The 71,382-nt window shown below is 39.3% G+C and overlaps 5 protein-coding genes across 5 annotated transcripts; all 5 read right to left on the bottom strand.

Annotated features, from left to right (window-relative positions):
- Nucleotides 1-1,537: 1,537 nt before the first annotated feature.
- On the bottom strand, nucleotides 1,538-14,792 carry LOC122842040 (B-cadherin-like). The gene is given in 19 exon segments (XM_044135537.1): nucleotides 1,538-2,264; nucleotides 2,350-2,499; nucleotides 2,710-2,758; nucleotides 2,760-2,838; nucleotides 3,277-3,495; nucleotides 3,844-3,976; nucleotides 4,143-4,234; nucleotides 4,500-4,645; nucleotides 4,792-5,036; nucleotides 5,190-5,375; nucleotides 7,443-7,571; nucleotides 7,707-7,879; nucleotides 8,789-8,930; nucleotides 9,277-9,432; nucleotides 9,577-9,714; nucleotides 10,923-11,120; nucleotides 12,226-12,314; nucleotides 13,351-13,456; nucleotides 14,576-14,792. Coding segments are annotated over 19 exon segments (2,694 nt in total). The 5' UTR covers nucleotides 14,627-14,792; the 3' UTR covers nucleotides 1,538-2,051.
- Nucleotides 14,793-17,421: 2,629 nt separating this feature from the next.
- On the bottom strand, nucleotides 17,422-22,079 carry LOC122842741. The gene is made up of 3 exons (XM_044136883.1): nucleotides 20,838-22,079; nucleotides 17,877-17,924; nucleotides 17,422-17,657 (listed from the first exon to the last, which is right to left on the bottom strand). Exons 1-3 carry the CDS (start codon nucleotides 22,077-22,079, stop codon nucleotides 17,646-17,648), a joined length of 1,302 nt encoding a protein of 433 aa, XP_043992818.1. The 3' UTR covers nucleotides 17,422-17,645.
- A 7,714-nt stretch (nucleotides 22,080-29,793) lies between these two features.
- Nucleotides 29,794-44,769, bottom strand: si:busm1-71b9.3 (EP-cadherin). Its single transcript, XM_044135543.1, has 21 exons — nucleotides 44,506-44,769; nucleotides 43,412-43,526; nucleotides 42,221-42,306; nucleotides 41,565-41,738; nucleotides 40,592-40,711; nucleotides 39,875-40,030; nucleotides 39,290-39,425; nucleotides 38,818-38,990; nucleotides 38,588-38,695; nucleotides 38,303-38,398; nucleotides 37,569-37,667; nucleotides 37,321-37,476; nucleotides 35,977-36,121; nucleotides 34,993-35,165; nucleotides 34,696-34,800; nucleotides 34,548-34,619; nucleotides 34,119-34,274; nucleotides 33,363-33,507; nucleotides 32,001-32,167; nucleotides 31,798-31,905; nucleotides 29,794-30,798 (listed from the first exon to the last, which is right to left on the bottom strand). The coding sequence occupies exons 1-21, from the start codon at nucleotides 44,554-44,556 to the stop codon at nucleotides 30,778-30,780; spliced, it is 2,562 nt and encodes an 853-aa protein (XP_043991478.1). The 5' UTR covers nucleotides 44,557-44,769; the 3' UTR covers nucleotides 29,794-30,777.
- Nucleotides 44,770-51,679: 6,910 nt separating this feature from the next.
- Nucleotides 51,680-62,906, bottom strand: si:ch211-195b21.5. The gene is made up of 8 exons (XM_044137086.1): nucleotides 62,540-62,906; nucleotides 56,726-56,862; nucleotides 56,047-56,638; nucleotides 54,716-55,301; nucleotides 53,981-54,042; nucleotides 53,792-53,879; nucleotides 53,604-53,707; nucleotides 51,680-52,727 (listed from the first exon to the last, which is right to left on the bottom strand). The coding sequence occupies exons 1-8, from the start codon at nucleotides 62,711-62,713 to the stop codon at nucleotides 52,278-52,280; spliced, it is 2,193 nt and encodes a 730-aa protein (XP_043993021.1). The 5' UTR covers nucleotides 62,714-62,906; the 3' UTR covers nucleotides 51,680-52,277.
- A 1,523-nt stretch (nucleotides 62,907-64,429) lies between these two features.
- Nucleotides 64,430-70,121, bottom strand: fam98a (family with sequence similarity 98 member A). Its single transcript, XM_044137085.1, has 8 exons — nucleotides 69,973-70,121; nucleotides 68,800-68,948; nucleotides 68,214-68,348; nucleotides 67,556-67,737; nucleotides 67,227-67,307; nucleotides 67,026-67,142; nucleotides 66,531-66,698; nucleotides 64,430-65,617 (listed from the first exon to the last, which is right to left on the bottom strand). Exons 1-8 carry the CDS (start codon nucleotides 70,008-70,010, stop codon nucleotides 64,988-64,990), a joined length of 1,500 nt encoding a protein of 499 aa, XP_043993020.1. The 5' UTR covers nucleotides 70,011-70,121; the 3' UTR covers nucleotides 64,430-64,987.
- Between the last annotated feature and the right edge of the window lie 1,261 nt (nucleotides 70,122-71,382).

The following is a 71,382-nucleotide window of genomic DNA, read 5'->3' as shown; positions in this document are numbered from 1 at the left end:
GAATCTGTGCTTGGTGGTTTTGGTGAAACTGCAGGTGCACTGTTTTGGAGCTCAAGAGCTCTAATTCGAAGATGCATGGCTTCCACTTCCAGCTCCATGTTGCGGTTCTCCACCTCCCTGATATGGAGTGTGAGACGCAAATCCTCAGATGACATACCTTCAAGAGGTTTAGAGCCTTGTTTGATCTCTGACAATGCAGCAGGCACATCAGCCAGTGCTGCGTCACCAACCGCTCCAAGAGCGGCTTCTCCGTCTTCCTTCACTGCAGCCGTTTGCAACACACCTCTCTCCACCAGTTTTTCACACAGCGTTTCCTTCAGTTCCGATTTTCGAGCACTGGAAGACACCTCAACATCATAATGGTCAGCCACAATAAACAAGTCCGCTTTGCTACATTTATCAAATTTTTGCCAAGAAGGTGAATTTACAAAATCGAGGGAAAATCCCTTCTCCATAATTCCCCGTGCAAATAATAAAACCGCCAATCAGAACAATGAACACTTACCAAATAAAACGAGAGAAGACACGGAACAAAATCCCATTTCAAAATTGGGAGGGGTTCGAAAGAACGAGCCCCCAATTTATGTTACGACCCGTCTAGGCGAGGCCAGATCGCAACATAAAGGATCCATCCTCTTCAGGAAGCGACCAATCGGACGTCCCCCGTCGTCCTCCAGGCACCAATCAAATAAGAAAAAAAAACACCTGCACACTCAGGTACATAATTAGGTCAAACGACCCCAGTCGTAACAGTCGGTTGAGCTAAACAAAGCCAAAGGCACAACACTGTCCCGGCTACCGACATTTCAGATAGTTGAAGACACAAATCAATTGTCTGAGATCATAAGAATACCATTATTAACTTTCCCCAAGGCAAGTTTATCCCATTTCAGAAATAAGACGATTCAAAGTGCTATCTGATGAAAACATTAAAGGGAGTATACACTGCAGTGGTATAATAAAGGAAAAGTTGGTCTATGTTTCTCAGAACAGTCAAAGGCAACGTTAAGCAAGTGGGTTTTTAGACTTGATTTAAAGGAACTTGGTTTTTCAGCAGTTTTGCTGTTTTCTGCAGATTAAAGGAGCATAAAAACTGAATGCTGTTTCTCCATGTTTGGTTCTGGTTCTGAAAATGGAGAAAACCTGAATGGTCTGCCAGGTTGATACAGGACAAGGGGCCTCGTGTATAAAACATGCATACGCACAAAAACTCTGCGGCGCCATATTTTACGCACAAGTCGACTTGTATAAAACCCCAAAGCACTTTACATACAGTATTGATGCATAGAGTCACATGCTGATATCAAAGCCATGGCTGCAATGCAGTTTTCCGGTAATTTCTTTGGGAACCTTCCACAGTTCTCAGCTTGCCATCATTAGTCATGGGGCTTTGACTGCAATCAAAGCCATTCTTTCAGAAAAAGTCGTTCTACAGGGATTTTTAATGAACATTATTAAAATAAATCATGTTCCAACCATTAGACTGTTGCAATAAATAAAGAATTACTATTCTAGAAAAGACAACACCACACAAATCTAAAATGTATAACTTTATATATATATATAAAAAGTGAAACATTACATTTAACCTCTTACCAGACATCAGACATTATTGCATCAAGATTTAGTAAAGCAGTACAAGAAGCATTTATTATCAACTCAAATGTAGTCCAGAGGTTGACTCGCCTTTGTCTGGCTAGCAGGATTTCATATGATTTCTGAAATGTTTCTAATCTATCCTTGAAACAAAAATATAAAAAAAGATAAAAAGTACCTTATTTTACCAGCTTCACACTAGTTTTTCTTTAACCAGTGAAACTGCAAATCTTTCAGTGTATGAGACCACTAAACCCATAAGCTACAAATAAAACATTTTTGGCCAGCCTAAAAAAAAAGGCTCAAAAACTTCTCTAATGGGGAAATCTCATAAAACCAAACTCTGCAGTGGCTCAACCGCCAATGGGCATGAACTAAAATTCCCAAACTAACATCTCACTGATGTCATTACTTCAGCACACTTAAATTCATGCAGCTGCTTTTCCTCAGTACATTTACATCATGTCATCATCTCCTCCTCCGTACATGTCGGCCAGTTTCTTGAAGCGAGGCCCCCAGTCGCTGATGCAGTCATAGTCCTGGTCTCCATCGCTTGAGGAGTTCAGAGACGAAATGCTTCCAGCTTCAGAACCGCCTCCTTCATAATCAAACACCAGCAGGGAGTCGTAGGGGGGAGCAGTCGGGTCGTTATCTGCCGCCTTTAGGTTCTGTGTCGTAGAGTGAAATATGTTATAATGCTTATAGGCTTATTTTCCAACAGAAGTAAGTTCTTTAGTGGTGTTCTGAACTCACATCATCAATGAAGCCGCCGATATCTTCTGGGTTGGCGGGCCGAGGTTTGTACACAACAGGCCGTGACTGAAAAACTGGAGCCACTTCATCCCTGAACACATGGGGACGGTTGTCCAAACCACGGTGGAGAACACCCAGATCAAAGTAATCCTAATGGAGAATAATGCAAAATAAAGCTTCCTGTTAGATTACAAGTCATGAAAACAGTCAGTGGATTAAACCTCCAGAAGAGCTTGTTGAGAGTAAAGTAAGATTTAAATACGTTTTCATGTTATAGCCATCTGCACTATGTAAAAAATATTACGGTACATGTAAACAATGTTCCAGAGTATAAATCTTGATTATATAAGCAGCATTTACCTGGTCCTCCTCTCCGCCTCCCTCCTCATTATAAAAAAAGATGTCGTCTGGTGTCGTTATCTAGGAGCAAAGGTTGTTCCTTCTTTGGCTTGTTTTTATTTGCCAACAGTAGCAGCAGCAGGACCAGCACTGAAAGAGCATAAAGTTGACATGATTTCTCATTTCAAGAACAAAATAATCCCATGGAGCTGGAAGGTGACCACTATGGAGCGACTGTGTTTTTAGATAAACACTGGAAAAGGAGATGAATGACACAGCCAGAATATGTCCTGGGTGATCTCATCAAGTCTGCACAGATGACAAAATACAATCTACTCCAGTCAAGTCTGAGGGTGGCCAGCATCCAGACAGAAAAACTAATCCAGACTAAAGCAGCTCATGTCACTTTCAGAGTGAAAATTTCTGACATGACTCTCTTCAAGTAGTAAATTATTCTTTTAGTTAATCCACAGTTGAACTTTGACATTTAGAGACTGGACAGATCAAAACCATTAGCAATTTTTCTTCAGACCAACTTTCTTTGAGAACCCATATTCATCTAGAAATGTGGAAAATTCTTAGACTCACTAAGTAGCAGGAGGACGCCACCGAGTATTCCCAGGATGACTGGCATGCTGGAGCCAGCAATAACTTTCTGTTGGCAGATCACGTCTTCTCCAGTGCAGTCACACACTTCAGCTTCGATTGTGCTGACCTGAGACTCGCCATGGTTGTCTGTAACCGTCATGCCCACCTTGTAAGTTCCACTCTCCAGCTCACGTGTCAAAGTCAGAATAATAACAGTTTCTGAAATAGAAAAATATACAATAAACACACTCTAAAAAAAAAAAAAAAAACCTAATTCCTACATTGCCTATTTTTTTTATCAATACAAGTTTCTTTTCATCAAGCCTTATTCCATTTCCACCACAAACATTTAGATTTGTTTTATTCAGTTGATTTTAAGCAATATTTCTATTTTACTGTAGGCAGGTTTTATTTGCAGCGGTAACTTTGGGTCGGTCAGCTGTCTCCCAGATAAACAGACAATTCAACAGGCCTTTAGAATCATTTACATCATCATTACTGCAGAAACAGCAACAAAATACTGTGATATAATTGTTAGTTCATATCAGTCATTCCTAGTTTACATACTGTTGTCGTTCATCCTAGCGGTCCAGTTAGTTTTAGCAGAGTCCTGTAACTCGACTCTGTATGGGAAAGTAAAGCGTGGTCCATCTTTATCTGTTACAGTTAGCAGCTGAGGAGCTGGCTTCTTGTTACACACCTGTGGAAACAAAATGAATTTAAAACACTGATGGAATTATGCTACAGTAAATTTGTAATTTTCTATTCAACAATTGAAAATTAAGTCAAACTATAACTCTAAAGCTCCTGAATAGGTAGGTGCAAAACATAAATTATCTGGACCTGGTTGGGTGGAGGGTACGTACTTTAATTAAACGATCTTCAACAGAGGGGGGGTTGTCATTGACGTCCTCAAGCGTAATGATCAGAGTTCCAGTTCCTGTAGCTGGGAACTGATCTGGAGACATGGAAGATAAAAAGTAGAAGTATGAATAGTCCTGGTGACACCCTCAATGATCTACTGAGGAAGGAGTCAAAAATCTCTCCAAGAAAAGTTTGAGAAATTCAGAACTGCTACAAATGATAATATTCTAACGAGCTCTTTACAAGGCAAGCTTGACAGTTTTGAAAAGATCAAACCATTAAATTAAATTCCTTTTAACTTGCAGTGATTCATAAAGAATTCCTCCAAAACCATTAAGACAGTTAATCCTCACACCTACCATCATCATCATATGCACCAATCAATGCTGTGTATTTCTCCTCCTTGACAAGTGGAGATTCTCTGTCCATTTTGTTTCTCACTTTTATCTCACCAGTCTCCTTATTAATGACAAGCCAGCCGGCTGGGTCATTGAGTATGTTATACCTGAACATCAAGGACAAAAATGAATATAAATAACACAAAGCAGAACTTTGCAAGCAGTATGACCAAGAAAAGCAATTACTTATCTACAACATAAATTTAAAATATGCATGTGACTCTTCAAGTTGAAGGATTTCCAGGTTTCTTACATGACTTTCTGTTTGCGTCCAGTGTCTGGATCAGAAGCTGTGTACCGCACCACAGTGCTGTTCACAGCAAGATCCTCACGTCTGGAAACATTCTTCTGTTCTGGATCAAAGATGGGAGGTTCATTGACATCCACCACGGTCACCACCACTGTAGCAGTGGAAGTGACCAATGGGACAGCAAAAGGAGCCTCATTCTCCACTGTGACCAGTAGAGTGTGCTTACTGGCTCTCTCAAAGTCCAGACCCTGGTTTAGTGGAAGAAAGGTTTAGTGTTAACTCAGACATGAACAGTTCAGGCTGAACTTCAGGTTATAAATGTAACTGAATTTTGTTTTAAAACAAACTACTCTGAAATAGTTACATTTGGTCCAACAGTCAGAACCTGCCGTTCCTCCTACCTTAGCAGTGGTGATGATTCCTTCTTGTTTGTTTGTTCCTGTTACCACAGTAAACAGATTTCCTGGATCTCCATCAATGATTTTGAACTTTGCATTCCAGGCCATGGTATGAGGCTCATCATTGTCCGTCACCAACATCTTAACAATTAGAGCGTCTACTTTGTTCTCTTCAACTGTAGCGTTATACTGAGAAGAGACAGAAGACATTTTAAGGTTGCTCACCACAACAAATTCAAATTTATCTTCACACATATATACATTGTTATCTACACAACTTGTCCTTTAACCCTTGGGGATTCTTGGCTGACCACAATGGGAAATCCTGCTATAATGCTTTTTTTGATTCTCAACATCTCAGTTGGACTAAAGGTTAATTCTATGAAACTTGGCCAAGACTTTTAAAAAAATGATTGTCCCTTTGATTATAAAGCATGCAGAACAAAAGATGAGCACTTTGTGTATACTTAAAACCTTCTGTCCCATTTTGGTCCCATTGATTACTACTATTATAACCACATGTTTTCAGTGGACAGTTATTGTAGGATTTTAAAAGAACTTTTCAATGAAAACCAAACTAATCCAAGATTCTGCCTTCAAAACACCAGAAACACTTGTGATGACCTCCCTGGTATTATCACAGGCGCCACCCCTTAAATTAATTGAGTTTTTTATTTTAGAGGAACAGCCTGTTTATGCAGGTGCATCTTCAGTTAGGTCATTTTGCTGGTAATTTCTCTAAAAGACAACCATGACTAGAGAACTCCATGGAGATGATTTTACCAGATTACAAGTCTGAGGATGAAGAGGATGTCTGATGTAAATATAAGCAGAAGTCAAAATTCATATGAGGGGCAGGAATTGCAGCTTGGCAAAGGAGGACTTTGCAGCTGAGAGGAGGAAGAAGCAATGGATGATGGGAAATCTTCATGAAGAAAAAAAAAAGACAGGAAAATCAGGGCCTTCCACATATGGCTCTGTCATACCTTTTTCCTCATTTTAACTCCAGGATTTCTCTCTTGCCAGAATCTGCAGGCCTTTGACTACATTCATCTCTCTTTACAGACTTCCTGCAGCTAATCCTGCACTTCTCAGACCTACAGGGGAGGTCATCAGTAAATATACGGAATGATTTTGGTGAGAAGGAGCAGGTTTGGTGTCTACATGTTAAAAATACTGCATATTTTGTTTTTTGCTCCTTCAAAAAAAAAAAAAGTTCAAAAAAATTTTCTGGACAAAAAGTTACGTTTATCTGTATAGCGGCAATGAGGCAGATAAAAGTGCTTTATATAACAAAACAGGTATAAAACTAGGGCTGAAACAATTCCTCGAATGATTAGAGTGTCTCAGTTATTAAAATTTATCTGCCTCGAAGCTTCGTTAAATTATGTTTTATTATGTTGTGCACAGTGTTCCACCCGGATGACTATTTGTGGTGGGCAGTACATTTGCGTACATATATACATAGTTATCTACACAACTTGTCCTTACAGTTGTTGTGAAGTGCTTGTAGCATGCTGTCAAATTTTGCAACGTTTTGTCAGGGTTTGGGAGACAAATAACGACTGTTAAACTTTGTGGTGCGATGGTTGGACTATGACAGCTTTTCTGGCATCAGGGTTTTGGACTGAACGGTAGGAATGGTGCAGAGAGAGAGAGATCAGATTCCTCAGATAATTGTGAAACTATTCTATAGAGTACTCGATTATTAAAAATTTCTACAAGATAAGAGAAACCATAGAAAATATTTTAAAAATTAGAAAACCCTCATATCTCTACCGCCGGATAGATCTTAAGTTATTGAAAAGATTTAATGCATGGAAAGTAAAAACAATATACTGAATTTTTATTGCACTTTTGAAAGATGTACCGTTTTAGGTCATGAATGTACAGAGTGTCAGTTTTAACTCTCATTACTCCAAAAATAATGCGCAAACATCAATATCGTTATTAATTTTTGATGCAGTCAAGGCTGGAACATCCACATCAAAAAGATTCAATTTTGCTGTTTATTTTTGAAAAATATTGAATATTTTGGGTTTTTCCTCCATCAAACAAGATCTTTTTAGATAAAATTGAAAAAATATTTTAAAAATATAAAAAAAACTTTATATCTGTAAGGTGGTTCTCTTTATTTAAAAAAAAATAATAATAATCAAGTTTTAAGTGCAACTAATTTATAAATGGAGACGTTCAAACAAAGCCTGTTTAAACAACATGTTTAAAAATCTTTTAAAAGTCATGTGTTGTACTTACTGTGGGCTGTCTAAAGACTGGAGCGTGATCGTTGCTGTCCGTCACTTTGATAATCACTTTGGTAAATCCAGTCAAACCTTCTCCCTTCATGTCAGCTACCTGTACTTCCAGTTCATACTTTGGGACTTTCTGTTGAATGAAATGATGACTTTAATTAAACAAGACACTTTTAGTTCATCATCACTGAACTGTAGAAAATCAGCTTTTTAAAGGTAACCCAATTTTGATTTTAGTCAGACGGGCAAAAACTGTCAGTATTCTCACCTCTCGGTCCAGTCCAGGCTCGTTGACTCTGATGACTCCAGTTGCTGGATTGATGATAAACATGTTGGGATTGGGCTCCTCTGGCTTCTGACTCATTATACGGTACCTGATATCAGAGTTTTCAGTAAATGGCTGATCAGCATCTGTGGCCACAACCCGAAGCACCTGAAAACCTAATCAAGATGAAACAATGAACAACAGTGAGAGCAGCACCTATTAAGATTTAACAGTGAAGGTAAGCTGAACTAAGAAACTCGCCACTTCCAAACAATTTGTTCTTGATGTTGACTTTTTTTATATGTTCTATGTTTACAAGGGTGAGCAGGAAACCCATTAAACTGTATGTTATAACTAAGAAATATAATTTAAATGAGTAGCAGGTTGATAAAAAAAATAGATGTCTAACAACATAAATGGTTTACATAGTCCAGTAAAAAGGTGGGAAGCCTCATCTAAATTTAAAAGAGACAAAGCCCAAATTGCTTTATTGCAGGAAACACAACCAGCTGATATTGAGCATGTAAAATTGAACATGATGGGATTTCAACATGTTTTTCCTTCCCGTAGATCTGGGAGGCAAAGGAGGGTGTTGGGGGAGGAGGCTAATTAGAACTCAACTATGAACTTTATTATTATTATTTTTTTTAATCCAAAAGGAAAAGTAAAATTTACATCACAAGCTAAAATTGTGTATTTCCGATGTTTCATACAGTCGGCACAAAACTGCAGATCCACCAGAAAGCTGACCACAACTGAACCGTTTCCTCTTTATTGCCGTTTGTTCTTCAAAGTGACGTGCTGCCATTAGCTTTGTTTGCCATCCCACTTCAAAACTTAACATGTTCCTGGTGACGTTCATGTTTCAGAATTGTTCCTCCTTTATGAGCAGCTCTATGATGGTCTGGACTGTTTTTAGAAACGGTTCCAAATGGAAATACAAAAGCTAATTTTTGAATAATAGGCCCCTTTATATGCACCAATTTTTTGTTAAAATTGTTCAAAGGTTCCAAGCATATTTACAACTTGTAAAAAGTAAAACATTTTCTTTTTGGATGTTCAGTATCTGAATCCTGGGACTTTACTTTTTCCTGAGGCCTCTGGAACTTCTCCCTTGTAGATAGACTGATTGAAAACAGGTTTGTTGTCATTCTGGTCAATTACAATGATTATGATTTCCATAGGATCCTCTGCATCACCTCCAGCTGACTCAGCATGGACATTAAGCTGTAAGAATGACAATTTCAACATATTAGAATAATATGGTCTCTCATTTTATGTTGCAAGAAAAGGTATATTTTATTTTTCCCATTTCATAAACTATACTCAGTATATTTAAACAAAGATCACCAGTTTTATTTGAGTATTTTTTTGTAAAGTTGATAATTGTTCTAGAAATTTTTTTATCTCAACTTTTAAAGAGATAAAAGTTAAAAATCTGTTAAAGATAAAATATTGAATAATTTAACATTTAATAATTGCTTCAGAATTTTTGTCTCAACTTTCTTCAAAATTTCATCTTTAACAGTGAATAGAAAAGCATCAAGCTGAAGGTACGGGAGAAAACACTGACCATGTACTTGTCCACTTTTTCTCTGTCCAGTTCCTGTGTGACATACAGATGACCAGTGTCTCTATCCATGACGAAAAGATCAATAGGAGGCTGATCAGCTCCAGGACCAGTGATGCTGTGATAGATCTTCATCTTTTTATCTTCACGAGAGCGAAACTGTACAACACAGACCAAGGTTATATTCAGATGCAATTAAACAAAGCACAAAAAATAAAGGAGGAATACATCTTAAAATACAAGGTATAATTGAAAGACCACATAAATTACACTGAATTATCCATTAATTTTAATGTCTCTTACCCGAGCAAGAAACCGGGGATAAGGTCCTCTGAAATTCTCAGGAACACTAAAAGGAGGGATAAACATGCAGTATCTCTTCCTCCTCTTCAGTCCTGGATTAGATTTTGGGAAATAGAGAATGGGAACCTGTGGAGGATCCTAAGGAAACAAATATTTTCTAATCAGTAAATAAACAATCAGAAAGACAAATGCATCCCGACTTGAAATTTAACACAAAGTTGCCGTCTGACATGAAGCTCTTAATATAAATTTTCTCTGGGCCAGAAGTTCAAATTAACTAGTCACAAAAAGACATGTGGGACATGAACAGTACAAGAAAAGCATGGAAGCAGAAAATGTTAAATACAGCCACAAAGTGTCAGTGTTTCACAGAAAAACGTCTCTGCTTTCAAAAGCATTTGTTCAACACAACACAGCTCCTTGGTAGTGTGAGGGTTACATAAGTACAGAGCCCACAAAGAGTATTCACCTCCTTGGATGTTTTATATTTAGGCCTGATCAGTGAAGCGCTGTGTCGGCCTATTGTAATCTCTGTTTTTATTATGGTTCAGTTTAAACAATTTGGCTTTTTGGAGGCCTAAACATCTGAAAACTCACCAGACTTGGTGGATGCATTAGAGCTGCATAAAATGTCCACATTTTAACATTGTCACAAAAATTGTAACAGAAACGGCTCAACTGCACCACTCTGCAACTTTCAAAACACCCTGAGCCTTAATATTTACTGTTGAGGTAGAAAATTTGATCCACTTCAATCCATTTTGGATTATGACTTTGATCCCATTTTCACCATTAATAGACTCCACATTTGATCAAACTCCTCCTAGGAATTTAAATCAATCAGTTTTAAACTTGGCCAGTTTGTTCATAAAGCATGACCAAATAAAAGTTAAGGGGCAAAAAGTTAAGGGGTGTCTTGAAAACAAAGTTCTCTGGCAGATGAAAACTAACTGTCTTCCAGGATTTCACTGAGCTCAGGTCAGCACCAATTGAATTGGGCTAGTCACTTTAAAGCAGATGAATATATAAGCAATCACTTCAGGGTTTTCCCCAGAAAACTTGCCAAGCCGGGTGGTTGGGCGTTTTTTGGTGATTTTGTAGAAATCAGTTTTTACTTCGACATTTAATGGAGTTTTGCCAAAAAAGTCAAAATATGTTGTCATGACTGATTTGCAAAAGCAACAAAAGGGGAAAACATTGAGGGGATGAATACTTTAACATCTTTTAATACAAAAAACACCTTGGCCCCCTGACCACAGGGCTTAGCAAGTTTTCTGGAGGAAACCCTGCATGCTTAAACAAAAACTTTTCTAACCCATATCATACCACGTCTATGCCTTCCCTACCTGTTTAGTGGCAGAGTCCATCTCAATCTGATGATGAAGCTGGATGTTGTGGTGACGCTCGGTATTTGGATGGTCATTCCCATGATTATGTCCATCATGCAGTATCATGGCGGGTACAGTCAACTTCTGACCCTGTGAGTCCCAGGAGTGGATGAAGAAGTCCCGGTGACCCTCATGAAGGACAACTTGTCTCTTTACCTGGAGTAGAAAGATCACAGTAACTTCAGCACAGCTTGATGTCAGAAGAGGGTTTGAAAACTAGGACTTCGGGAAGATGGTCTTAAATCTACTGTGAATCAAATCTAATTAAATCTACTTTCATCGAGCTTGTGACAAGCAGCCTCACAAGAAGGATTGTTTTAAAATATTTCTTTTAAAAATTTACTTAGCATTGTAATTTTAGCAACACCTACCCATGCCAGCATGACATCACCTTATTAAGATGTTCAGATTTAGCTAAACTAAATCCACAAATATTTCAGATAACTGTCAGCATGTTGTAGCCGTCAAATATTATTATTATTATTATTATTATTATTTATTTTTTAAAGGTTTTTCTGACTGTAGTAGCCTTTTTGGAGAGTTTTCACACAGACGTCTTATTGTTAAGGCCAACTTCTGCACCTTTTAGAGAACTACATTTTAATAATGATTGTTAGGTGTTGTAACCCCTGGGGGCAGCATTGAGCTTCTACATTCAGAAGAAATACTGACACAGCAAAGTTGGCAATGGAGAAAATCTTAATGTCCATAAAAAGTGCTGAAGATGGAGGTGCTCTGTGCCATCATTGAATGCACTCTGTAAGAGGCGGAGTTATTAGAGTGTGTGGGTGCTGTTGAAAGCATGTCTACAAATGGAATTTTGAAATCCATGAGCAGAAAACTTCATTCTTCAGTTTTATTGTATTTTTTGGTTGATAGGATTTGGTTTTATTTAGTGGTATTAATACAAGAGCATACCACACAGTTCAGAACTGAAAACCATGCAGTATTTCAATTAATTATTAATCATTTTTACTTTACTCCCTAAAATACTTTGTTTTGAGGTTCCAACCAACCAAAATTAGAAAATGTTTAATGGGTATGCATATTTCAGCAAGCAAATGAAAGATGGCTTAAGAAAGGCATGATGGGAAAAAAATGCAATATTAGTGTTCTTGTTGTTATTATTAAAACTACCCTGAAGCTGTACATCAGTCTATACTTTTGCATCAGTACTGAAACTCAAATATGTAACATTTTGTAACTTGTGCACCTGTAAGGATCTTCATGTAAACATGGACTGAATATCCGTGTCACTCACTGTTATTACACCATCTGTTTGGACCACAAAGCGGCTGTCATCTGTGGTGAAAAGAAATCTGGTGCGGTCCGTGCAGTCACTGAAGCCAACTGGAAATCAACAAAAACCACAAATGTTCAGATACAGAAATAACTGAGTTATGCCACCAATACACAGGTGCTACTTCACAAGCAAATATAAAATACTTGAGTTAAATGCAAGAAGGTCTTGTGGTAAGTAATACTTTAAATGCTTAATGTGCCATCGAAACTGAGTTTTTAGCTCTCATTGAGAAGCTAAACTAGTTTCTTCAAAAACCTAACCTTACACTTCCTGTAAACTTGGAGTTTGTCTAGTCTACACTCAGTCAATTCACTTCCCTTTATTTCTAATACATCAATTCACTACAAATATCTCAGGCACTTTACCTACATTTATTTTAATTCAATCACACATACATGGTTATCAAACATGAAGCTCAGTTCATTATTCAAACTAGTTTATATGTTTTGTATTCAAGGAAACCCAGCAGATTGCATCAAGTCATTGACTTGCAGCAGGAACTGCAAGTCAACATATGTATAGTTCTACAAGTATCACCATATAACTCAAGTATCACTATTTATCCACTTTTATCCACTGATAGAAAGTGGATAAAATGTACGTTATCCACTTTCTATCAGTCTTTTTGGAAATGAAAAAGTCATGAAAAAGTCTGTAAAACAAGTTCCCATTAAATGAATGGAGAACAGTGCATGGGTTATCACAATCAGGGCCCAACATAAAATGATTCTGCTGTAACAGCAGATTAAACGAGTCAAACAAAGTGATAGCTAAAATAAATGCTGCAACAAATAAGCAATAGAACGTACACAAGACAAACATGGTACCTAACCCTACTTTGTGCCAGCTTTTGTTTAGTGTGTGCAACACCATTTGAAAAGCCAGCAGCACAAGTTCAGTGACACGAAACCTGACTGAAGATTACCTGAGCTGCAGAAATGAGTACAACACGAGAACTGAACAACTACTCGACAGCTTCACAAAAATTATCCATCAAAGCTAAAACACACGCAGTATTAGAAACCAACAACAGCAATAAAAATGAGACATTGACATATTCTGTTCAGCGAAGGCTCGCCATACCTTTGCCCAATCGTGTGCCTTGCTTCAGGTGTTTTCTGGTCACTTTGAATATTAACAGCTCTGACTCAAAACCGGGCACACATGATGACTCCTCTGCAGCAGCAGCCTGGAAGATAATAATGAGCATTTCATTCAGGCCTGCAATCATGGGTGTGTAACAGGAGAATGCACACACACAACTACTAATGGTTCTACAGTAGTGGGAAATAATCAAGTAGCCGAAGGCTAGAATGCCTTAGAATATCCGCCAAAATGTTACATAAATCTGTGACGTTTTGACTAGACAGAATGCTAATTCAAGATATCAGTAATGTTATTTTGACTAGTCAGAATGTCAATTTAAGATATCTGAAATGGAAAAGCTGAATAATTCAAGATATCTCAAATTCAATTAGAGATATCTTAAAAGGAATTTTGACTAGTCAAAATTACAATTCAAGATATCTTAAATTTAGTTTTGTCTAGTCATTATTTGCTTTTAAGATATCTATAATTTAGTTTTCACTAGTCAAAACTACATTTCTCCTATCCAAAAATACATTTAAGATATCTTGAATTATGGTGTAATTTGAGATATCTTTAATTAGAATTATGACTAGTCAAAACTAAAATTGAGATATCTTGAATTTACTTTATGACTAGTCGTAATTTAATTGTAGATATCTGAAATGTGTATTTCAGATAGTCAGTAATTCATTGTAGATATCTCGAATTGAAGTCTCCATACAACTGAATGGTAAATCTGACGTCATTTTGACTAGTCAAAATATAATTAGAGATATCTTAAATCGCTAAAACGTCTAGTCATAATACAATTTGAGATATCTGGAATGTAAGGGCGGCAAAACCGAATTTATGTTAAAACGGCTTGCCATAGCGGCACTACTTTACCGTTATACACCGTAACTATTATTATCAATTAAGCAATTAGTTTAGAGCAAGCGTGGGTTTTTGAAGTCAGGATAGTTTTCAGCCACCTTCACCTTTAACTTCACAGTCACCCCTAGAACCTCCTTGTAGCTACCCACAACATCGTCAAGAAGCCGTGACTAAAACCAAATTAAGCTTACCAACCTAAAAGCCTTTTTAAACGCTCTTTGAAAAACTGGACAGCAACATAAGTAAATAAACAGTAAACATTCAAAGTAACAGATATAACCAATAGCAAAACATGTCGCAACAATATTTAAGATTAAAGTCAAAACAGCGGGAAAAAAACTCCGACCTGGAAAATAACGAATAAAACTCCCAAAACCGCAAACCAGGCGGTCCCCATTTGTGTCTGAAGCCTCTTATAAAATTCTTCTCGTAGAAAAAGCAACTTTCTTTGTATTCCGTGAGTAGCGTCTCTCCTTCTGTACTCCGTAAGTAGTTTCAGCTTCTAAATGCGATCAGTTCCGCGAGCTGATTCAGGTAGCTACTCTCAGTGTGACGTCAGCTCACAGGTGCGACTCAATCCGGCTTCCTCATATGGTCATGAAGCGCCACACCTGAGGAAGGAGAAACCAGAAGTTTCGACTTTTGTCTTCAGACAAGCTCGCAGATTTACAGAAGATAACGGTCTGTGGCATCCATGTGATTTACTGTAGACAGTGAGCCATGTCTAACTTCAGTGAGCTGATCTCCACTTAGTCTCATTTCCTTTATCTGACAATTCAACGAAGATCCCCTTCCCCCACACCCCCTCCTCTCTCTTTCTTTCTCTCTTTGTCTCCCACCCACACACACACACACACACACACACACACACACACACACACACACACACACACACACGCATACACACTTACAATCCTATTTCTGACTAACCACAGATCAAATCAGTCCTTTAAATCTGCGTTTAGGATATGAATATAATGCAAATATAGACAGAACAATAACTGGGTCATTAGACTCAAACTTAAAACTATAAACATATTGACGTTTTAAAGCTGTCAAAGTGGCTTAAGTTTCAAGTTCCCCATTTTTATTAAACACAAAAAGGAGCGTACTTTTTGGCATCCAGGAAACGTCGGGAAAACAAACAGAGTTTTCATTAAGTTTCAGTTGACTAAACGTATATTTACATAGAAAACACTCATCCATAAATCGAAAAAATGGATGAACATTGTTGTCCATTGAGACTGCTTGTTGAAATAAGAAGCAGTAATTTGTTCAATGGTTATTAATGGAAAGGCTGTTATGCTGCCATCTGCTGTGTCTTCTGTGTACTGCAGTTCTATTGTACCGCTGTTCTAAGAAGGAAAATAAATGAACGCACGTTGAAACGCCTGTTCTCTTCAGGTTATGGGCCCAGAGCGTCGCTAAAAAGTTCAGTAAGTGAAGTTTTTTGAGTCAGATAAACGGAATTGTGGGATTCACAATGGATGATAAGACGTTTATCGACAAGCTGAGCGGACCAGAGAACTGGGCAACGTGGAAGTTTCAGATGGAGCATTTGCTAAAAGCTAAAGGACTATGGGGCATGCTAACGGAGATGCTAACTCCGGATGCTAGCGCATAAGCGCAGGCGGAATTCGAGAGAATATTATATTATATCATATTATATTTTTATAATTCCACATGTCCCACTTAATTCTGCTCCTTATGTGACTTTGATAGCTTTAGTTTGAGTTACTGTTCTTTCACTCAGCCTGAATCAGTGCTACTGTACTTCTTACATGATGCACCGATGAAATATCCCCAATCAGAACACTTTTAGTGGTTCTCTGCTGTCTTTCGAAAGGTTTGAGTTGCAGTTCTCAAGCGTCACATCATGTGAAACCCGAATGTCATCAAGAACAAAAAAGTACAATGAATTTCACTTAGCTGATAAAGTGCAACATGTAAAAATGTTATGAACTCTCCCTTCCAACATCAACACTTATTTATCCTTGACACTCGGGAAATGCGCTCACTGTACTGTTATAGAAAGCTTATGATGAGTGGACTGCCATAGGTGAGACAGCTGTAAACTGTAGGAGAAGCAGCCGTGATGAAGAAGTGTTACGTTGATATGTAATTGTGGTGTTGCCTCTATTGTTGTTAGGACTGCGAAGACCCAGATGTGTCTCACACCCCCATTGGGATCCTGACTATCATTCCTGAGGACAGACAGGCCTCCATGGACTCACTGCACCTCGAGTCCTCAAGTACTGCCATCATTTTGGAAGGAAGTCTCGTCATGAGTCATCTTCCACATGCCATGTCTTTGCTCTTTGGACTGATTTATGGTTTGAATTTGGAGTACCCTGAACAATTGAAGTACACCTTTGACTTCATTCAAAGGGTGCTTCTCTCACTTGGACATAAGTCCTTGAAACCAAAAATCCAATCACTAAAAAATCTTCTTATGCAGTGAGTGAATCAACGTTGACTATGGATCAACGTTAATACCTTTACCCTTATTGGAAAAGTGATTTTTATTTCTTGTTTGATTCTTTTTTTTTTTTCTTTTTTTTTTGGAGAGAGCATCATTTGAAGGATTCAATTGAGGCTACCCTAAAAAAAAAAGTCATGTAATTTTTTTTCCCTAAAAAAGTCTATGGAAAACTTTGTTTCCAGGTTGAGAATCTTGTATTTAAGTTAAACTTGTTTAATTATTAAACTTTTTTTTTTCCATTCAAACTGTTGTCTGTTGGCTCTTCGTTCCAATAACTTAACACTTTTGGTTCATCTTACTTGAACATATCAAAGCAATTGGTTTCCTGATATTTTGCAAGTAATGTGAACGCTTAAACGTGTAAGCATAACTTATTTTTATGAGTACTGCTTAATTGACATAACTCACAATTGGAAGTAGTCATAATTGACATTTTATAGTCAACTTTACTAATGATTTTGAGTTAACGGCACTCAAGTTTACTGCCTTTATCTGAGTGGTCTAAACATAGTTATTTTTAGCAATAACACCTTAAAATGAATTAGCTACTTTACTTGAAGATTTTGAGGCAATCGGTTTCCTAACTTTTTTTAAGTAAAGTGAACTTATTACATTTTACAGTGTGTGCCTCACTAACGTGTATTTGAAAATGTCTTTTTATGTGAAAGATGTACAAAAATATTTTACATAATTTTATTTTTTTTTGCTTTACCAATGTTTGCATCCCCTAAACTAATACTTTATTGCAACACCATTTAATAAAATTGCAGCATTCAGTCTTATGGGGGTCAGATGTGCTATTAGTTATTGATCATGTGATCAACCATAAGGTTCAGCTGGGTTCTCCTGTTTGCTCCTCGTATCCTTTAGCTGAAGCCATCGTTTACAGAGATGTTACAAATTCTCAGAGAAATTCTTCATACAAAGGCATCAGTCAGAGGAGGATCTGAAATTAAGTAAAGATCAACTTCAGTAATTGGAAGTAACACTAAAACTTTCTATAACTGATAAAAGATAAAGTAGAGACAGAATCCTGTTATTAGACAGAGTGTTTGGTTATAGTACATTCTCATTTAGCTTTAATCACACTCTTCACAGGATTAAAATTAATTGTTAGCAGAATCACTCTTAAGCACAGCGTTCAACGTGACATCAATAGACTCACACAGGTTGTGGCTTTCGTGTTGAACCTCCTTTGTTTGAAGGACACACCCTTTATTGAACACAAGTGTCTCAAATTAGACAGGTCACGTGAAGTGACACACAATAATGATAAAAACAACAAATGAGAGCATAAAAACATTCATAATGTCAACACCCCCACTTGCTCACATTTGGGTAACTTCCTCTGACTCTGAATATTTCTACCAAAATACTTTCATGTTACACCAAACATAAACATTTCATACTTCCTCAACTTAATCTTTGTTGCTGGTTTAGTTAGTACATCTGCAACCATTTCATTAGTTGGACAGTATTCTAAAATGACTTTTCCTTCATTTACAACTGATCTTACAAAATGATATTTAATATCAATATGTTTACATCTTTGTCTATACACAGGATTTTTGGCTAACGATATGGTCCCCTGGTTGTCTTCATAAATCTTAGCTAAATAATCCTTACCGTCCATGTTGAACAACAGTTGTTTCAGGTATAAGCATTCCTGTACAGTAACAGCTAATGCCATGTACTCTGCTTCACATGTTGATAGAGATACTGTAGGCTGTCTTTTGGTCTTCCACGAGACCATTGGACCATCTCTATTTAGACTCATACAGTAACCTGTTGTACTTCTTGATCTGTTACATCACCTGCCCAATCGGCATCACTGTATGCATATAAGGTTCCCACAGGCACCCTTTTTAAAACATAGTACTTTATCTTGTGTGCCTCTTAGATACCTAAAAACATGCTTTACAGTTTTCCACTGTTCTGTGGTTGGGTTTGCAAAGTACTGTGACAGTTTACTTACAACATAGCTTAAATCTGGTCTTGTACATGTTGACAAATAGATTAAGCTTCCTACTGCCTCCCTGTATTTTTTGACATCATTCATTACTTCAGCATTATCAGCATAGTTAAGTTTCTGCTCACAAGGGGTAGTTCGTGGCTTACAGTTCAGCATGTCAAACTTTTCCAGTATTTTCTTCACATATTTTGACTGTGACATTTTAATACTTTCAGCATCTTTTTCAAAGTCAATGCCAAGAAAATGTGTCAAATTTCCTAAGTCCTTCATCCTAAATTTGGAGTTAAGTTTTTCTTTTATATCACTAAGGATATTCGTATCACTGGCAGCAATAATCAAATCATCGACCCATATAATGATAAATACAGTTTCAGTATCAGTAATCTTTGTGTAAACACAATGATCAGCAGGGTTTTGAACAAACTTGATTTCACATAGATAGTCATGCAACATTCTGTTCCAGTTTCTGCTCGACTGTTTAAGTCCATAAAGAGATTTTTGCAGTTTATACACCAGTCTCTTATTTTCTTGAGATTCCTCCTTGTAGCCCTCTGGCTGTTCAATATAAAGTTCACATTCAATTGGGGCATGTAAATATGCTGTCTTTACATCCATCTGGTGAACAAACATGTTCTCCTGTGCCACCTTTTGCATCAGCACTCTGATGCTTGTCATGCTAGCAGTTGGTGAAAAGGTTTCATCATAGTTCATACCTTTCTTTTGACTGAATCCTCTAGCAACATATCTAGCTTTATATCTGTCTGAACCATCACTATTCTTTTTGACTGCATATACCCATTTACCACCCACTACAGTTTTACCCTCAGGTAAATTGGTCAGGGTAAAAGTAACATTGTCCTTTAATGATTGCATTTCCTCATCCATTGCTGTAACCCACTCTTTTGCATTTACAGATGTTACAGCTTCTTTGTAGGTTTGAGGTACTCCACTTATCAGTCTGTAACAATAATCAATGTTAGCTATCTGTTCTTCATCATCAATGCCACATACATAGTCATCTAAATAACCTGGTTTCTTTCCTTCTCTGACAGGGTATCGCCTCTCAGGTTCTTCATGTCTTGTGTCACTGGTACTCGCTTTTGGTTCTTCTACTGTGCTCACTTTATGGTCAGAAACGTTTTCTGGATCAGCCTCTGAAGTTTTGGTTACTCTGGGACCAATTCTAATCATGTCATCATCATCATCCAAAGTTACATCCGTCTCATTTTTTTCTCTGGATACAAATTCTACAAGCCTATGTTTCTGGATTTTCCTGCTGTTTGGATAGTAGACCATATAGGCTGGACTATTCTTGTCATACCCTATAAAAATGCCTTTTTCACATCTTGAATCCAGCTTCCCTTTCTCTCGTTTGTAAGTGTAACATACACATCCAAATTTATGCATCCTAGAAATGTTAGGCTGTCTGCCCGTCCAACATGAAATAGGGCGTTTGGTTTGTGCGATTATTAAAACATCTATTTCGCACTACAGCAGCTGTCTGAACTGCATACGGCCATAACATTTTTGGCATCTCACCATCGATTAACATACATCTAGCCATGTCAAACAAAGTTCTCCAATTTCGTTCTGCCGTACCATTTTGATGTGGAGAATATGGTGCTGAGGTCTCATGTCTGATACCATTTCTGCTCAGTAATGCCTGATACTCTTTTCCTGTGAATTCTGCACCATTGTCTGACCTCATACATTTAATCTTTCCATGTGGAGCCATGTCAGCAATAAATTTTTCAGTAGCTTGTACTGTGTCACTCTTATTTTTCAAAAAGTATACAAAGACTGCACTGGAATAATCATCTGTGAAAGATAATGCATATCTGTGACCATCTTTGGACATTGGGTCTATAGGTCCTGCTAAATCTGTGTGGACCATTGCTAGCGGTTCTTTAGCTCTTGCATCTGGCTCCTTGTTCCTAGTTTGAACAAATTTTCCTTTTGTGCAGACTTCACAATATGGCTTCGGTTCTCCTCTCCTTTAATTTCCATGCCTTGAACAACATTTTCTAACTTCAATACATCTCTGTAATTGCAATGTCCAAGAATCTCATGCCAACTTTGTAAGTCATAACATTTTTTGCACTGATCACCACATTCATTGTCCATAGTTTGTAAGTAATACAATTTGTTACATACGTGAATGGGGAACTTGGTATTGCCTCTGAGAAGAACGTTTTTTCCTTCTTTGAAGATCACCGTTGCTCCGCTGGATGTTGCAGCTTTCACTGAGAAGATGTCTTGCGGATATGAAGGGATGTATAAGGCGTTCCTCAGCACCGTTTTAAGACGTCGACCTCTACTGTCAATCAAACACACTTCCGCGTCTCCTCGTTGCTTAGCAACCCCAAGACACCTGGATCCATCTGCTAATTCCATGCAGTGCGTCTTGGCCTGGAAACTCCCATCAAGCTTCCGAAACTTCCTGATGTCGGTGATTATGTGTGATGTCGCACCAGCGTCCACCATCAGACCTCTCCTGTTGATGTCGTCCACTCGTGTGTCAGCGTCGCTCACCCGGAAAGCAAACTCTTTGTCGCCGCCCGTCTCTTCGGCTACTTTCCTTGCGTTGTCTCGTTGTTTTCTCCGTCTGCAGGTTGCGTTGCTGTGACTGTTATTCTTACAGTAACTGCACCATTGCTTTCGCTGGCAGTTTCTGCTTATGTGCCCTTTACCTCCACATTTAAAACACACAATGTCAGAACTTCCTTCTCCAGGATCATTTGCACCTCTTGGTGCGCATTTCGTGCCAAAATGTGCCTTAGCTTTCATCACATTGTCCTCAGATACTGTGGCACGCATATTTTCAATGTCTTCAAAACTTCTAAGTTTTGTCTTAAACTCTGCAAAAGTCAAGCTCTCACCTTCTTCACTTTGAGTGATATAAATAGCAAATGGCTTAAATATCCCTGGAAGTCCTTTCAAGACCATGGCGATCAAAAGTCCATCGCTCAGCTCCTCACCTGCACTCCTTAACGCGGTGATTGCGGTCTCAGCTCTGATGATGTACTCCGTCACTGTCTCACAGGGTGATTTCTGCAGTGACGTCAGCTCGGTATACAGGTTAATCACTCTGGGCTTTCCTTTGCCGGCGTAATGTGCCCGCAGGATTCCAAGCGCTGCACGTCCGTCGTCTGCTGCATCATGCATGACGAGTGCTAGACTTTTGTCATCCAAAAACTGAATGAGCTCTGCATAAGCCTCAGCGTTTTTCTTTGCGTCTTCTTCTTCATCGTCTTCATCGGGGGGTTTCGTCAAAATTGTCTCTTTCAGCCCTTGCAATCGGAGATGACCTAAAAACTTTGTCTTGATCATGTGATCACCATCAAAAACAAGCCTTGACCAGCGGCTGTGCGGCAAATCTTTTTCTCTCTTGTTCATTTTCCTTGTTTACTTACTTTATTGATTCTGGGCCCATAACCTGTTAGCAGAATCACTCTTAAGCACAGCGTTCAACGTGACATCAATAGACTCACACAGGTTGTGGCTTTCGTGTTGAACCTCCTTTGTTTGAAGGACACACCCTTTATTGAACACAAGTGTCTCAAATTAGACAGGTCACGTGAAGTGACACACAATAATGATAAAAACAACAAATGAGAGCATAAAAACATTCATAATGTCAACATTAATATTTAATCCTGATTAAATATTAATTTAATCAGATTTCATCCCCTGTGAACAAGAGTTTTAATCTTGTTTATATTTGTTGGTTGAAATGTCTTACTTATCATCGTTCTACGCTACTTTTTTTGGTTTTACTACTTTTTTCAGCATATTTTTCATAGCTTTAGCTGACAAAATAGTCATGCAGAAAAAAAACAAAACATCCAGGTCTCAGTAAAACCCCCTAAAACCATGCAGAAAAACTTGTTATGGTCTGATGAAACTAAACTGGTATTTCTGGCTACAGTTCCAAACCATGTGTTGTCTTTGTTCCAGAGGACGAAAAGTAAAGAAAGAGAACAGTACACAGAGTAAAACATGGGGCTGGTAGCATCGTGGGGTTACTTTAATAAAGAATAACTACACCTTTGGGAAGTGGAGGAAATAATAAACAACTCTTAACTGGTCAGTTTTGGCCCAGAACCTTCAGGCGTCTGCTAGAAAGCTGAGACTGAAGATTTGAGTCCAACATATGTCAAAACCAAAAAGAAAATGGCTTCTTTAGAGGAATATGAGAGAAATTGAATGGGCCTAGACAGCAACTAAATCTGACAGGAAATCTGTGTGGTCACATGAAGAAGAAACTGGAGAAGAGGAGTCGTCACAGTCTGAGAGGCAAAGTGGGCAAAAGTAACCAAATCAAGATGGAGCGCTCTGACAGATTTGTACAACAAACTGAAAGCTGAAATTAAATCAAATTTTGGTTTAGGGTGTGTTAATGATGTTGTACAGTTGCAGTTATATTTATTGTTTTTGTTTAGATTTTGCCTTTTACAAATGTGTTTGCATATCAGATGAATTTTACTGCATACATGTCACATTATCAGCGTTGGACATGTTGAAATGATTCATCGTTCATTTGCCTTCTACATCTACTCATTCTTGCAGGGTGATGAGGAAGCTGGTGCCTTTCTCCAGCAGTTATGCACCCTGGACAGGCGGCCAGTCTGTTTACAGCACAACACAGAGACCCATAGGGTATATGTGAATCCTTTTGACATGTGTCTTGACGTGATGAATTTAGATTGATGCTTATTTTCTGTCTCAAACTTGTTGAATATTGAGCCTTTTCATGGTAAAATGGATCATTAAGTTACTGTTGCCACATTTATCTCTCAGGTCTTGGTTGACTCACTTTTGGTAAAGCTTCACTTAGAGTTGTTTTCTCTGTAATTATGATAGTAATCCTACTATTACTATAGTGTGTATTTTATTTCTTAACTAATTCAGAGAAGCACTGGAGAACTTGTAAATAAAAGCGTAACCAAAAGTACCCTCTTGGTGCCTAGTGATGTTTGAGCGAGGGGACGTTGCAGGAAAAGCTCAGTGGGGAAGTCCGTTCGTCCACACAGAGGGACTTATCTATACATCGCCAGCTGACAGGAGGATAAAAGCACTTTGATCATCCAGTAACACTGCACTTCCTGTTAAAAGCTCATCATTAGGCTCCTCGCAAGCTTTTAGTTTCCATCAAAGATTCAAGGCAGTGAAGCAGTTTGCATTATCAGTGGTTTCACCTAAACACAGTCACATGACCTGAGGTCATGAGCGCACAGAGACGAACTGCGTTCTGAAGAAAAGCGGCAAGTTGAGACAGTTAAAACAGCGATGTGTCTGACGTGAGCCGATGCCAGGCTGGGTTGTGTTTCTGCGCCAGACAGGCCCAGTCAAAGTCCGACTGGAATGTGTGCATTCTGCTTTGTGCTGCCGGCTGCATTAAACTTGCGGTGAACATAGTACAGAGGAAGAAGAAATAAGAGCTGCTTCTAGTAACCGTTTCATGAAGCCAAAAGGACCACATCATCCGCAAAAAGCAGAGATGCAATCCTAAGGCCACCAAAACGGATCCCCTCAACACCCTGGCTGCGCCTAGAAATTCTGTCCATAAAAGTAATGAACAGAATCGATGACAAAGGGCAGCCCTGGCGGAGTCCAACTCTCACCGGAAACGAGCCCGATTTACTGCCGGCAATGCGGACCAGACTCTGACACCGGTCATACAGGGACCTGACAGCCCGTATCAAAGAGCCCGGTACCCCATACTCCCGGAGAACCCCCCACAGGGCTCCCCGAGGGACACGGTCGAACGCCTTCTCCAAGTCCACAAAACACATGTAGACTGGTTGGGCGAACTCCCATGCACCCTCCAGGACCCTGCTGAGGGTGTAGAGCTGGTCCACTGTTCCACGACCAGGACGAAAACCACACTGCTCTTCCTGAATCCGAGGTTCGACAATCCGACGGACCCTCCTCTCCAGAACCCCCGAATAGACCTTGCCAGGGAGGCTTAAGAGTGTGACCCCCCTATAATTGGAGCACACCCCCCGGTCCCCCTTTTTGAACAGGGGGACCACCACCCCGGTCTGCCAATCCAGGGGAACTGCCCCCGATGTCCATGCGATATTGCAGAGTCGCGTTAGCCCACACAACCCTACAACATCCAGAGCCTTGAGGAACTCCGGGCAGGATCTCATCCACCCCCGGGGCCCTGCCACCGAGGAGCTTTTTAACCACCTCGGCGACCTCGACCCCAGAGATTGGAGAGCCCAACCCAGAGTCCCCAGGCTCAGCTTCCAAAACAGAAGGCATGTCGGTGGGATTGAGGAGGTCTTCGAAGTATTCTGCCCACCGGCCCACAACATCCCGAGTTGAGGTCAGCAGCACACCATCCCCACTGTAGACAGTGTTGGTGCTGCACTGCTCCCCCCTCCTGAGACGCCGGATGGTGGACCAGAATTGCCTCGAAGCCGTACGGAAGTCTTTCTCCATGGCCTCTCCAAACTCCTCCCACACCCGAGTTTTTGCCTCAGCAACCACCCGAGCCGCATGCCGCTTCGCCCGCCGGTACCCATCAGCTGCTTCCGGAGTCCCACAGGCCAAAAAGGCCCGATAGGACTCCTTCTTCAGCCTGACGGCTTCCCTCACCGAAGGTGTCCACCAACGGGTTCGAGGGTTGCCGCCGCGACAGGCACCGACAACCTTGCGGCAACAGCTCAGATGAGCCGCCTCGACAATGGAGGCATGGAACACGGTCCACTCAGACTCCATGTCCTCCGTCTCACAGGGGATTCCGCCAGACGTTCCCAGCAGACCCTCACAACACGTTTGGGCCTGCCAGGTCTGACCGGCATCCTCCCCCACCAGCGGAGCCAACTCACCACCAGGTAGTGGTCAGTGGACAGCTCCGCACCTCTCTTCACCCGAGTGTCCAAGACATACGGCCGCAGGTCCGATGAAACGATGACAAAATCGATCATCGAACTGCGGCCTAGGGTGTCCTGGTGCCAAGTGCACATATGGACACCCTTATGCTTGAACATGGTGTTCGTTATGGACAATCCATGACGAGCACAGAAGTCCAACAACAGAACACCACTGGAGTTCAGATCGGGGGGGCTGTTCCTCCCAACCACGCCCCTCCAGGCCTCACTGTCATTGCCCACATGAGCGTTGAAGTCCCCCAGCAGAACAAGGGAGTCCCCAGGTGGAGCACTCTCCAGTACCCCCTCTAGGGACTCCAAAAAGGGTGGGTAACCTGAACTGTCATTCGGCCCGTAAGCACAAACGACAGTCAGGACCCGTCCCCCCACCCGTAGGCGGAGGGAGGCTACCCTCTCGTTCACCGGGGTAAACCCCAACGTACAGGCGCCGAGATGGGGAGCAACAAGTATGCCCACTCCTGCCCGACGCCTCTCACCCTGGGCAACTCCAGAGTGGAAGTATGTCCAGCCCCTCTCAAGGAGACTGGTTCCAGAACCAGAGCCATGCGTCGAGGTGAGACCGACTATTTCTAGCCGGAACCTCTCAGCCTCACACACTAGCTCCGGCTCCTTCCCCACCAGAGAGGTGACATTCCACGTCCCAAGAGCTAGCTTCCGCAACCGAGGATCGGACCGCCAGGGTCCCCTCCCTCGGCTGCCACCCATAACACAATGCACCCGACCCCGTTGGCCCCTCTCACAGGTGGTGGGCCCATGGGAGGGGGGACCCATGTTTCCTCTTCGGGCTGTGCCCGGCCGGGCTCCATGGGTAAAAGCCCGGCCACCAGACGCTCGCCGTCGTGCCCCCCCTCCAGGCCTGGCTCCAGAGTGGGGCCCCGGTGACCCGCGTCCGGGCGAGGGAACACGTAGTCCAAAGTTTGAATTCATCATTGGGGTCTTCGGGCTGCACTTTGTCTGACCCCTCACCTGGGACCTGTCTGCCTTGGGTGACCCTACCAGGGGCATGGAGCCCCGGACAGCTTAGCTCCCAGGATCATTGGAGCACTCAAACCCCTCCACCACGATAAGGTGGCAGCCCAAGGAGAGGCCTGTTGTAAAAATAAGCTAATGTAAATATTCAGATGTTTGTAATTTTTTATTTTTACTTTTAACAGTGTAGATTTATTTCTCGGTTCTCGTCATTGGGAAGGTTATTTTCAGCTCTGGAAACGTCAGAGTCCAAAACAGCGGCTCTAATCCTGCAGCTCTTTGTTATGAACACAGAACATCACCAACAACCTGCAAGCAGACACACACAGACATGTCTGAGTTTGACTTTATTTCCAAGAACACCACGTCAGGTAAGGTGTGTTGGTAATACCCACAGGCTTGATTATTATCACTGCAGGCTGTGCTTTCAGTTTCAGGACTGACTGTTGTTTTTTTGAGACACTTCTGAGTCTAACTTAAAGACAACAAAAAGGAAAAACAGAGAAGATAAAGAACTACAAATAGTCTGGAGAACATTGATCCACCTGGAAACCTTTTATCATCAGAGACGTTTTTTGTTTTAATATTCAGATTTTTACACAAAGTAGGCCTAAAGACATACTGTTTGGTTCAAAATTATTCATAGATTCGTAGATTGGAGAAGAAAGCAATTTGTGTTTTTACCAACATGTTTCCTCTGACTGAGAGTAATACCAGTGTTTTGAGCTGCCCCATCAGAGTGACAAAAATGAAAGAAAGGATTATATGTGAATGACTGGTCTCAGATGGAGGCAGTATCAAATTCAATCTGCAGAGAACTTAAGGAAGCAATGAGTGAAAAATTCCATCTACTCCAGACTCAAACCAGTTTTAGCAACAGAAACGTTCAGAAATCCTCGTCCCCATCAGTCTCTTTAATCTGTATGGATTATGTGGATGTGCTACTCAGGTTTGATGTGCTTGGAATCATTGTTCTGTTTCTGTCAACCGTCACTTTTTTTTATCTTTAACCTGCAACAATCCCTAATCCTCAGTGCTGTGCAGAACGGACAGGCATCTCATTTTCTTGTAAGCATCCTAAACTCAGTGGAAAAGGCAACCATTGCAAGCAACTTGTACTTACTTGATGTTTTTGTAATCAAGACATTAACCTGCCCAGGCCTGTAGAAGCTGAGACAGACTTCTCCAATGTTTTTCAACATGTTTTTTTTTTTTTTTGTTTTTAGCATTTTATGATTAATTTATTCATAAGACTCATGGCCCACATAGACATAAAAAGACCAAAGATAATGATGCACAACAACGTCACATGAAAACTTTTATGGTGTGGCCTCACGAGAAACTTGTTGAGATGTCCAACATTTGGATTGAAGTGCTTTGTGAAATTAAATTTCTCTGTTTTTATTAATGGATCACTTCCATTAACGATTGAATGTCTTGGTATTCAGAGTCTTTGAAATTCATCTGCTGTGAGCAAAAACTAACCATAAACACATTGTGTGCTTTACTCCAGGATCTTAGTCAAACAGTGCATGTCGTTGGTCCTGTAGGTACTTTGAGTCTTACTGCAGCGTTGCTACCGGAGACTTAGCTTTGGATTGAACTCAAAGCAACAAAGCAGAACCAGGATAAACCCACAGGCATGTCGGGACTCGCAGAGACACACTTTTGGGAAAACAGCAGAGCCTGAGTCACCTGACTTACTGGCAGTGATGGCATAGTTACTTTGAAAACGTAACTTTAATCGGACTACTGATTACTCCTTGAAAAAGTAACTTAGTTAGATTACTGACTACTTGATTTGGAAAGTAACTAAATTACACTAAAAGTAACTTTTTAGTTACTTTCAGCAGCTGCTAACAATAACACTCCGCCTACTGTGAAAATAACATTGATCTTTGCCAATACTTAATTGTCACCTATTTTATAATGGTAACATCAACAATATGTCTCCACTGTAAATTTGTGTGGTCCACTGTTGTCTGGAAAACTCTAACAAGGATTTTAAAGTGGTCCGATGTCAATAACGCGTTACAAATTAACGCGTTACTGACATCACTGTTTACTGGGTAACTCTGTGTCACCACGTGTGACTGGACATTTGCTACAACAAAACCAGTAAAACCAGCTTATTTATTGCTTTTTAAAAGTTTAAATGGTCTTGTCCCGCCTTATTCATCTAAACTATTAAGTCTTTCTGTACAAGGAAGATCTCTGAGGTCATCAAATCAAGTTTAATTAAGATGTCCCAAGGAAACATTGGAAGCATTGGGATGACCGGGTCTTTTCTACAGCAGCAACCAGACGGACACCCTTTAGACCAGGGGTCACCAAGTCCAGACCTCATGGGGGCCATCCTACAACTTTTACATGCAGCTCTGATCCATCATGTCTGAATTTCCCCACCAGCATTCACTCAGCTCTGTAACAGGCTGGTAACAAGCAGTTGATTTGATCCATGTGCATTTGAGCAGAGATGCATCTAAAAGTTGCAGGATGGTAGCCCACGAGGACTGGACTTTTCTGATCCATTTTAGACCTTCCCTCCACCTCTGACCCGGGCATCTATAAGTCCAAGTTTAAGGCCTTAAATACTAAGCAGAATAGAACCACTTTCCTTATTTCTGGTGTTGATTATATTGTTCCCTTGTTATTTTTTTACTGTAAAGTTCTTTGGTCAACCTTGTTGGCTATTATGAAGCATTGTATGAATCAATGAATCTATTCATTTTCAATCAATAGATGCCCAAACGTTCAGGTAAAATCCTTATATAGTTCAGAAAACTCCACATGTTTATGTTTGTGTTGGTAGGATAGAATAGGCTTTTATGACATCTATTAGTTGGAGTCTGCTGGATGTTGTGGAGACTTGATGATGTGTTTTGCTGCAGTTCTTCAGCTGTGCTCACCTCTCACTGCATGTCCAACCTGGTGACTTAAATGAAATTTGCCTCTCTGTCATATTTATAACCCAGGGAAACAGAAAGTCATTGATTACTGATTAGAAGTTCTGAGACATTCCTCATTCTTCACTCATTTAACCTCATTTTATGAGTTGACTAATATTTTTTTTTCTTTGCTGAATTTGATAAATCTTTTAAAATGTATTATAACATGTGACACTTGTTCAGAAGTAAGTTGAAACAAAACAAACCAAAATTTAATTTGCATTTAGAGAAAAATACAGTATGTAAATTTCCTTTAACCAAATTTGAGTCGGCCCCAGTAAACAATGAAACTTAGAAATAGCAAACAGTTTATTTCCAAAGTAGGTTTTACAAATGTATGAAGCATAAGATAAAACAAACAAAAAATAACTTGCTAAGACAAATGACATATACACAGTTGAAAATACCTTTATCTCCCACAGCAATATTCAATAAATTAGAATATTGGTTAATATGCAGCTTGTTTCTCAGATTAAAAGTGGATTTTACAAATAACAACCGTACTTTTCTTTAATCAAACATTTCTATATTGAAAATATTTTTATTGGTCTGATGTCGTGTTATAATTTTAAATGTTATGTTTTCATTAGCTGGATGCAGAAAATGATCTAAATCAAGAGAAATAAAGTGCTTGAAAACATCAGTCTGTGTGGAAATTATGTATAATGTGTTTGATAAAATGAAATGCACAAAACTTTCAATAATATTCCAGTTTATTGAACATGTCTATGCTTACATTGACCCCTCATGATGCGTAATGCTAATCACCAACATATAAATCTTAAAGACGGGAGAAAGGCAAATATTAGATGTCTTATAACAACAAGGCAACATTAAGCATTCTAAATGTACATTTACTGAATGTTCCTGGAAAAGTTCTTAAAGAACATTCAAAAGTTTATTAGAGTCATAAATGGATCAGATTGCATATCACACTGTATTATTTCATGACAAATTAATGGAGGACCCTATAAATCATACAGGTACGTCACCATGTAGTTCCTGTTATTGTCGTCATTTCATGTAGAAAATGTAGAGGAACAAATAGAAGCAACTCTAAGCTATAAACCTTGACCCGATATTAACAGCTGCAGAAAAATCACATTCTTATTTCATCTTCAGGGAAGTGAAAACATGTGAAGATAACTGAAAGATAGTTCAGCTAAGAATAAACAGAGAGAAGCAAAGATTCCTTTAAACACTTTTCACACAAACACAAGTTTTGACGTCAGGTCTCCTCCACAGCAGAAAAGCTCATCATATAGCCATATAGCTCTAAGCCTGAGACATGGACGCCTGTGGATTAGAAAGAGTCAGAGATAAAAAAACTATAAACTTCATGAGAGAAGTAATTCATGGAACAACATGACCATTCAGTAGATTTGGGCAGTGAGCTAAACTCATAATGTTGCTGAACTTGAACCTGACCAACTACAGGAGACATGCACAGCAAGCACCTGCAAAAGGTTCAAATCTGCACTCAGACCACACTACTTTCATCCGTTGCTCCAGAGTTCAATACTGCTGCTACTTTGCAAACTTTCTGGTTAGTGGTTTTCTCATGGATGTACAGCCGTTCAGTCTCGATCCTTTGAGTTCCCTTCACAACGTGAATGTGAAAATGCTTTCAGTTTCACAATTACATAGTCCTGAGTTCTGCTGTTTTCTATGATTTGATTACACCAAACAGTCAACAGATCTCCAATCACGACCATTCAGGATTTTATTGACCACTTTTCTTCCTCAAAAACAATGGTTCCCGTTTCCTTCCAGCCTTTAGCATGTTGGACAGTTCTCAACCCAGTTTTAGTAGTTTCTGAATCTCAGACGTTTTTCTCTGCTTGATCTGGCATTTCATTAGACATGGCTGTTTAAGAAATGAGAAGCTACCCATTGCTTCAGTTGGAGTTAAATAACGTGTTGAATGATTATCACCCATACAGTAAATGTTTCATATCTGGTGAAACATTTTGTGTCAATGTAGAAAATCCTGACCTTATCTACATGTAAGCCAGTGTTTCTCACTTCCAGTCCTCAGGCCCCCCAGTCTTGCATGTTTTAGGTGTTTCCCTTCTGCCACACACCTGGATTAAATCTGTGTGTGATTAACAGCCATCTGCAGTACTTGATGTCTGCAGAAGAGGTTGTGCAGTCATTTGAATCAGCTGTTCTGGAATAGAGACGTATCTAAAACATGCAGAGTAGGGGGGCCAGAGGACTGAAATTGAGAAGCAGTGATGTAACCAGAATTTTAAAAAAAATCAGACATGCAGTAAATAACTGGGTTGTACTCACAGAGTTTGTTGTCACGGTCAGAGTTACTTTAACTTGCTCAAATAAAGCAGTGCTGCCTTTGCCAGCAGAGTCTTCTGCTTTGACCAGCAGAGTGTACTGAGGCTGTTTCTGTTGGATGAGACAGGAGTGAGGCCATCAGAGCAGCTGGAACACTGAGCACAGGCTGGTCATTTCAGCTGGGAAGCATGGTTTTTAAGAAGTACCTCTCTATTCAGTCCATCAGTACTAAGAGTGATGGCTCCAGAAACTGGGTCGATGGTAAACATGGAGGGTTCCGCTGGTTCCTGGCTTATAATGCTATAGCGAATCTCTGAGTTGTCAGTATTTGGCTCATCAGCATCTGTGGCCTCCACTTTAATCACCTCAAAACCTGCAGAAAGAAAATGAAGAGAAAGCATTGCATAACAATGCTCTAAGTTAGCAAATCAGAAATATATCTGTTCATAGTGCAGTGTCCATCAGTCAACCAGATTAAAGTTTTCTTTTTTGTAACAATCACGACAAAGATGTTATGATGCATTGTGGAAGCAGAAATGCTTGAATTTACTTTTAAGATCATAAACCCCAAAGAGGAATTATTCTTGCAATGTTAGCATAGGTAGCTATAACCTGGTACAGCACATCTCTCCTTCAGTGGTTACAGTGTGTTCTACATTTTAAAATAAAAAATGTATTCATAGTCAATGGCTATGATGTTGCTATCCCAACAGATAACTGCAGAAGACATTTCACTCTGCAAACAGACTAATGCAAGATCTGCACCATGACGCCCCAGAGGCCCAAAACTATCACTGCTACTCAGCTGAACAGCACAAGGCACCTTGAATACCTTGTGACACAAAAACATTGCACTAATTCACAGCCAAAAGCATTCAGGGCCCAGAATCCAAAGTCCAGTAAACCCGCAAAGAACAACTCAGATCCACCACCATTCAAACCACAAACCCAAGAAAACAGGGCTGTTGTCTGTGGATGCCTGCTGGAGCTCTGCCTTACAGAATCAGAGATCTTTTATTATCACTGTGCAAGAAAGCACAACAACATTTTGAAAATAGTACAGCAGCTGTAACATCATGGGGGAGGGAAAACATTTGTGTCCTTAAATAATACAAACCAGCACCAAGGTGAGGCACCACACCAACCCCCCCACAGCTCCCAGTCATCACCAGCAGTGACGACTGGCTCCACAACCATTACAGCAGAAGACACGCAAAACACACCATGCAAGGTTTTCAGAAAGTCCTAAAATCCCAACATGTAAATTAGAATCATACAAAAATGAATATGCAGTGAACTAGATGATAGTTTAAATGAAAAAAACTAATTATCCAACCGTCCAGCAGCAGACTGCAAGGAGGCCACAGCTTAGGCAGAACTGACATTGGTCAGAGGTCACTCATAAACCATGTGTTATATATTTTTAAAAAACTAATATGGATACTTTGAACATTTTTTTTTTCCCTTTCGATTTCCTCGTTTTCTACATGATTTTCTTTCTTGTATTTCCTTTCCTACTTTCTCTTTGTTCTGGTCATAGGTTTGATTGAAACCTACTGACAGTATACCTCTGGGTGAGGCTTCAGGCACTTCTCCCTCGTAGGTGTCTTTATTAAAAACAGGTTTGTTGTCGTTCTGGTCGGTAACTTTGACCACAGCCTGTGTCTGTCCTACTGTCGTCCCTCCATCCTCTGCCACAGCATTTACCTGCAACTGCACAAACACCGATAAGAATGTAGCGTCTCATTTTCAACATCAAAGTAAACACGATAAGAAACACTTCATGGCTGCACAATCCTACCGACCAATCAAACTTTACTTATAGAGCATTTTTCATACAGTCAGGTGTATTGCAGAGATTGAAAAACAAAAGGAAAAGCATGGAAACACTAGAGACGCCATTTTCAATCAATTCATGTTAAGGATTTTCATTTCACTCACATAGACTTGTGATGCAACACGTCTGTTAGCACAATCACAGTGGGCGGGTTACAAACGGCTAATTGTTAAGGACACCGTGACTTTAAATGACTCTGAATCTGTTTGGATGCTTAAGATCGTAAGGGGAGGTCAAAGTCGAGTCAGTGATTTTGTTTTTTAAAAAAAGAAAAGGCCTGCAGGGTAAAATCAGTCTAGATGACATCTGCTGACTCATTTCTTATAATTTTATAATTGTTCCTCCATATTAATATGTCCTCAGTTGTTTTATTGAAGAATTGACAGGATTGAAGATTGACCATCAAACATACATTGAACCTACTGGTAAACAGCAGGAAGTTAAAAAGTGTTACATGACAGCAGTATGAAGGTAGAGAATATCTTACTGTATACTTGTCCTGGTTCTCTCTGTCCAGTCCCTGTGTGACATACAGATGACCAGTGTCTCCGTCCATAGTAAAAAGACCAACAGGAGGCTGATCTGCTCCTGGTCCACTGATGCTGTAAATTATCTTCTTTGTTTCATCCTCTTTAAAGCGGATCTGGTGCAAATCATACAGGGACCAAGATAAACTGATAACAATGCTAGTTAGGAGGCTATAATTATAAATATATTACAGAATATTAGTGTAAAATCTCTAAGGCAGAGAACTGTGTGTTCACCCGACATGCTCAGCTCTGCTCTTAATTGCAGGACACTTTCACCCCATCACAATGGCATGGACACATGGCTTTGCATGGTTTTTTTTTGTGTTGTTTTTTAATATTTTTGATTAAACAAATGTACAGGTGTAAAGGAGGTGTAGAGACGTTACCTGAGCTAGCTGTAAAGGGAAAGGTCCAATCACGTTCTCAGGAACTGGAATGTCAGGAATAACCCAGCCAGTCTGTGGAGCACAAAGCCTTCAGTGATAGCCACAGTGGTCTATGTCTGTTCTTCAATGCTTGCTGTGTCTCACTCACAGGGGAAGAACTATCCGTTATAGTTAGGATGACCTTGGCTGTCCCAATCAGCCCCTCGCCTCTCATGTCTGCAGCTGTCACTGTCAGTGTGTACTGTGGGTGTTTCTGTGACAAAAGTTGCAGCTGCTTATTTACAATCTCCACTGGCACAAAAAGCTAACAGACGGCACAGAAATGCAGGATTGTCCAATTCTTACAACGAGCTTAAAAATAGCTTCTTTCTAAACTGCATCAGAATGTAAAAGAAGCTTCTGGCTCTAAGGGCAAAAGTGGTTGTGTTGTTTTGTTAGACCTGACCTCTCTGTCCAGCCCCGTAGCCTCGACTGTGATAACCCCGGTAGTCGCGTTGATTGCAAACATGGAAGGATTTGGTTCTTCGGGTTCTTGGCTTATAATGCGATAGCAGATATCGGAGTTGTCAGAATTTTCCTCATCAGAATCTGTGGCCTGAACCGTCATCACCTGAAAACCTGAAGGCAAGAGTCACAAAAACAAGGAAATGAAACACAAAACCCTCTCAAGGAGAAGAAAAATAGAAAATCTGAGATGAAGTGCAGAGACTTAAATATGTTCTGCCGCTGATTGTTGCAAACACATTTCACAGATTCAGTACAATCTTCTGTGTCGGTTGTAATCGCTTTCCTGGTTATGAATGTGATAACAAACTACCAGGAACACGATAAGCTTGACTGTAACTGAAGGCAGACTTTTCATGGCTTGCAGTCTGTTTACCAGCTTCATCTGTAGCTGCATTTATGACCAAATTGCTACTTGAGCCTGGCCATGCCACGTCATTGCTGTGTTAAAGCCTGAGGTCACTGCAAACAACCTCTTTAAATTTTGTTTGTAAGTTATTGCAATAAACGACAATATTGTTGTTTTGAGACCAATTTTAAGTAAAATAATGGTGGAGGAAGAACACATTCTCAAAGATGAATAAACTTTCAATTATAGTGAACATTTAACCCTGGAACTCAAAGACATTTTTTATATACAACATAAATAAAATAAAATAAAATCAATTTTTAAGCCCTTTATATTTCCCTTAAAAAAAAAAAGGTCTAGTTGTGACCAATGAGCCAGACAGAAGATTTTAATCATCCAGTGTTCGGTAGAAAGAGGGAGAGAAAAGAGAAAAACGATAAATTATTCAAAAGGAAACCATTGATTTTGTTTTAATTTATTGTATGATTAATTGATTATTGATTATTGTGACAGGCTCTACAGAAAAGTGTTGAATGAACATGTTCTTCGAGCTCATATCAGATCGACAGTGTGTACCTTTAGCTGAGGACTGAGGCACTTCTCCCTGGAAGGTGTCTCTGCTGAAAACTGGTTTGTTGTCATTCTGATCGATTACATTCACAATTATTTCAATGGTCTCAGATGCTTCGGTTTGTCCTTCCTCCACTGCAAGTGCTTCTAACTGCAGAGATACAATTATGTTTAGAATATCTTATCCCATTTCACCAGGTCAGTGTCAGTAACATTCATGCTGGGTGGTTTGAAACAATCACATATAAACTGTTCAGCAAAGAAATGTACGATTAGTATTTTTTTTATTAACTTTTGTCAAAATACATAGAAAGCTCCTGACATCTGGCAACAGCATTCCTGCGATTTATGTTGTGAAACTTTGATAAGATACTCAGAAATGTCTCTTGGAAGTGGGGTTGGAGTGTGATGCTTCTTCAGCAGACAATGCAACCCGAGACTCTAGAGCAGTCACTGATAGCTGCATGATTTTACCGTTGCTCAGACAGATGTGCTGGTGAGCGATTGCACACTGTTTTCTCAAATAGTGTGACTCTTTAATCCACTTCCTCCTTCTGGAGGCCTTTGCGGAGGTGAAACTGGCTCACCTCAGGAGGGCCGTTGCTCAACATGGGAGTTTATGAAAAGCTCCATTTTGGTTTTCCTGCCTCATTTAACACTTTCTATCCACCTTTCTATCCACAATATTTTATCAGTCTTCCTGCAAGACAGTTGTCTCCATGGGTGAAAGAACAGCCACCAGGTGTTTGCCAGCGAGCCCCAACTCCAGGACGGGCTCCAGAGTGGGGCCCCGGCGAGAATCAGTGAACACTGATTGCACTGATAGTTCTGATCATGAGGGGTCTTATGAGGGACCAGACAGGGACCAGTAAAGTTTGTCTGGTCCCTCACCGAGGACTTGTCTGCCTTGGATGACTCTACTAGGGGCGGGGCCAACAAGTGGTGCTAATAATAAGTCAGCAAACATTGAAATAGACAGCAGCGCCACCTAGTTAAACTAGGAGAAAAAGGTAATTGCAGGAGTGAGCAATGTTTTAAAACAAGCTGAATGAAGGTGACAATAATTTATTACCATGAATTCAATAAAAATGCAGTGGGCAAATGTAAAAGGAGCGCAATCAATAAAAGCCGTCAGAAGAGATGGAAACAGAGTCTGAGCTAAAAAGACGGGCGTGGTTCTGGATCCTAGGACATTCTGCATGTTCATTTAATAATTTTTTATATAATTTTATAATTCTTCCTCCGTCTTAATATGTCCTCAGTTGTTTTATTGAAGAATTGACAGTGTTGAACACTGACCATCAAACATACACTGACCTACTGGTAGACAGCAGTATAAAGATATCTTACTGTGTACTTGTGCTGGTTCTCTCTGTCCAGTGTCTGTGTGACTGCCAACCAACCAGAGTCGCTGTCTATAATGAAAAGGCCTACAGGTGGCTGGTCAGCTCCTGGACCACGAAGCTTGTAAATGATTTTTGTCACTTCACTTCTGTCAGAGCGGACCTACAAAGCACCGTCAGAACTATTAAACCACTGTGTGATTCTTCATACAGCTCTTTTAGTTCAGAAGCTTTTACTGTACATCGACCTCTCACCTGAGCAAGGTTTAGAGGAAACGGTCCTCTGCTGTTCTCAGGAACACTGAGGGGAGGAATAACCCAGCTTCTCTTCCTTCTCCTCATCCCTTCTTCAGACTTTGAGGAAAACAAAATGGCATTTAAAGAAAACAGACTTGAAGATCTGCCACATCTTTAGTCCAGTCTGTTCTGTTCCTTCATGTGGACGCTTCACTGTTGCGTCTCCATGTCAGTGTGTTGTAAAGGTAAACACTCAGGTTATTTATACTACTTCATACTAATTTATTCTTCTTCACTCCAATAGAGTCAACAGTGTTTGCATCCTTGGAGTGTCTTTTAGGTCAAACGTTCTTTTGAAATCTACGACCATTTCCTCTGTCAATCCATTTCCTGTCAGTCTTGACTTTCAAATACTGTATTGATGAGACACTCAGTAGAAAACCCACCAGTTGATGATATAATCAGTGTTGTTTCCCCAGTTACAGACTGGGTTTCTTTGTGTGTGTTTTCTGAAGTCATTCAAAGAGCAGAATTGCCATAAAAGCGCCACATAGACCCGAGTGCCACAAGCCTGATGTATGGGACTGTTATAGTGCTAAGAAAATGTCATTGTTACAAATGTAAAAATTTAGAAAGTTGAAAACATCTACATGAGAACAAGACTAATGGTTAGTAAAACACCTTGTCCAATAACAAAGTTTAGATGAGCCACAGAAAAACAAGTTCAATTAAGTTCTTCTAATTGAACCTACTGGAAGAAGCAACAGATCTAGGAACATTTTCTCTGAAGAAGAATGATGAATCTCTTGATCTGCATCCCTCCTGCTTCTCCCTCCTCCTTGGGCAGGCTAATAAAATACAAAGTGGAAACATTGATGCTAATTACTGCTTTGTCACATTTTGGTTATTTAAACAGATTCCACTCTTTGTTCTCCAGCTTGATGTAACTTGATCTCTCCACTCGTAAAGCCAACAATGAGACACTGATATGTTTTGTCCTGTGTGCATTTTGCAGAAGGTTTGTGGGTTGTACTTACAGGGAGCTCGGTGCCAGGAGTTACAGAGATGATTACTTTTGTTAATGCAGAATGTCCCTGCCCATTCATATCTGCTGCTTCTACCTCCAGGGTATACTCAGGGTATTTCTGTCGAAATATTTAGGTTCATATGTTAATTTGTTTCAAGTGAAAATCCTACGAAAAATCTCCTACGAAGCTCCTCAACTTATTTAAGACTTCTAATAATATCAGCGTGTTTAAAAGCCCACCTGTCTGTCCAGTCCAGCAGCATTGACACTGATGGCTCCAGTAGCTGGGTTTATGACAAACATGGATGGATTTGGTTGCTGAGGTTCCTGGCTCACAATGCGATAACTGATACGTGAGTTGTCACTGTTTGGCTCATCAGCATCTGTAGCCGTAACCTTGATCACCTCAGAACCTGAAGATCAGAATCACATAAAAGGTGATGAAGTGCATTTCTCAGAAGCTGGTTGCAATTTTTAACTTGTAATCGGCCTGAAAGAACTCCCCTGCCTAGCCTGGGGAGAGAGAACCAGTGACAGTCTTGCACATGAAGTTAAAGATCTAATTGTTGGTTGGGCAAATAACTGAAATCAAATTAAAATTAACAACTTTTAATAGGAGGTGTAATGGAAGGTGATTTATTTGATGTGAATGTTGGTTTATTTGCATGACTCAAATGTTTTATGGGACTAAAGTTACATGGAACAACAATACCTATTGGTGAAGACTCGGCCACATTTCCCAAGAAGGTGAAAACAGGTTTGTTGTCATTCTGGTCAATTACTTTGACAACAATCAGCTCAGGCGCCTCAGCAGGGGCTGAACCATCCACCACAGCCTGTACCTGTAACTGTAAACACACCAATATCAGTCAGGTGGTTCATTTGGATAAAAACACAAATTCTTCCATTTTGTAAAAATGAGAAAAAAGCATTAAGTCAAACTTCCCAATATTGCATCCTAGGATTCAGTACAACATGAACTTTCATTTAGAGCATGAATTTTATTAAGTTTAGATTGTTCATTTATATTTATTTCATTTTTTTTTCTTTTTTTGTTTGCAGAATGTGATCATCAGACATCTATGAAAAGGAACTTTTAATTGTTTACATTTTGGTAAATGCTAAGTGTGAAACCGACAGTATAAAAGAACCATGTGAGGACCAAGTTTCACTCACCTTTTTTCTTCTCTGGTCACCAAATATTCTTTATTCAACTGTTTATTTTGTTCATCCTGCAGGCTCATATTTACAACATTAAAGTACAGCAAACAGACCTTTCTTCACACAACATGCTTACCTCATATGTGTCTTTTGTCTCTCTGTCCAGTCCCTGTGTGACATACAGATGACCAGTGTCTCTGTTCATGGTGAAAAGACCAACAGGATGTTGATCTGCTCCTGGACCACTGATGCTGTAACGGATCTTTGCAGTTCTATCAGCATCAGAGCGAATCTGCACAAAGCAAACCCAGACAGTTAAAACCACAGACCGAATATGTTTACAATATTTAAAGACATAAATGTCCATAAATGTCCAAACCATTACAGCCTGTCTCGTCTCCAGCCTGAGCCGATGGAGGTTTCTCATCCTCTACATTTAGTTCTCTGGAAATAAAAACCTCTTTCTCAGCTCTTCCACCTTCAGCTCCACTTTTCTTTTTGTTAATGCCACCGTCTCCAACTTATGTCCCAGTTTTCATCTCCATTTTGAACACACACTGATCACACAAATCACACCATCACTGTCCCTCCGCCCTTCTCTCCCCTACCTGCCTTGTCTTCTCCTCTCTTCTGCAGTACCTTCTGCTTTGGATAACTGACCCCAGGTAGGATACTGAAACTCATTCATCTTCAATGCATCTCCTCCTCACAGCCTTACTGTTCCATCTGTTTCCTTTTGTTTTATTCTCATACTTCCTGCCTCTATGCCTCAGGTGTTTATTCCTCTCTCATAAGCTGTCTGGTCTCGCAGCAGAATCTAATAAGACGGCCATCAACGTTTACTTCCTCTCACCTGAGCAACACGTAAAGGGAAAGGTCCTCTGGAATTCTCTACAATACTAATAGTATTGAAGAGAAGGCTCCTTTTCCTCCTCAGTACTTCACTGGACGATGGAAAATGCAGGAATGGAACCTGTAGATGAGTTGCATTCAGAAAAAAATCACACAAATATTTGATCTGTTGCAGATTAAATTGTACAGTATTGTTACAATTTGGCTTTGTAGTTTGTAGTTTCACTGAGTTCAGCTCCCCTTGTGGTAGTTAGTCTGATCCCTCAGTTTACCTGAACTCCTTTTGGCCACAGCTGTTCTAGATCTCAGTTTTTCAGATTTATTGCACTGAGCTGGTAGTGAACAGCCAATACCAGCTCAGTACAATACTATTAACAAATTACTACTCCTCAACCAATATCTGGTCTCTGCATTCTGACTGTCACACCAAGGAATGACATATTTAGTAAATAATTTACAATCACTTAGTGGTTTCTTGACAAAAACAGAATTTAGCTTTTTAACAATTTTGTAAAGAATAACAGAATGAAAAAACGCTGGTACTTTTGAATCAAAATCAGCATCAATCAGACCGAAATTTAGAAACATGGAACATTATTCTAAGAAGTGTAATAATAATAATAATAATAGTAGTAGTAAGAAGAAGAAGAAAAAGTATATTTTTTATGTCAATAGGTGCTAGTGCATGATAAATTTTAGCATTTTTTTTTTATTTAACCTTCATTGTACCATTATAAAAATGCATTGAGTTTAACAGCCTATTTTTCAAGGGAGTCCTGGCCAATAAACAGCAACAAATACAACATAAGATATTACACAGTGAAAAGAAAATGTCAAGTTATTATTAACAGCTGAAGAAACTCCTGAGTCGTCAGTCATTTAGTTGTATGTACCTGCTGCGCCCCCCAGAGGGCTGGAGAGGAAACAGGTGGCTGTAGGAATGTCAACTGACAGGTTAGTTCTTTTAAACTTGCCTCTAAGTTATTTGTGATATCCTTAAGGGGAAAATCACTCTGGAGGCCGTGGGCTGCATCATGATCCCTTTGGTACTGAACCACAGCAGAGACGGTCCGTTTCTTGCCTTTTGAATCCCAGGAGTGGATGAAGAAACGTCGTTGTCCCTCCTGAAGAACCAACCATCTGGAAACCTGAAGACCAAAGGAAATCGTTGCCATGAATTAGCAACTAGATATTCTGTTTGCAGCAGCCAAACTAAAGAGTCATTACAGTGGCTGCACTGTATGAAATCTGTGAAAGATTCATTTTCTGTTCATATTCAAATAATTATTAACACTCCTGTTGCCGATTAATCCAAAACAGAGAAATGATTTCATATGCAACTGCAAATCTACAACAGGACTGAAAAAAAGTCGAGGTTTTGACTCAAATTTCATCTAAAAGTGCCTGAAGTTTTCTGACTGTACCTCAGGAGAGCACTGTAGATCAACATAGATAGAACAACATTTAAAGAGGGGCTAAACTAAACTTGAGCTACATTTGCAGCGAGCTTTGAGTGATAATGATTGTTGAAGCAAAACATCACATGCTGTTTGAGGAGGAAATCATTAACATCATGAAGGAAAATTAACCCCTTCCTTCTAATATTTCTGATGGATGAAACTCTGCTTACCCTTACTGTCCCATCAGTCTCAACATAGAAATAGGGATCAGTGGTGATAAAAAGCCTCGTGACATCTGTGCAGTCGGTGAAGTTCACTGAGGCAGAAGGAAAAATATTCAAAGGTTTGGAATTACAGGATGAAATGGACTTCCATAGAGGTTGTGTTAGTAAATGGACTGAAACCAGGTTTGCTTGTCGTCTCATTTTAACCACTCAAAACACTGTGCATTAGAGATAGATTCACCTAGCCATGTTTTTAATGCCTTCACTCTCATACACTAACCCGTAGATGAGTAGACGGTGTGTTGGTGTTTAGTGTCAGGTTAACCATTTGAGATGGACCCAAAAGCCCAAGAACCCCAGGGGAAGAATCTAAGCAGGTGACTGAAGGCAGTGGATTTGAAAACTGGTTATACTGGTTAGGGATACTCAGATCCAGTGCTCGACGTCTACCATCCTGCAACTTTTAGACCCATTTGCAACTGCAAAATTGTGTTTTTTTTGTTTTGTTTTTTTGACATCTGACAATGTTTTCAGCACATTTGTAATGGAAATGTTGCAAGTATGTCTGCAGTGACCATGGTGTGGCTATATTCTATTGTCATGTGTTTGAGGTGGATCCAAATGAAAAGAGGATCCACATTGGGAGGAATTGTTGATGAAAAAAATCTCATCAAATTAAAGGAAGGTATCAACTCTGGGACAACATTAATCGTAAGGTTTACTGCTTGTTTCATAATTGGGTAACAGAAACAAAAGAATCCATAAATGAACAATGAAGCCAGGCTGAGTCAAAATTTGATGTTGGCTAAAAAACAGGTTGGTCCCAAAATTCTTAGGACTATCATTGGAACAGCTGGGGGAGATTCAGGAAGGAACTGAGAAGGGGATTAGTAGTACCAAAATATGAACTCAGTAGGACACACATCTTACAAAACAAAAACTAAACAGTTTTAAAAATGCAAAGAAAACAGAAAGAATTAAGAAATTAAGAAACACAATGGCATCCACGAAGCATCCCATAATCAAAACCAAGCACCTATAGATCATGACATAACAGTTTCTGTCTGAAAGGAGGCATTAACAAATAATGCAAGATCTAAAATTAATCTCAACTCTTTCCAATCAGAATATAAATGTTATTCTCCCTGAATCACAGCTGGCCCAGTGTGAGAGCACACGGTCCACAGGTCATCTCACCTTTTCCCAGGATGGTGGTCGGCCTCAGACGCTTTTCAGTCACTTTAAAAATAACTGATTCTGAGTCAAATCCTGGTTCACATATTTGGTCTTCTGTGCCCCCTGCTGGTGAAGCCTGGGAAAGAAAAAAGTGCATCTCTAGCAAATGGGAGACAGTCACTGAAAACTGTTAACCCTGCATGAACATGTCCGCTTTGAATCAAAGATAGTTCATGTTTAGACTGTCAAGACTTTGCAGTCGGTGCTTCTTTCTTTCTTTTCTTCAAAAAGTTTAGTTAATGTCTTGTATTAACAGTTCATATGTGTAGTCATGTGTTTTTTTTTAGAGTTTCTGTAGTTTCTGCAACCGTTTCACTACAAAAAGTCAGTTTTGCCTCAGGCTCAAACCAGATAATTTGTTGAGAAGAGAAAATGTTACCTGACTTGCTGAAAAAAGACCATTAGACAATGTTGATAAATATCTTCTATAGGACATTTATTTAACTTTTAAAAAACAGTTTTATTAATTTTCTGTGGGTTTAAATAAAAGAAAAAAAAACCTTTTGCCAAACGAAGATGGATATATTTTTTTCTATGGGATTTTGAAACGTGTGGAAAAAACATGTTTAAAAAGGTCCACAGATTCTGTCTATTGACAAGAAAAATAGATTTAAATACAAAATGTTGTTATTTTATAAAAATTTAGTGCAATTATTCCAAACCGAAAAACTAACCCTGCAATTTTTCTTATCTATATTTGAAAATATTACTATTTTTGCTAACATCAGTAAGAGGCATTGTGCAAAATCCAAAAAAATGAAGATAGCAGACTGCTGGTTTAGACAAACATGTCTCAATGGAGATGAGCCAAATCCTCAAATCCTAAGTGAGAGGAACCTCAGACTAACACAGGAGAAACTTTATTTACTAATGAGTTGAGTTTTTCCAGAAATATTTGTGAGTCAGAACCAAAAAATAAAAAATAAATAAAACAAAAATCACAATTCAAAGTTTTAGGTATCGCTTCGAGGAAACAGATCCTGGATCTGTTATAGATGATCCAGATCATGTTTATAATAGAAAACACAAAAGCAGATTGCAGAAGAAAATCTTACCTGAACATTCAAGAGTAAAGCACACCAAACTGTGAACCAAATGGTCCCCATGTCTCCTCTCTGTTAGAATGCTTTCTTATTCCTTTTAAACTGGTTGCAGTTTCAAAGGAATAATAGTTGGTCCCTTCCTTCTTATCTCTGAGTGAAGCCAATCTGGGGAAGCTGCTGCAGGAACATTAAGTGTGTGACATCAGCATGTATGTGTGCAGGATCTAGGTTCCTGATTTGGTCATACAGGCTGCAGACAGGCGGAGACAGAAACTCAGAGCTTCTGTTACTTGCTGTCAAATAAAACACAAATCTTCTCAGACTGGTTTCTTGAACACGACAATAAGTTCCCTGAACTCGAATGGCCTCCAGAGAGACCAATTCTCAATCCAATAGTAAAACTTTGGGATGTGGTGGAACGGGAGATTCGCATCATTTGTGCAGCCGACAAATCTGCAGCATCTGCATGATGCTATCATGTCAATATGGACCAGGTCCTGGAAACATGTCAATTTGTTTCCAGGACCTTGTTGAATCTCTGCCATGAAGGATCAATTCAGTTCTGAAATCAAACCGGGGTCCTAATAAAGTGGCCAGTGAGTGTATTTCATGTCAGAAGTTGTTAAACTGAACATGTTAAGTGCCATCAGCACAATGCTACTGACTTTGACTTGTTGTTTTTGTTTTTTATGCCCGTGCATGTCTAGTTTATTCTAGACATCCAAGCTCTGTGTACATCCACTTTCACACCTGCAGACTTCTTCACACCTCGAGGGGCCTGAGGAGTGTTTGTGTTCCTGAAAGGTTTCACTATGAGACCTGGTTTCAAAGAGTCGTATCAGAGACCCCAATCACTGGAGACATGAAAAGAGAGACAAGCAGCTGGATCACAACCAAACAGAGCTGGTTTCACTGAAAACCCGCTCTGTGTCAGAATGATAAACAACTTCAAGTGGTATCCAAAGAGATTGCACAAGTTAAATGATCTCAAACCATAACTGGCCAAAACAGATCTAATCTGAAATAATTCTTCAAAGTGTTTTTGTGTTAGACGAGTCTTGTCACGACTGACATGTCACTGAATGTGTTTTTCTCTGTGGTTTTATTTAAAGAATCAGAACAGATGTTAAAATAACAACAAAAACATCATTCATACCTACATTAATAAAGTTTAGGTTGACTGGTGTATCACACTCTTCTATGTCAAAACTCCAAAACTGCAAAATGGGAAAAAAAGATGAGAAAAAGCTTAATAATGAAATAAACTACAAGTTTTCTATTTGCTTTGCGTTCTTACTGTATGAACATTTTTGTGGCTGAAATGTTTGGATGTGAGTTAAATAGAAATCAATTGTTCTGTAACAGTGAAGTGTTTACATAGAATCTTCTATTTACAGAAGTATATGGATACAAGGCTGAGGACTTTCTGCATGGACAAGCATACAGAGGTACATTCCACATACACAGGTGGGTATGCGTGTGTGTGTGTGTGTGTGTGTGTGTCTGTATTTCACACACATGCACACACAGATCCAGAGTCTGGACAAAAGTCCAAGAACTTTTCATGAACTTCCTTTCATTTCTACAGCCTAAGCTTAACACTTACCATTATTAGTGTATTCCTTTACTTAAACCTTAACCAAAATTTAATCCACACTTCTAAATCTAGGTGATGGAGTTCAGTATAACTGCAAATGGTGAGAATCAGAAATATGTCCCCACTTTTTATAAATGACATTTTTTGAGTGAAAAGAGTGAAAGCGGTCCTCTTTGTGTAATATATGCAATTAAACACACACACACCCACACACACACACACACCGGTGATCTGTCTCGGGTCTTGCCAGGCTCTTTTCCAGTGAAGAGTGGAGACTTGGACCAGCCCCCACAACCCTCCAAGGTTAAGCATGTTTTGACAACTGATACATTTTCTCTTATCAATGCAAATTTATTTCTTCATACAACCTCAAACATGCATGCACCCCTCATGATTTGATCATTATGACACAGTTTTATATTTTCATTGTATGTGTTTTACTCCTGTGTGTATTCTTTCTGTCATCTTCCAATGTTTCTCTTGATGGAAAGCATCACTGAGGCCAATGGATTTAATACTGGTGGATTTGCATATTGGTTTCTTATATAACTGCTCCAAATATGATTGATGTTCAAACACTGTCAGTTCATTTTGTGCTGTCAGGTTATGCCTACAAGGAACACGTCTGTTAGACCTTTAGGCATTTCATTTCAGGATGAGTTCCAAAATGTTTATCATGTTCAACAGAATGCACATAAATTCACTCATCAGCCACTTTATTAGGTTTACTGCTTGTAAATGTCAAATAGTGTCTCAGGCAAACAGATGTTACCTTCAGATGTAAATGCATTTAGGCATCCTAACGTGATGAAGACCTCATCACAACAGCGGATACCTGGATAATTCCAGTCAAGCTCACACAACTTGTTCAATCTTGTTGTTGAAAACATTCAGGTTTATCTTTGGTTTTCATTTCTAATCAGAAAAACATTTTCAGTGGCAACATGAACTCAGCAGGACAACTTTAAAGCTGTAGAATTATCAAATGATCACAAACACAAATATGTAAAAAACCCTCTTTTATTGTTAAAAGGTGTAGATTACTCCAAGAGGCAAAAAACACTTATTGCCACTCACTGAAAATGTTTTTCTGATTAGAAATGAAAACCAAAGATAAACCTGAATGTTTTCAACAACAAGATTGAACAAGTTGGTGTTCTGCAATACGCCCCTCAGCCGACCGTATCCGTCAGATAAACAGATGGTTGGTGAGGAAAATTAGTGAAAATGTGTGGAAACTTTTTTTTTTCTGGATCTCGTTTGAACTTGTTTGACAGAGAAAGAAGGTGAGTTTCCTGTTATATTTCATGTTATCCACAAAATGAAAATATTCTCACAGGACATGTTGTAATGGAACATTTTATAATGTGCTCCTCGCCCCTCTTCTGCTTTAGATTATCTGCATAGTCTTATCATACTATTGGTCAAGCTGCTCTCACACAAAGTGTCCAGGGAGAGATCCTGATCCTGGAGTCTGTTACTGTCCCAACCCAGAAATGATCTGCCGTCTTTAGCATTAAAGAATAACTCCCTTTCCTTAGCAAGAGACTAATGGTAAGATCGTCTATGATGGGCTCCACAGAATCCTTGGTACATAAGAGTCAAGGATTCACAGTTATAGTCCAATCAAGTCTCTCTTCTCTGACCAGAACCTATAATAGGAAGCTAGAATCCACTGTTAGACAAAGCAGACTTGACAGACTCCTTTGACTGTATTCCTGTTCTCACCTTGCAAGGTTTTAATAAGTTCCTTATTTCTTCTCATCCAGACTCTTGTTAAAGTTATTTTTTCCACAACAATTTTGGCGTTGCTGAGAGGAATCCATGTTTGGTCTCCAGGAACTGGACGACCAGTGTGTGAGCTTGACTGGAATTATCCAGTCTCCAGTATCCTCTCACATGGCCTGCAGACTGGCATGATGCCTGGAGTATGGCAGCTTTTTTCCTCCCAGAGCTGCTGCCTGGTGGCGGTTCAGAGCAAACGGCGGGAAAGAATGCTGCAAGTTTACTTATACAGGTGAGCAGATAGACTGAACATGGTGGGCGGCTGTAAATTAGATGATTAACGTTAAGTTTAGCACCAAACAAATATGTTTGTTCTGGTATCTTTGTATATAAACATCCCCTCCCAGTTGTAGGACCAACGGTACAGTACAAGATGCTGTGCATGAAAATGTGTCTCCACCTAGTGGAAACCCTTTGACACTCAATGGAAACATGTTTATTTATGGTGTTTACATATTCGACAACACCTCCTCTATGAAGAAATGGAAAAGTGAAACACGGCATCATGATATGAAAATTACAAATGTACATGTCTAGTTGTTTCTAACATGAACAGAAAATTAATAATTGTAGTGCTGTTGCTAAACTAACATGATTTCATTAATCAAAATCAAAACATTAGGATAATGTTCATGATGATATTTACTTATTGTTTTCTTATACATCAAGTCACACATGGACAATGAGAGAGCACAGGTTGGAGCTGACATTCACTAAATGAGTCAGCAGATTAATATTCTCATGCCAATGTTTTATCAACCAGGTTCTTTCAGCTGAAAATACAAAAACTCACGAGATAAATTCTACTTTAGTGGCAAGTCAGGCAGGTCTTTTGTTAAATAGCACTTTTGGTCAGTACTGCAGTTGTTTCTGAAGGCTGACCTTGAACTTTCCTGTTTCATGAAGCTCTTTGTCCAAGCGTACATGTGTTCTACTGCTGTACACCGTACCTGCAGAAAGACACAATGCACTGAGCTCCTTTTAACATTTAAGGTTGACTGATATTAATGTTTACTACTGCTGTCACTGCCTTTGTGCCTTTGCTTCCTCCTGGTGGGTATTCCTTGTCGACACCATCAGTGTTCGTCTGGGTCTCCTTCTTGTCCTCTCAGATTCCAGCCGACTGAGACATATAGTTCATTCCACTGCAATTGTTGTTTTTTGTTTGAATTGCTGCAATTTATTGTTTTGTGTGTCATACTTTGGTCGATGGAGGTTGTCCTTAAATCCATCTCTTAACGCCCCTGCAGGGTCACAAGAGCTGCTGGTGTCTTTCTCCAGCGGTCAGCAGGCGAGCGATGAGGTACATCCTGAGCAGCTTGCCAGTACATCGTAGGACAAGCAACCACCCATACACACAGTCACACCTAAGGATAATTTATAGAGTACCAGCAGAGTACCCACATGCACAGAGAGAACATGTATATTCTGTGAAGGAAGACCAGAGACCAGGACTTGAACCCGTGACTTTCTCTCACAAGGCTATGTAACAGTGCTACTGACTGCACTACCATTCAGCCCTTTTCTTAAATGTGCTGCATAAATATATTTGATCAGATTCAGAGTCTGGCTTTACTGGAAGATCTTCCTGCTGGAAGGGAGCCTCCGTCTCCACTGTCACCTTGTGCTCATTCCAGTCACAACATCTCAGTGACTGATGTGACTGGAATGAAGTGAATAAGATGTAAGTGGTTTAGAACTGGGTATGATTCTACATTTTTTTTTAAAAACAAACCAAACTGGAAACATCTGTATGATAAATCCTTGTTTCTCACTAATGTGAGGATTACTAGTTTGTAAAACCTTTCCAGTTTTTGCAAAAACTGCAACGTCCAGTAAGAACAAACTATTAGTTTAAATAATAGTTTTAATGCTTAAAGCAACAGGACAGACCGAAAGACAAAACTTTTATTTTTTTAGATAGTTTTATTTTGAAATTTCTCAAACAACGTTAGATTTTCTTGACTTGTAGTTTGGAAAATGTACTCAGCTTTTTCATGAGAACATTCAGGATACAGAAGGAATAAAAAAATAAGGACTCTCCAAAGAGACAGTAAACCAGAGGAACCAGTAAAGTTCTGCAACAAAGAATGTCCATCCTTCACCAAAGTTGGGTGTTAAATGTGTTGTTGATGTTTAATGTCTGAGTTTCTCCTACTTGTGTTAGGCGAGATGTTTATTGTTTTGGTCCCTGGTACTGAATGGGATTCAATCTTGAACACTAACTGTGGCCACTCCCCCAAAACTGATCGGCTCAGAAATCATGGAAAAACAAAACAAGACATTTGTGTTGTAAATGTTTTGTGTGTGTGTTTGTCCTGCTGGATGAAGAAACGGGTTAGAAAAAAAAATCAATTAAAAGTAGGAAAAAAAAATACATCTTTATTCTGCGTTATCTTCAACCTGCGATACACTTAGCTTCATGATGAGAGCAAAACATCAACTCACTGCAGGAACACTCACCTTGACAGAGAAAACTACTTTCTCCAGCTCACCGTGCTGAAAACCGTCAGGATCCGACTTCTGCCTACAAATGTAGAAAATATTAGCAAGCTGTAATTTTCAGCTCAAAAATGCAAATTAATTGTATTTTTTTAAGATACTACATAACGTATCTTAAAAAAATACATTTACATATTAGCAAAAATACAACATATGAATGTACAAAATGAAGGGTTAGGAGTTAATACATAACTGAATGTGCACTATGTGGCTCAGGAGTAACAGTCCTTACCATGAACATCTCTGGATCGATTCTTGTTCCATTTGCTGCCTGTCTTCCTCCTCTCTCTTTCTGATCCAACCTACACACATTTATGAAAACCAACTGTACTCCATCTTCTTAAATCCTCCATTTCTAAGGAATCAGGTGTCCCAACTATTTCTATGGAGTGGGAGAAAGGGAAATGGATTTAATTTCTGTAATAAAACTAAGAATTTCACAACTCCCATTCCATCGTAGGGCAACACAGAGACAAACAGCCATGCACACACACATCCTTTTCTGTAACATACCTACCAAAAGAGACCAATTCATGCTACAGTCATGTTTTGGACAGTAGGAGGAAGCCGGTATACCTGGAGAGAACATACAGACTCCTGGGCCGGGATTCAAACGCAGAACCTTCTTGCTGCACCGCAGTTGGTTCCACAACCCACTGTGGCACTGTGCAGCCTAATTTGGTTTCAATAGTCTTTATATTCATCCCCACATTCAGTAAATGAAACAATTCCTCAGGCTGCACACGCTGTCATGACAATTGGGGAGAAAATGGGTTTTGTTTCTATAAATGATCAGTAAAGGTGTACAAATGTAGGTAACTGCACTACACATTTTACATTTATACTCCTAGCAGATTCTGCCCCGACTTCTTAAAAAAACTTTTCTTATTGTGAGGAAGACAACAAAAGTATTTATCACCCTTGGTGATGTATTCATACTTTATGCTCTATTTAGAGTTAGGTTTTCAAATGACTGATCTTGTCTGGTTTTGTGTCAAAACACTCGACATTCTCCGTACATGACAGTGGGAGTTACACTGAGGAATGTTTATGTCCATTTTACAAACATGAAAAACAAGATTGAATCATCACTTTTCAGATTCAGTGTGTGTTTTGCGCTTTTCTGGGCCAGCGGTGCAGGTTGTTTCACCGAACCGCCCCGTAATACCAAAGATGACAAATCTGTAGCTGTGCCTGTTACACCAACACGTCACGACTATCCAGCTTTCAGACAGGATAGAAATATGATCTTTATGGCAGTTCCATTATTGTGACAACAATGACACCACTTCGACAATTACATCGGACTTTTCAAACATTTTATTAAAAAAGGTTTGGTGTCTTTATTTACAATACCACAAGATACAAACACAGGTCATGTTGGGTGTTCTGATAAAAATAGGAACATAAAGAATTGGAAAATACTCATAATAAATGTGAGGACAATTAGCCAGTTGTGATGTAAAAGTACATAAAGGGAACCAGTAAAGATCAATGTGTTTATGCGGCGGAATCAGAAAACAAGGACAGTCTGACATTTTGGAGACTTTTCTACCGTCAGCCAACACCAAGTTCCATGTTAAAACTACAGACTGAGGAATAAAGATAAAAAGACAAACATCTGAAAAGAAGATTAAATGCATCTGCCTCAAAACTCCAATCCAGGTTGTGACTCCTACCAACGTCCCTCTCTGTTTTTTTCTCTGTGCAGGAGAACTTACCAATGCAGCAAAATAAATTTGGGATTTTTAAGATGAACTTTCTTCACAGATCAGAACAAAAAAATAAAAAAAAAAAACAATACAGAAAGAGGTTTCTTGACGAAATTTAAGACCTGAAAGTTTTAACGTTGAGCTGCAGCGAAGCGTCAGCATTCCTAGAAACCCGTACTCTGCAAACGTTAATTCTTACTCCTCTTCTTCTTCTTTTTCTCCTTCTTCTTTTTCTTCTTAGAATGTTTGACTTTAGGTGATTTGTCTTCTTCACTGCTGTCACAGCTCTCAGAATTTTCCGCCTTGTGTTTCTCTCTGCTGGTTTTGGACGATTTATCACTGCTGTCTGGTTTCTCTATGCCTTTCCCGTGCTCCTTGTTCTCTTGTTTCGCAGCGACACTTTGAGGTGGAGGTGTTAGCCCTCTGCTGACGGTTATGAGCATCCTCTCCTTCTTCATCTCTTCCTTAAAGCAGATGTTGGCCTGCTCAGACCTGCTGTCTCGTTGGCTGCTCCGGTGCTCCTTGTCATCCTTCCAGTTCCGCTGAAGGTCTCTGTCACTCCAGGAGGCTGAATGTGAGGGTTGGCTGCTGGTGCTGCTGCTGTGACCTTTGCTGTCTCTAGCATGCTTGTCCAGCCGCTATAAAATAAATAAATAAATAAATAAAGTCAGCCTGAATTTAATAAAACAAGAGTGTCAAGATACCAACTTGATGACATTCAGAACACATTAAAAGCGTAAAGCATCCTACAATGGGACGACTGTTTACTGTAGCACCAATATATTCTTAGTAAAATGCAGGCAGATGGTGCACCACAGCACAGTGGCAGAAAGATCAGGACTGGAATTTGATTGATCTCTGGAGAGATCTGAAAATGGCTGACAGACGTTTCCATCCAACCTGGTGGAGCTGGAGAAGAACTGCAGAGAGGAGAACGGGCCAGACTGTCTAAACACAGAGTGTGTTAAGCTGGTAGCATCATGTCCGAAAGAATGGAGGCTGGAATTGCTGCCAAAAGTGGGTCAACAAAGTATTAAGCTGTGAATACTTATGGAAATGTGATTTCCTAGTTTCCCATTTTTTATTTATTTACAAATATTTTTAAAAAAATCAATATTGTCATAATGGGATATTTGTGTGTAGAATTTTTAGAAAAGATAGTTTAATAGAATTTGGAATAATACTGTAAGATAAAATGTGAAGCACAGTAAACACTTTCAGATGAACTGTACTGAAAGGTTCTGTCATATTTTGTTAGATCAACGTTCCCTGTGCAGATCAAACTGTCCACATTTTTGTCCTTTTATAGCTATTGTTTATATACAGGTCCAACATTTTTTTATGATTTCAGAGCTTCACATAGTAATCAGCTGACTGACAAGTTAACTGGATGGACAAAATTCATTTATTACCTAATAAAATAGGCACTCTCCAACATGGGCAGGTAATTTTATCACCACATTACGTTCACATTCACATGAAAGCAACAGAACATCCAACACAAAGATACTCACACTTTGGTGGAAAGTTGCATGGTTTTCAGCAGAATTCAAATTTCCAATGAACTCCTGACATTTCTGGCAGTAAAACCCAACCACCGGAGAAATAAAACCCAGCCCTGGAAACGGAAAATAAATGCTGCAAAGTATGGTGGAAATAAAGGTTTACAAAAGGAAGAAAACCTACAAAGAAAACTTGTTACCTTCGTGTCTAAACAACTCCTCCATTTCTGCCGCTAAGGATTCAATTTGCTTCATTTTAGCTCTTTTCTTGTCACCATGGTCATCTGACTGTAAAGCACAGGGTATATATTTAAGTACAAGTGCGAGAGGATGCATTTCAACATTTGGATGTTTAATTTCATAATCATGGTTGCTTGAAAATCTCTTACATTGTGTTTATCAGACGAGGTCAGGGACTGGTCATTACTTTTTGTCCGCTTCTCCTTTGTTGCTTAAGGAAATTAGACAAAAGAGATTTCAGTGTGTTGAAGACGACAGTAAAGAAGCTAATGCATGAGACAGTTTCAATTATTATTGTCAGCATTTTACTTTTTTATGTCCACTCTTCGCTTTGTTCAGCAGAGCTAACTAAGTGGAAGATAAGCCCAGAGGCTTCGGGCTTATCTTCACGATAAGATAAGCTGTGTGATAAGAAACACAAACTCAAAAATCAGTCTCAGAAAATCAAGATCTCCTCAAGATTCAACTCCAAATCAGGAGACAAACAGTGAGGAGGTACATGACAAAAACTCTTGCGTTATGATCAGCAAGTTACATATTATATTCCATTGTAAAATACTTTGATGGGGCCAAAGGCAAAGTAAATTTACATCAAGCTCTCCAAGTTTACTCAGTGAGGAGCTATAGATAAAAATGGCTGTGGGCAAGAAAGGATCTCCTGTAGCAAACTATGTTACAGCAGGTCTGAGGAAGCCTCTGAGTGAAGACCCTCTGCGGTAGAAATGGTCTGACGAAGAGTCATTTTATTCTACATACATAACACCGATTTAAATTCACAAGGACAACCTCGTCTTTGCCATTGGGCAACATGTTTAGCTGCATGCTGAAGAAAAGAAATTGGCCCTGTTGTAACAGACAACACAGACAAGAGAGAAGGTGCTAACCTTTGATCAGAGACTGCAGAGACTCCAGAGCTTTCCGTACATTTGGGTTACTCAGTGTCTCTGTTGCTGTGTCAGAACTGAATAGTGGACCAGACCCCTCACTCGCCTCCTTTTGGCCTTGAGTCTTCATCAGCATCTTCCCAATATCTGATTTTCCACCCAGACTGCTTAATATATTCTTGATTTTCTCACATTCTATGCTATCCAGACTGACGGAGGAAAAGGTCGATGAAGATATCTGTTGGGGGGGTTTTGGATCAACCAAATTATTGAGCCCACTGAACCGGGACGTGCTCTGGTGACCGCCAACACCAGAAAAATTGCTTTTGTCCACTTTGACATGGCCTCCATTCTGAGGTGGTTCAGCCCCATACAAGAAAGACTCCTCATCCTCCAGCTCACTAGCCTTCTGAATGGACCGGTTCTCCTGACCGTTGTCATTGAGCCAAGAAAAGTCACTGCCAACTCTCTCATGAGGAAGCAACATGCTGTCGCTTTCCATCGATGCCATAGTGTCCAGACTGTTCCGCTTCTCAATCTTATACTTAGCAGAGGTACTTTCCAGCTTTTTGGTTTCATCAGAGACCTGTGCAGAACAAATTAAAACAATTACTTATAGAGAATAAGGGGAAATATTCAATTGGTCTGGTAATAAATGTATTCTGCATGAACAATATGGTTAAATTTTGAATCATTTTGGTGATTTCTAGAGTGTGACACATACCCTTCAAACACATCAAATTCCATCCTTTACGGCTTTTCCATTACATCCTTTTTGTAATATATCTAGTTCTGTACTTGAAATCAAGTTTGCATTTTGTAAAGTTGGGTTCTGAGAAACTTTATGACCAGATTGCATTTAAGCCGTAGAGCATTATATTAACTTATTTGCTCCAGTGGCTTCACAAACATATGAAGTTGAATGACAGTTGAGTGTAAAACAAACCCTTCAAACCCGTTGATGTTGGTAGAGCTGTGCATGAATGTGATCAAATGAAATTGTTCATGAGCAAAGCTTGAAATGGAACAATGCCACTTCTTCAGTGGAGAGAACTTAGCTCATCTTGACACTTGCCATGTTTCCATCAAGGTTTTTAAGTATCGTGCTGGAAAAGGTTGATGGAAACAGCTACATTTGAAGAAACATCCTAAATTTCGCAGAAAAGTTTTTACATTTGCTTTAAGTGGCTTTTGCTAAAAAGACTTAATGTGAAAGAAGTAAAATGGAAACACATTTTCCGAAAAAGAAAATTTTTTCATTTTTTTTTTAAATCATGGGTAACAATTTTTCAAAATGACTCGGTGAAAATGTAATGGCTGAAAACTCTTACCTGAATACCAAGGATGGCATCTTTGAGCGCTGGTAACCGTTCTTCCAAATCTTTGCTCTTTATGACCATCTTCAGTCCTTCTAACAAACTATTTCCTGTCAAATTGTTGCTGCTGCTGCCAACACTGCTGTTGCTACTTTGCACAGGGCTCCTCTTCCTCTTTTTTTCAACACTGACACTACGGGTCTTAGACCTTCTGACTTTGCTCTTACTTCGTTTATGACTCTTTTTGCTCGGACTTCGGCTCCGACTGCGAGCCCTACTTTTGCATCTAGCTCGACTCTTTCCGCGCACACAGCTTTTGCTTCTTCCCATACTTCTGCTTCTTCCTCTGCTTTTGCTTCTTGGTCGGCTTTTGGCTCGAGACCTCCCTCGACTTCTGCCCCGACTTCGACTTCTGCTTCGACTTCTGCTTCGACTCTTGTTCCTGCCAGCATGCTTCTGGAACTGCGGATCTCCTTTGACCGCTTCTTTCAGGTCTTTAGCAGACTTCAATGCATCAAATAAATTGTATGTCATATTCCCTTTGAGATAGTCTGGTAGAGGTTTGTTAGCCGCAAGGCATCTCAGAAATTCCTCTCCAGCCCGATCACTAAAAACGAATAAGAACGCATTTCAAATTTTTAAAGAAATAAAAGTACGATAGCAGTAACAGCTTAAAAAAATGATTCACACAGACCTGTTGTCTTGAGGGTGGTGTTTCACAATTAAAGGATTCCATAGTGGGGCCTGATGATGTTGCAGTTCTGCCGAAGGAACAAGCTGCTGGTTGCCTCCCACTATACTATGGTCTATAGGGAAGTTGCTACAGTGGGGCTGAGAGTATTCAGAATTCATGTTTTAGTGACATACAAAATAAAACTTTAACAACCATCAGTATAGGTGAAAGTGATGTGCAGGGTCCAAAGGGGGTCTCATTATTTGCTGGTGATCTCAATTTCTTTGTAAATAGTTACTGTTATTGTAAACTTGTGAAAATGGTCATCTTAAATATTCAAAATATGTTAATACTTCAAACTTTAACCATAAACGGAAAAGTATTTTGGTCTTATTCTTAGAATGCTCATACAAGAAGTTATAGAAAATATACAAACAAGAAATATATATATCACAAATTACACATTGGTAATATAAAAGAATTAATGCTCAGGATGGCACACTTAATTGGTCAACCACAAAAATTTCAATTGAACCCTAGACGATATGAACGATAAAACGATATAAACGATGCGAAACATCCTTCCTTTGGCTATACTTCATGTTTAGAGACAAATAACTTCTGTTTATCAGTCCTCTTATGAACTGTGTAATGACCTGAAGAGATGTTACCTGACACCGGAAGACGTGTTAGTAAGTTTAATGTGTAACACAGGTTTAATGTATTCTTGTATGTTGTTGGACATGCAGCTATGAAAGACTAAAACGGACTTATAACTGGAATAACTACTGACTGATCATATACGTTGCGTTAACTCTGGTTCAGCAGCAGGAAGATGAGTTGTTTCAGGAAAGAAACTCTGTGATGTCATGGAACCTCTAACTTAAAAAATGAAGGACAAAATTGCCTCTCAATTGAGCAGGAAAATTATGCAGGTTCACCAAGACTGCTGTGAAATGTTTGGAATACATACCAAGTTTCTCAAATTGTCTAAACTAATTCCTTAGTTAGTTTAGAGCTAATTGATCTCACCAACACATTTCAAAACAATCCCTGGTTTTTAAACATTCCTACTCATACTAGACTATTACTGTACCACATTCTATGGATTTCATGTGTCGTACTTCGCACATTTCTGGTGTTACTGAGTGAAGAACACACATAGCATATTTTGGTGTAAACAAACCTAAATTAGTTAAACCTAATTAACACACCATCATCATTACATCACTTTACTGGTTCTATTTTTATCCATTTTGCTTCTAGTAGTTGTAGTTTCATCATCATTTTGTCAGTAGTCTTCTGTGTTACTCACAAATAAAGTTTGCTGATTAAAATGTTTTACCTCTAAAGCTTATTATTTTTCTTAATAAAAACGCTTGTATATTTGAGAAAAAATGTCTGTTCTTTCCATACATGTGTAACATGTTTCTGTATAGATAATGCCAGAGCTGAGCTTATGCTTTTTATCTATTTTTAAACCTAGAACTCATCAGGCAAGTATAAATAATAAAGATTGAATTGGTAGGCTATGTCCTTGATGATTAGTTTTTTTATCCCAGCTGAGTATTTACTAGTTTTTTTATGTCGTAAGCAATTATTATAATTATTTCTAACCAAACTTGACTCCAATAAAAGCATGTCTTCCAACATATAATAGATAAATTTCCATTTAATACATTTTAAATGAATACAGTCTGACTTGACTCTCACTGACACAAGCTTTCAGATGTGTGTGGTGGCAAACTATTTAGCATATTTGACAAAAAGAATACATTTTCAAGACATAACCGTGGACTTAGCTTGAAAAGTTAACAGTCAGCCCTCTGCTATCTCTACTACACTACAGCCCTCCTTCCATGGCGGAGCCTGCCGAGTATTTGAGAAATAGACGGTTTTTCTGCCGAATACTCGAGAAATGGAGGAGAGGCAATGACAGATTGCTTCTCCTCCATTAGCACAGCTGCAGAACACTGGTTGAAGAACAGTATGCTTTGAACAGGAAAAGGGTGTGAGCAGCACATACACAGGCATGATTGGCATTGCTAAGACCTTCCCCCTGGCTTTGACTGGTTGTTTCTGACCTGTGTATTCTGTAAAGGGCTGTAGGGCGTCAAGGAGGAGCCTGGTTTTTTCCCCACATATTATTATCTGTCTCATATTTATGTCAGAACAGTAACAATTCAAACAAATACGTAAAAAAATACATTTTTATAAAACTTGTCAAGGCTCAACATAAAAATGCAGCAACAATGAATAAAGCCATTGACATACATTAAACAAATGTAGCATCAAATGTTTGACATGAAATAACATTTAATGAGTAGATTAAACAGAAACATCCCCATTCAAATTTAGTTTAGTAAATGATTTTTGGAAGTTGCAGAAACATTTTTTAAATAACTCAAATGATATCCTACTGAACATTAAAACTGCAAAAGTAAGAGTGGTAAATACATATTCAAAATTGCTAAAACCACAGATAGACAATTAAATCAAACATCTCGGCTTTTAGTAGAAGCATCATCTTTACTCCTCCAAGTGCAGATTGACAACACTGAAGAGTTGGAGATTGATCCAGGACTTGATCTCCACATTTGATTGTGCTTTCTCTCAAGTTCTAACCAGGCTTGAAATAAAATAAACTTAACAAATGATCACTTTCAAAGTTAGAATCAATGAGAATGTGCACCTTTGCTACAGAATTTTATCTTAAAGTGTATAACTATTAAAGAAGGTTTACTAGGTCACAAGAATGCAGTCATAAACTGTACAAAAATTATTACATACAGATATACACATAGTCTTCTACTATCAGTAAATTGATTAAAAAATATTAGCAGTACAACAAAACGTGAATCAGATACTTAAAAAACATCTAGAAACACATAAATAATTCTAATAATGACCCAATTAAAGACAAAAGTAGAATGAACATTTTATCCTAGTTAGAACTATGCAATGTTAGGTAAGTTTACAAATTACTCAATAGTTCAGATTTTTACACATCTTCAGACAAATGCATTAGTTAGTGCTGTATAAGCCACAGCAGAAACAGCTGAGAGCATCTCAAAAGTCAACTAGAGAACCAAATCATCTCTTCAGGGGTTCTGTTCACTTTTAATTTTACCCTGCAAAATATGAGAAACACACATTATTTCCTTTAATACTTCATTTAGACATAACAAAAGAAGAATGTAAAACAAATAATACAAAAACTTAAGAAAACAAAAGTGTAGAATAAGCTAATCTTGCAAAATAGGCAGCTAAAGTTAAACGTGCTAACTGAATATCAGCATTAATATACAAGCTATGTGGTGGAGAACAGTATTTAAACAACTAATGTTCAGGTCAACTTACCCTTCCTGGCACAAATTGTCCATCTTCAGGAAAAAATAAGCGTTTGTCGCGACGGAAGGAAAACCAAAATACATAAATGGACTGCAGAAAATCTTGCTGTTGGCTGAGAAAAGCTACAAAACAAAAGTATGCCTTAGATTTTAAGAAAAAATGTCATTTTAATTAGCTTTTTTTTTTCATATACATCTTTAATAATAATTTTACAACTTCTACAGGTTGGTATGAAAACCAAAAAAGTTCTTCGACAACAATTATAGGCACCTCGAAATGAGTATAATTTATTTGCCTCACTTTGCATCGACTTGCTGAATTCCAACAAAGTTTACTGTTATTATACAAAGAACAACGTTAACCAAGCTTTTCCACCCTGCTCATGACCTGGCACTCTGCCATTTCCAAATAAGTTGGATATACTTCATTAGTGTGTATTTCATCTTTTAATTAGGTGTAGTTTTAATTGGGTAAGACAAACCAAATTTGGGTTTCATCAGCATACTGCTCTTAGAGTCATTTCACAGTTAGTTAAACTTCACTTTTAGCTCTGTGTGAAGGAGGATTTCCCACAACCACAGACGACTGCAGGTGTCTTAATATTACCAGCCGTGGCCATGTAAGATGTATTTTGCCATTTTAATAAAGTTTACATAAGATGAATATTAGAAAACTAATATCATGATTCAAAGATGTTGGTTCTAAAACATCATCACAGCATCTGTGTGCGTAACGATATCACCAAAGTGTTTGGAATGCAATAATTTTATTCCATGAGCTCGGATTGCACACAGATTTTAAATTCTGTCCCCGTGAAGACTTTCACTTTATAAGACGCTCACCCCATCAGAGCTGGCTGTGCAAATGAGGGTTAACATCCCAGAGTCTTCGAGGCAGAGAAGACAGTAAAGAAATGAAAATATGGAATTACTTCAACTGATGATGTTATAATTCTTATCTGCAATATTACTATCCCATCATTTTCTAACATTGATTAGCCCTAAAGGTCCCCCTGCTAACTCTGGCACTACACAACATCTATCATTCTGTTATTAAACAGGCAGGCAGTGGAAAAATGGCTGTATGATCATTTGTTCACTCAGTCATAGAGTACGACTCACTCTGATGTTTCAGTTCACACACAAATTCATGTCAGAATGGATCCAAAGTGTAGCAAAGTGCATCGGATCATTGATTTTGGGACATAAGTTTACTGTCAATTGTATGTGAATTATGATTTGTGTCTATTATTAACTAGGTAAGATCAAAGAAGCTGGTTGCAAAAACACACCGTGGTTTTGAGGATCAACACAAGCTGTGCTTTAATTCAGAATCCCAATTCATCTTCTTATAAAGCACACTTGAAAACAACAAATGGTTGATCAAAGTATTGTACACTAAGCAGATAAGATATAACAATATCAAGTAACATAATAACGTCCATGAAAGAACAAACAATTTATGCCGTGTTGATTGCTGGGAAAATATCTGGATTTCAGAGGATAAGGTGAAAGAGCTGCTTTGCATGTAGAGGTGACCTGGTGCATAACCTAGGGACCGCTACAGAAAGAGCCCCATCATCTTTGAGCCTCTGCTCTCACATAAACCAGTGATTTACCTTTCAAAGACTGTTTTTGTCCAGTTGAAAATCTTGTTTCACTAAAAACATTTATGCATTTGCAGGGGGGGGGTTCTCACATATTGTAAATTGTCTTTTAATCCAAAAATACATATGCACATTTTTATACATTAAAAACTGTACTGAGGTAAACACTTCTTGGAAAGGCGTATGCTCTTTTTGATACCTATGTTATTGATTGTCCCGCTACACAACTACTGTGCAAGAAAAAAAATAAAACACTAAATCACAAAGTCAATTTCCTCCAAACTCTCAAGCTGTGACTCTAGTTTACATGTCCTCCAGGATGGCCGTCAGGAACATTGTTCATTTAAAACAGGGTTTCTCAAGACCAGACCCATCCTGCAACTTTTAGAAGCATCCTTACTCCAACAGACCGGGATCAGCTCTGAGCAGGCCTGGTAACAAGCCACTCATTTAATTCAAGTGTGTTGGAGCAGGGATGCATCTGAAAGTTGCAGGATGGTAGCTCTCGAGGACTGGACTTGAGCTCCCCTGATTTAAAAACTGAAATAATATAGAAGCATGCAGTGAGGCGCTGCAAACAAACGGCTCGTTTGGTTGGTTTGTTTAGCATACAGCTAAAGTTTAATCGTGAAATAAATCTGTCAACATTACAGTTACAGTGCTGAAAACTGTTTACATTGTGATCCAACGTTTATCTACAGGGATGTTCATTTAATTCAAATTCTGATATATACTTCACAGTAATAGAATCTGTAGCAGAACAAAGACAGCAGCAGCAGCCCCTGTTCTGAAGCAACCTGCTGCCTGTGTTAAGCTAACCGCGCAGTAAAGCACTGCTATTAGCCACAGAGGTAGCTCTGAAAAATGTCGGTACGTACACTGATGAAGTGGCTTGCTGGCAGCCTGCTGAACAGAAAACGGTTCTCCGAAAACGGGCCACCGTGTCCAGGGTGAGGCGGGGGACAGGCCACCGGGGGTCTGACATGCAGACCGAGGGGCGGTGGAGGAAACGGCACCCGTGGCCTCTGCTCAGGTTGGTCGGGCCGGTACATGACCCAGGAGCGCAGAACCTCCCCGAGGTCACTCTGAGTTTACGTTTAACGTTAACAATGAACGTCAGTCTCCGTAGCAATTAGCTAGGTTTGATATCTTTTCGGGTCTTAGTTCACAGTACACAAGCAGAAGGCACCGGAACTGCAAGTGACGAAACATCCGGCATGTAAACTTCAAAATAAAGATTGGAAATACTTTTTTTTTCTAATGGCCCAAAATATTGTACATTTTCAGAGAAACTGTTCGGAATATATACGCACCCACGACTAATTGTCTAAGGTCTACAGCAGTGTTAGAGAGCCGATGTGCCCCGCAAGTCTAAAAAAACTTCTTAATTGGACGATGAGGAGGTAAATACATACGAAGGGCCATGCACTCCAAGAACAATATAAAAATCGGCGTTGGGTAATAACTAGCTACACTTAGTTACATTTTATTTGAAAACTTTTTTGTGGAAAAAACACTGCTTACTTTTACTTCGCTATTTTTTGTAGGAAGTATCATTACTCATACTAATTTGCAAATTTTGTTCAGTTTCACTGATCTAATCTCTGCTGCACCTTTACACAAATTTAAGGTTCTAAATAAAAAAGCTTTAATGAGTAACTGCTTTTAATAAAATTTCTCATAAACATCAATTTATTGAAATGGCTCCCAGTGCAAGTTATGGGCTGTTTAAATTCTAACTTAAGTTGCTTTATTTTTTAAGCCTTTTTTAGTCTTGCCATGTCCTGGATGACTGAGAACCAACAGGTAGATAGAAATTAATATCTGGGGGGGTATTATAACTTTAACGTAACATTTAAAGCACCAGGGTTTACATAGAAAAAAATATATATATTATTTTGTGGGTTTAAAGGCTCTATATTGAAGACAGTGATTAATAAAAGCAGCTTTCTGTTTTTTCTATCTGTTCTCGGCTCCCACACACAGCTGTCGGCCACTTGCTCAGCCCCTCCCTCCCGTTTCAAACTCTTCTAATTAACTAAAAGTTAAAGAGTTAAATATGAATTAGATCTTTGCTACCTTTGACAAAAAAGCTTTAGTTTATGAAAGCAGTGTAGCAGTTTTGCTAATGACGCAGCTTATGATTCAGCCAAAGTAATAAAATAACGAACTGCAGTCTGATCTTTAGTGTTAATGTGTTTCTTCTTATTGAGCAGTGAAACTAAATAAAAAGTTTGTCTTTTGCTTTAAGTATTTACGTACTGGAGGGTTTTATGTCCGTGCTGCAGAGCCACAGCTAACATCTAGCTCCTCTCTTCAGTGGTATTTATTTCAGTAATTCTAGTCAAAATGAGTATTGTATTGAATAATAATTTTGTCTATTATTTACTTCTGGGATCAACAGAAGGGATTGTTTTTATTAATGGATCTGTGAGGAATAATGTTCACTTTCCATCTTGACTGCAACATTAATCTTCTGACCAAATATGCATCCGATTCTAGTGAACCAAGTCATTCAGGTAATCATCATTAGTTTGCATGAAAACATGTTCATCCATTTTTCAATTGATTCATAACGACGCATCAAATGGATGCATCTTTTCCCAGCATAATTTTTTTTTCTTTTAGGTTTCAAAGCAGATCATTTATGATTTTGGTAGCTGCTCCCTGTTTGGGTTTCATATTAATTTCAATTCAAATGGGCCATCAGTGGGAATCAACACTAAATACTGCAAGTTCTGCAGATGAAATCACCACACTACTCGATGCAAGAAGGGATTTTTACTCCTTTTATTCCTCATTCACACATCCATACAAACCTTCCAACATTTAGCTGAATCCACACAGCTGTGCAAGTTGGCATCTTTTAAATAAGTAACTTAGAAATTTCCAGTCAAACATACTGAAATGAAATATGGACTGGAAAACTGACACTGTTTTCAAGTAATCTTTGATTTTAGTGACCCTCTTGTCACAAACACTGACACGTGAGGAACGCTTTCTGCGTTAAGGAAGAACGTTCAGTAAGGCCGATTTTACTACCAGGATGAAATCAGCACAGCAGAGTCCAGCTACACGCGCTCTATTTTAAATAGAGCTGGAGGGCAGCTTAAAAATGTACTAATAAGGCAAAAATGAAAACAAACCAGGACGCAAAAGATTATATCTTCAATTACTTAACAGTCGACAGAGAACGTGACCCAAATAAAAATATGTGGAGGACATATTTCTTGCTTCAGTTTGCTGAACCTGCTCAGATAAGGCTTTTCTCTGACGTTCCTGAATTCGGTCTTCTGATCTCTGCTGTAAAGCCCAGCACTGCATCTTCAGCTGGAGTAGTGTCTGCCTTGATTGAAGCCAGTCTGGTTGTACTGCTGCCCTCCATGTTGGAAAAACTGTTCAAACTGTCCTCCTTGGTTAAAATTCTGACCGCCTCTACCCCCCCAGCCTCCACCTTGACCTCCTCTGCTGCCTCTGCCCCTGCCCCCTCGGCCTCCACGGCCACCGCCTCTTTCCTGGCTATAACTGTTGTTGTAGCCCCCACCTCCCCCATGAAAGCCCTGATCCTGGAATCCTCCTTGGTTGGCTCCCCCTCCATTATAACCTCCTCTCCCTCCTCCCCCATGATAATTTCCTGCGTCTTGGTAGTGACCCTGGCTGTACCCACCTCTCCCCCCTCCGGCCCCCTCTCCCCAACTTCCCTGCACCTTCCCTCCTCTGCCACCGACTCCTCTGCCCCCCCTGTCTTCATGTCCCCCTGCACCACCTCTTTCATAGCCTCCACGGCCACCGTATGAAAAGCTATCATAGCCCCCTCTGCTGCCTCCGTGGGACCCACTGTAGTGCCCTCCACCTTGAGGGGCATCCTGACGTTTCTGCCAGGATGGCATCTCTGGAGGCGGCGGCTCGATCTCGCATGGTCTTCCACCTCTGTCCGGCACTCGGCCCATCAGAACCTGAGGAGCAGAGTCAGGTATTGTTGAAGCTGTTGAAAGCTAAAGGGTTTTTAGATCAGTGAGATTACAATTAGTCAACACGACTAATTAACTTTAATTAAAGGCCTTGAGGCTGCATTAAATCTGACATGCCTTTTTAATTAAGATTTCACTGCTTTCACTTTTAGGCCATAAGTAAGCAGTGCTACTTCTGCCCTTTGCACCCTTTCTTTAATGTTTTCTAGTTCCATCTTGTCACTTGTTGTAACAGCTGGCTGAGTCAAGTCCAAATCTCCTGGATGAGTGATTGAGCGGAGCAGGGCGGGGTTGCATTATGTATTTATTGTCCAGTGTGCTGTGGTTGTTACAGCCTAATTAACTTCTGCACCTTAGTCTCTTTCCTCAAAAGGGAAAACTCCCTTCTCCTTTATTTAGACTATAAATAGATCAACAGAACATAGCATTCTCATTTAGTTTTCTCTGTTCTGCATGTACTCTACACTTGTTAGACGTGCCTCCTCCGCCAAAGTTTGGAATGTGCTTTTGAACCAGACGCACTGCAAAGTTTCCATAACTCTCAGCGAGCTGTCAGCTCCTGATCACCAAGATGAATTTAGTTCACTATACAGGTAATACATGGAATTAAGATGGGATTTTTAATATTTCTATTGATGGATTTAGTTCCCTCCACCATGTACTCTATGTGTAAAGTTGAAAGTGTCTTGTGCCTTTGCACAAAGTAGTCAGGAGTGTGAAGTGTAATCTGTTAAAAGAACGATGATCAACTACAGAAAATATTCCTTTAAGACGACTTCTGGTGTGGTTATTTTTCTTACATGACAGAAATGATGATTACAATCAAGGAAATAATTAAATCACGACATCCCTGATTTAACAGGTTCAAAACAGTGTGACGCTGTTGGAACACACCCACCTTATTAATGGCACAGGCTGTCTTCTCTCTTATCTTGCCACTGCTTGTACGAAGGATCTTGGAGAAATCTTGTCGTGCAGCAAGAAGGTGAGCGACAGAAATGTTGCTTTTGGTGAGGAGGGCAGAACGCAGCGGCTGGTACACTTTACTTAACTTCTCAGCTTGGATCTTTAGCAAAACATGGGATAAGGAAAAAAAAGTCTCAGATTTTTTTTTTCATACAAAATTAGATTTTAATCAATTCTTATATCATTTACATTTTCTTTCATAAAACACAATTACAAATGACAAGAAATATTTTTCAAGCAGTTCCTTTTGCTCCAACAATCCCTTCTGGGAGTTTACCTAAACTGAAGGTTCTACTAACACAAGCTATGCTTGTAAAACAAGGTGGTCGGCCAACATGACAGCACAGTCAAAATCAATTCATCAGTCAGCACTATTAAAAACAACCAAAAACATTTTATGCATGGTTATGCCTGGATAGCAACGTACCTTGGCTCTTTCAGACCAGCCAAAAGACTGCACTGTCACATCAAGACGTTTCAACAACATCTTTCTTCTCACTTCATACTCATTTACAAAAACTTGGTTTATGGCCTCAATCTTTTCCTAGATTAAAAAAAAAGGGAGTAAAGAGACATCCACTCACTTTCTGCCAACTGAGAATTATTAGTTTCATTTAGCAGGATTTACCATGTGAACCGGTCCCAGGGGCTTGTTCAGCAGAGGTTCTCCAACTTGATTTGGTGGAACTCGACTTATGGCTTCTTTTAACTGAGATGGAGAAAAAGAAAAATTTAAAAAATAAAAATAATATATGTGTGAATAAAAATGATCAACAATACACAGGTAGAATATCCTTCTTGGAGCATATTTACAGGCTGATGCTGCTGACAGAACAGAGTAAAACCCACTAAACCATATTCATTTATTTTGAACTTGTACAGACCATTTTATTCTATCTTATGTAAAGATTTACAGTCAGCAACAATAAAAAAAGTGGAGCTGCCAGGCAGACGGACCTTCTTCTCAATTCCAGAAAAGAACTGGAACATGGTGATGTTGGATGGAGGTTTGGACATGCCCAGCGCCATGCAGATACCCTTCAGCTCCTGGAAGACAGGGCTGCCGGATTCCTGGGCTTTCTTCTCCGGCCTGTTGACCAGGATCATTCTTGACGCCTCCAACTCGGACACTAAAAAGGCTGAAGACGAAATAGAAACGGCCTTTGTTGTCCAGCAAATAAGAAATTCAGGTGTTACATGGCAGCTCAGCGCCGCTCCGGCCTCATGGCGACCGCAGTACCACCCGCTCACCACCCTCAATGCTCATGTCTGTCTTTAAGATGGAGACTCCAGGCTTTTCTGCATTAATATAAAAACATCTTGTGGTTCAGCAGCTCCATGGGACTCAGTGGTAAAGTCGTTGTCTTGTAGTCAGAAGGCTACAGGTGCGATTCCATCTTCCTCTTGACACACGGCAGTTTGCCCCTAGGCAGGGCATTAATGCCAAGTTGCCAATAATCTACCAATCTGTGTATAAATGTGTGCGTGCTTGTGAGTGTGAGTGGGTGGAAAAAGCGCTTTGAGTATGACTGGAAATATCTGAATACCTAACATGTACATCAACGTAGTATAACGAAGTTAAAAAAAACATGTTAGTGAAGTGTAATAAACATACAGATTAGGAGCAGACAGTCAGTTCTGCTCAGAAATCTCTGGGTGATGTCTCCAGTGGCCAGAGAGCTGTAAGGGCAGGCAAGCTCTGACAGAAGACCACTCATCTCCAGCTGGAACCCCTCTGCCTCACTGGGACCTGAGGTGTGGAGCAGAAACACAGACCCATCACAGGTTTGGTCTCGTATACGAGCAAAAAAAAAAAAGTTTGACAAGCTTTGATAAGCATCAACCTTACTGGTGTACAATTAGTCAGTCTCAGCCTTGATATTAATCCACCAACAACACAGTCATATGTTGTCGTATAAGGTTTTCTGCAGCTAAAAACCTATAACTATTCTTCACAATAATTACATTTATTTATCTAATTTATAGTTGCGCAATCAACAAAATGAAAAAAGATCTACCCAAACTTTTAATCCTGTTCCAGTATTTAAATGACTGTTGCTTTGTCTGGAGATGATAGGATATGACTCACATCATGGAGGTAAGACAGCCATTAAAATGCTATGGCAGCGCAAATGAGTGAAAAAGTCAGGAAGACCAGTGCAAGCAGTGCCAAAGGTTAAGAGTGGGTCTACTAAACGTACAGTTAGTAGCATGGACATTTTCCTCCAGCTTGTGATAAAGGCTGAGCTCTGAGATGATCCAAGCGCAGAGCTTGGTGAACTCCGGGGAAGCTGCTCCTCTTATGACAGCAGAATCCAGAGCTCCATCCTCCAACAGAGGACCCTGGTAGCTGGAAGAACAGGACACATAAAGCAGCTAAACCACAAGAAACGCTGATCAGTTCAAAATCACAACTTTTATTCCCTGCACATGTGTGTAAGATAATTCCATACAAGCATTACAAGAACTCTCAGTCCTTTACAGCCCATTTCACTGGATGAGTGGTTGATAATCAGAGAGATGGATAGGGATGGAGAACAGGTGAAGACTGATAAATGATATGACGAGTAGATGATAGATAAAATGAATAGACAGACAATTGGAGAAGAGACACAGAGGGGTGGACAGACAAATAAAAACCATGGCTGGATGAATGGATGGACAGAGAAAAAAAATGATGCATGACTAATAATAGATTTGATTATAGATTGAGAGCTAAGAAATAAATGAAAAGATTGATACTACTAAATAAAAATTATGAATGGCTTGATAGATCACAAATTTAACCAGACGTAGAAAACAAAATTCCAGATTTTTCTCCACTGTACAGGATCGCTGTCCAGTGGTTCTCACGGAACGATAACCGTGATTCTGGACAGGCACCAGCAGAAATAACCCGTCTGAATCTTTCATTGGACATTCTTCCATGTTCCCAAGCATTCAGCACGTACAGAGCTTAAACCAACTCCTAAACTTTGAAGACTTCCATAAATTCATCGCATATTTCTATATACAGGTTATATTTATAATGTTAGCATAAATCCTACTTTCTAGAAATTTGACCGCTTAACATAAAGAGGGACAGGCAGGCAGCGGGGCAGCCCATTCTCGCCAAGAACTGCTGACGCAGCTTCATGCAAACCACCTATACCAATTTGGAGCTCAGCTTACACCGCTATGGAAACGCTGACATCTCACTTGAAGCAACAAAATACCAACATCACTTCTCAGCTGATGTTTCTGTCCTCTCAGACTAGCTTTCAGAGCTACACTCTGCAGCGGCTAGCTAAAACAAGACAGAGAGCATGAAGCTCTTTAGGGTTTTATACACACAGCCCTCTGTCCCCCGTGGGACAGAAGTTTTGTTCACTTACCCTAAATCTTCCAGCGAGACGAGAATATCATTCTCCATCTCAAAGTTCTATGATGAGAGCAGAGGTACCACAGCAAAGGTTTCTCACAGGCACTCAGCTGTTACACGTTGAAGTCCGCCTTCTTCGATTTTGTTTAATAACAGTTGGAAAGCACCATATTGGTGAATTACCGCCCCCTTGTGCTTTATTATAGGCAATGCATGTTTGCTAAGACAATCTCCTTCTATAAGGTGTTTGCAGAGTATCATAAATTATTTTTGGAAGGCAAATGTTATAGGTTTACGAAAAATCACTAGAAAACAATTCTATAAGTATAAGCAATGGAAGAGGTTGGTTCTGTTGGCAGGAAATGTAATGTCCATAATTACCCTAGAGGTGGATGATCACTGCCTACTAAATGTGAAGCAGTCAGGTACCTACACACGTGCGCATGAGGAGAGGGCCAAAATACCTGCTGCGGGATGCAGAAGTCTCACTGATAGTTGAACGAATTGTTTGATTGCAGTGATTGCCTCAAAAGGTTGTGGAACAAAATATGACATTAAGGATATCATTTTTGTCCAGGTGTCTTTCATGAGGTAGATGATTGTTGTCAGACAATCATGCGAAATCATGTTGCAAACACTAAAAAACATACAGTAGAATCACTTAAAGTGAAAACTCTAAAATGACAGTCCCCGTTATCTAGATGTAGAGACTTATTTTCCTGATTTCTGATGCAGGTGTAAGAAATGTTGAAATAATCCTAATGAAATGCTATGAAATGATACGATATACACCATGAATCATATATTAATAATGTAATCTTGAAAGGCTTTTTAGATAGAATTAAATAACATTAAACAGCTTTGACTTTCATATAACTTCCTGGTTCAGGGGGCATAAAGAAATTCAAGGCATTCTATTACAAATCGGGAAATTATACACTCAGACCTACGTTGTAAGATGGAAATAAAAGTAGAAAATAACATAACAAGCAAATTAATCAATCGGTTTCCAAAATTACAAATTCTCCGCAAACCACAGATCTCAGTAAACTAATCTGATTACCTTTAATAAAGAACGATCCAGAGTTTGTTGTACCATCTGGGCTGATAACAGAGTGCTGCAACTCCACACTTGAAAGAAGGCGAGACAGAACAAGGACTGATTTTTCAGTTCTGCTCTTATGCAGCAACTTCATGTGAAACAGCTCTTTGATTAACACCCACCATTATCCCACTAAAATTTAATCCCAGTAAAGGCCTATTGGCTGACAACTGATATACAAATCAAAATTTCCTTTTAAAATTATTATTATTATTATTATTATTATTATTATTATTATTATTATTATTATTATTATTATTATTATTATTATTATTATTATTATTATTATTATTATTATTGTTGTTAAATAACATTAGTACA

This window comes from Gambusia affinis, linkage group LG13, assembly GCF_019740435.1.
Source record: "Gambusia affinis linkage group LG13, SWU_Gaff_1.0, whole genome shotgun sequence".
In the NCBI taxonomy this organism is placed as follows: domain Eukaryota; kingdom Metazoa; phylum Chordata; class Actinopteri; order Cyprinodontiformes; family Poeciliidae; genus Gambusia; species Gambusia affinis.
The sequence above is the reverse complement of the archived record's forward strand: the minus strand, read 5'-3'. Positions and strand labels throughout refer to the sequence as shown.

Coding starts and splice junctions, on each gene's coding strand:
- LOC122842741 (XM_044136883.1), bottom strand. CDS start 22,079: ATGAACAAGAGAGAAAAAGATTTGCCGCACAGCCGCTGGTCAAGGCTT. Junction 17,925..20,837: donor ATACCAAGTTCCCCATTCAC/GTATGTAACAAA, acceptor TGTTCAATAAAG/GGTGTGTCCTTCAAACAAAG.
- fam98a (XM_044137085.1), bottom strand. CDS start 70,010: ATGGAGAATGATATTCTCGTCTCGCTGGAAGATTTAGG. Junction 67,308..67,555: donor TTTCTGGAATTGAGAAGAAG/GTCCGTCTGCCT, acceptor TCTCCATCTCAG/TTAAAAGAAGCCATAAGTCG. Junction 67,143..67,226: donor CCCTGGGACCGGTTCACATG/GTAAATCCTGCT, acceptor TTTTTAATCTAG/GAAAAGATTGAGGCCATAAA.
- si:ch211-195b21.5 (XM_044137086.1), bottom strand. CDS start 62,713: ATGTACCGGCCCGACCAACCTGAGCAGAGGCCACGGGTGCCGTTTCCT. Junction 56,863..62,539: donor CAGCAAGCCACTTCATCAGT/GTACGTACCGAC, acceptor GAATACTCTCAG/CCCCACTGTAGCAACTTCCC. Junction 56,639..56,725: donor CACCACCCTCAAGACAACAG/GTCTGTGTGAAT, acceptor ATTCGTTTTTAG/TGATCGGGCTGGAGAGGAAT.
- si:busm1-71b9.3 (XM_044135543.1), bottom strand. CDS start 44,556: ATGGGGACCATTTGGTTCACAGTTTGGTGTGCTTTACTCTTGAATGTT. Junction 42,307..43,411: donor GACCACCATCCTGGGAAAAG/GTGAGATGACCT, acceptor CTTCTGCCTCAG/TGAACTTCACCGACTGCACA. Junction 34,620..34,695: donor TAACGGATAGTTCTTCCCCT/GTGAGTGAGACA, acceptor TGTGCTCCACAG/ACTGGCTGGGTTATTCCTGA.